Source organism: Oncorhynchus gorbuscha, unplaced genomic scaffold (assembly GCF_021184085.1).
Source record: "Oncorhynchus gorbuscha isolate QuinsamMale2020 ecotype Even-year unplaced genomic scaffold, OgorEven_v1.0 Un_scaffold_891, whole genome shotgun sequence".
Classification (NCBI taxonomy): domain Eukaryota; kingdom Metazoa; phylum Chordata; class Actinopteri; order Salmoniformes; family Salmonidae; genus Oncorhynchus; species Oncorhynchus gorbuscha.
Window position 1 is genome coordinate 100,085 of NW_025745865.1, and position 72,089 is coordinate 172,173.

Consider the following 72,089-nt stretch of genomic DNA (forward strand, 5'->3'; position numbering starts at 1 on the left):
ACCCACCTTGCTACTACGGGCAGCCCACTGAGTGCCGCTCCTTTCTCACGCAGTGTGAGATTGTGTTCTCTCTCCAACCCAACACATACTCTAGAGAGAGAGCTCGGGTTGCTTACGTCATTTCACTCCTTACTGGCCGGGCTCGAGAATGGGGCACAGCTATCTGGGAGGCAAGGGCTGATTGCTCTAACAAGTACCAGAACTTTAAGGAGGAGATGATTCGGGTTTTTGACCGTTCAGTTTTTGGTAGGGAGGCTTCTAGGGCCCTGGCTTCCCTATGCCAAGGTGAACGGTCCATAACGGATTATTCTATTGAGTTTCGCACTCTTGCTGCCTCTAGTGAGTGGAACGAGCCGGCGCTGCTCGCTCGTTTTCTGGAGGGACTCCACGCAGTGGTTAAGGATGAGATTCTCTCCCGGGAGGTTCCTTCAGATGTGGACTCTTTGATTGCTCTCGCCATCCGCATAGAACGACGGGTAGATCTTCGTCACCGGGCTCGTGGAAGAGAGCTCGCATCAACGGTGTTTCCCTGCTCCGCATCGCAACCATCTCCCTCCTCTGGCTCAGAGACTGAGCCCATGCAGCTGGGAGGGATTCGCATCTCGACTAAGGAGAGGGAACGGAGGATCACCAACCGCCTGTGCCTCTATTGCGGAGCTGCTGGACATTTTGTTAATTCATGTCCAGTAAAAGCCAGAGCTCATCTGTAAGCGGAGGGCTACAGGTGAGCGCAACTACTCAAGTCTCTCCATCAAAATCCTGTACTACTTTGTCGGTCCATCTACGCTGGACCGGTTCGGGTGCTACATGTAGTGCCTTGATAGACTCTGGGGCTGAGGGTTGTTTCATGGACGAAGCATGGGTTCGGAAACATGACATTCCTTTCAGAGAGTTAGAGAAGCCTACGCCCATGTTCGCCTTAGATGGTAGTCATCTTCCCAGTATCAGATTTGAGACACTACCTTTAACCCTCACAGTATCTGGTAACCACAGTGAGACTATTTCTTTTTTGATTTTTCGTTCACCGTTTACACCTGTTGTTTTGGGTCATCCCTGGCTAGTATGTCATAATCCTTCTATTAATTGGTCTAGTAATTCTATCCTATCCTGGAACGTTTCTTGTCATGTGAAGTGTTTAATGTCTGCCATCCCTCCCGTTTCTTCTGTCCCTACTTCTCAGGAGGAACCTGGCGATTTGACAGGAGTGCCGGAGGAATATCATGATCTGCGCACGGTCTTCAGTCGGTCCCGAGCCAACTCCCTTCCTCCTCACCGGTCGTATGATTGTAGTATTGATCTCCTTCCGGGGACCACTCCTCCTCGGGGTAGACTATACTCTCTGTCGGCTCCCGAACGTAAGGCTCTCGAGGATTATTTGTCTGTGTCTCTTGACGCCGGTACCATAGTGCCTTCTTCCTCTCCGGCCGGGGCGGGGTTCTTTTTGTTAAGAAGAAGGACGGTACTCTGCGCCCCTGCGTGGATTATCGAGGGCTGAATGACATAACGGTTAAGAATCGTTATCCGCTTCCCCTTATGTCATCAGCCTTCGAGATTCTGCAGGGAGCCAGGTGCTTTACTAAGTTGGACCTTCGTAACGCTTACCATCTCGTGCGCATCAGAGAGGGGGACGAGTGGAAAACGGCGTTTAACACTCCGTTAGGGCATTTTGAGTACCGGGTTCTGCCGTTTGGTCTCGCCAATGCGCCAGCTGTTTTTCAGGCATTAGTTAATGATGTTCTGAGAGACATGCTGAACATCTTTGTTTTTGTCTATCTTGACGATATCCTGATTTTTTCTCCGTCACTCGAGATTCATGTTCAGCACGTTCGACGTGTTCTACAGCGCCTTTTAGAGAATTGTCTCTACGTAAAGGCTGAGAAGTGCTCTTTTCATGTCTCCTCCGTTACTTTTCTCGGTTCCGTTATTTCCGCTGAAGGCATTCAGATGGATTCCGCTAAGGTCCAAGCTGTCAGTGATTGGCCCGTTCCAAGGTCACGTGTCGAGTTGCAGCGCTTTTTAGGTTTCGCTAATTTCTATCGGCGTTTCATTCGTAATTTCGGTCAAGTTGCTGCCCCTCTCACAGCTCTTACTTCTGTCAAGACGTGTTTTAAGTGGTCCGGTTCCGCCCAGGGAGCTTTTGATCTTCTAAAAGAACGTTTTACGTCCGCTCCTATCCTCGTTACTCCTGACGTCACTAGACAATTCATTGTCGAGGTTGACGCTTCAGAGGTAGGCGTGGGAGCCATTCTATCCCAGCGCTTCCAGTCTGACGATAAGGTTCATCCTTGCGCTTATTTTTCTCATCGCCTGTCGCCATCTGAGCGCAACTATGATGTGGGTAACCGTGAACTGCTCGCCATCCGCTTAGCCCTAGGCGAATGGCGACAGTGGTTGGAGGGGGCGACCGTTCCTTTTGTCGTTTGGACAGACCATAAGAACCTTGAGTACATCCGTTCTGCCAAACGACTTAATGCCCGTCAAGCTCGTTGGGCGTTGTTTTTCGCTCGTTTCGAGTTTGTGATTTCTTACCGTCCGGGTAGCAAGAACACCAAGCCTGATGCCTTATCCCGTCTGTTTAGTTCTTCTGTGGCTTCTACTGATCCCGAGGGGATTCTTCCTTATGGGCGTGTTGTCGGGCTAACAGTCTGGGGAATTGAAAGACAGGTTAAGCAAGCACTCACGCACACTGCGTCGCCGCGCGCTTGTCCTAGTAACCTCCTTTTCGTTCCTGTTTCCACTCGTCTGGCTGTTCTTCAGTGGGCTCACTCTGCCAAGTTAGCTGGTCATCCCGGTGTTCGAGGCACTCTTGCGTCTATTCGCCAGCGCTTTTGGTGGCCGACTCAGGAGCGTGACACGCGCCGTTTCGTGGCTGCTTGTTCGGACTGCGCGCAGACTAAGTCGGGTAACTCTCCTCCTGCCGGTCGTCTCAGACCGCTCCCCATTCCTTCTCGACCATGGTCTCACATCGCCCTAGACTTCATTACCGGTCTGCCTTTGTCTGCGGGGAAGACATTTACATTACATTTAAGTCATTTAGCAGACGCTCTTATCCAGAGCGACTTACAAATTGGTGCATTCACCTTATGACATCCAGTGGAACAACCACTTTACAATAGTGCATCTAAAGACTGTGATTCTTACGGTTGTCGATAGGTTCTCTAAGGCGGCACATTTCATTCCCCTCGCTAAACTTCCTTCCGCTAAGGAGACGGCACAAATCATTATCGAGAATGTATTCAGAATTCATGGTCTCCCGTTAGACGCCGTTTCAGACAGAGGCCCGCAATTCACGTCACAGTTTTGGAGGGAGTTCTGTCGTTTGATTGGTGCGTCCGTCAGTCTCTCTTCCGGGTTTCATCCCCAGTCTAACGGTCAAGCAGAGAGGGCCAGTCAGACGATTGGTCGCATACTACGCAGCCTTTCTTTCAGAAACCCTGCGTCTTGGGCAGAACAGCTCCCCTGGGCAGAATACGCTCACAATTCGCTTCCTTCGTCTGCTACCGGGTTATCTCCGTTTCAGAGTAGTCTGGGTTACCAGCCTCCTCTGTTCTCATCCCAGCTTGCCGAGTCCAGCGTTCCCTCCGCTCAAGCGTTTGTCCAACGTTGTGAGCGCACCTGGAGGAGGGTGAGGTCTGCACTTTGCCGTTACAGGGCACAGACTGTGAGAGCCGCCAATAAACGCAGGATTAAGAGTCCAAGGTATTGTTGCGGCCAGAGAGTGTGGCTTTCCACTCGCAACCTTCCTCTTACGACAGCTTCTCGTAAGTTGACTCCGCGGTTCATTGGTCCGTTCCGTGTCTCCCAGGTCGTCAATCCTGTCGCTGTGCGACTGCTTCTTCCGCGACATCTTCGTCGCGTCCATCCTGTCTTCCATGTCTCCTGTGTCAAGCCCTTTCTTCGCACTCCCGTTCGTCTTCCCTCCCCCCTCCCGTCCTTGTCGAGAGCGCACCTATTTACAAGGTACATAAGATCATGGACATGCGTTCTCGGGGACGGGGTCACCAATATTTAGTGGATTGGGAGGGTTACGGTCCTGAGGAGAGGAGTTGGGTTCCGTCTCGGGACGTGCTGGACCGTTCACTCATTGATGATTTCCTCCGTTGCCGCCAGGATTCCTCCTCGAGTGCGCCAGGAGGCGCTCGGTGAGTGGGGGTACTGTCATGTTTTGTCATTTATTATCTTGTCTTGTCCCTGTGCTTCCCATTCTATTCGTTTCCCTCTGCTGGTCTTATTAGGTTCTTTCCCTCTTTCTATCCCTCTCTCTCCCCCTCCCTCTCTCACTCTCTCGCTCTCTCTTCTCTCTATCGTTCCGTTCCTGCTCCCAGCTGTTCCTATTCCCCTAATCATCATTTAGCCTTCCCACACCTGTTCCCGATCCTTTTCCCTGATTAGAGTCCCTATTTCTCTCCTTGTTATTCGTTTCTGCCCTGTCGGTTCCTTGTCTAGAATTCACCGTGCTGTGTTTGTGTATCGCCCTGTCGTGTCGTGTTTTCCTCAGATGCTGCGTGGTGAGCAGGTGTCTGAGTCTGTTTGGTTCAAGTGCCTTCCCGAGGCAACCTGCTGTTCACCTGCTGTTCAAGATCGAGTCTCCAGTTTGTCCTCGTCATTTCGAGTGAAAGTTGTGTTTTTTGATTGTATTTACTTTACTGGATTAAAGACTCTGTTTTCGCCAAGTCGCTTTTGGGTCCTCTTTCACCAGCATGACACTTTGGTAAATATTGCCACTCCACCACCACTGGAAGATCTGTCTTGCAGAAAAAGGTTATATCCAGAAAGGTTATCAGTGTTTAGAACAGTCTTTCTTAAACATGTCTCAGTAATGCATATATCATCCGCGGTAATAAACGCATGGCATGGCAGAGGACAGGGAGAGCTTTGCAGTGTTGATTTTTTATGACATTTGAATGTGTATCAGATGTCAACAAGATCATTTTGTACAGCAATTTTATCAGCTAACATGAATACAAAGCCAGCGAGAGAGGGTTAGAATAGGATGGGAGGCCCAGAGTTGTGAGTGTTAGAAAAAACATTTTCTGTCCCATGGTCAGGTAAACGAGCTGGAGAATGAGTGCTCTTGGTGTAGGGGCGAGGTTGTCCATAGGGCGCTGAGGAGCAGGTGCTCTTATTGGAGGTACGTGGTTGACTGCAGGTGCTGGAGGAGCGGGTTTCCCCTGAAGTTGGAGGCATGGTGATTCCATCATGGAGGAGTGATGGGATAAGGTTGGGATCGGAACTTTGTGTTTGGGAAAGGAGTCCTGTTCGGCATCTGGCTTGTGCAGTGCACATCCCAAAAAGTCCGGACTCACATATAGTAGTTCAGGAACAGAGGGTATAGGGGGCTTGGGGGAGATCTTGTGTGTTGGATCGGATTTAGCTGTGGTAAATCCTGGGGTCCATCTGCTTAGGAGTTAAACTATGTGGTCAGGCAGCTTTTGGCGAGAAGCAGTGATCAGCAGAAACCTGTTGTATTCGGCGCATGTGACAACAAAAAATTGAAGTGATTTGATTTATGAATGATGGAGGCCACTCTGTTCCTGGGGACCTCCAATGCTGCAGAAATCTTTTGGTACCTTTCCCAGATCTGCACCTCAATACCTTCCTGCCTCGGAGCTCTACGGACAGTTCCTTCGACCTCATGGCTTGGTTTTTGCACTGACATGCACAGTCAACTGTGGGACCCTACATAGACAGGTGTGTGCCTTTCCAAATCATGTCCAATCAATTGAATTTACCAAAAGGTGGACTCCATTCAAGTTGTAGAAACATCTCAAGGTTGATCAATGGAAACAGGATGCACTTGAGCTCAATTTTGAGTATCACAGAAAAGGGTCAGAATAGTTACGTAATTAAGGAATGTGTTTTTTTCACTTTTATACATTTGTAAAGATGTCCAAACCTGTTTTCACTTTGACATTATGGGGTATTGTGTGTAGATTGCTGTGATTTTTTACATTTTAAAATCCATTTTAGAATAAGGCTGTAATCTGACAAAATGTGGAAAAATGTAACTGGTCTGAATACTTTCCGATGGCACTGTATATGGAAAAGCACGTTTTAAAAATTGGAACAGACGACTCTCGGTCTATCAACAGTTTTGGGGGACAGTGCTACTCCACATATACTTCCACACACAGATGGATTGTGGTAATCATTGGAGCAAACCCAAATAAAATTTGGGGGATGCATGCCAGCAAAGCCACTACACAACACAACAATAAACAATACATTCATTGCACTATAACGGTGACGAACAGTGCCCACAAACCTTTAGGGCCTACATAAAGCTGTCCCAGGAACAAAATCCCCACACCTTGCCACTCCTACACCTGGCTATCAACGGAGCCTTGTCTGGCAGTGAATCAGTTCATTCATTTGCTGCCTTTAAAAAACATAGCTGATATGGCTGACTTGCTTAAATTAATGTGGTTCCTACTGACAATTGAGGTGTGCAAACTATGGCATAAGGGTACTACAAGCAAATAAGAGGCAATCAGATCATTTCGATTAAGACAATGAGTGAGCTAGGATGGATCTAGTCAATAACTTTTTGTTCAGCACTTTTGAAATGTACAGCGACAGAATTCAGAACATGGGCCGTTCTTACAGTGTTCTCCCTGTACACCAAGTCAGAACAGTAATATAAATAAAGGGTGCATATAAGCAGACAATGAAAGCTTTTACAATATTACATTACATATGACATTACATCAAAGTTGGATCAGCCTGTAGTGTGGTTTTCCACTTTAATTTTGAGTGTGACTCCAAATCCAGACCTCCATGGGTTGATACATTTGATTTCCATTAATATTTTTTTGTGTGATTTTGTTGTCAGCACATTCAACTATGTAAAGAAAAAGTATTTAATAAGGATATTTCATTCATTCAGATCTAGGATGTGTTATTTTAGTGATCCCTTTATTTTTTTGAGCAGTGTATTATGTGACACATACTAATGCCAAAATAACATAAAAAAAGTTCGAATTTATTTAATTGGGGCTCAAAACATGCCCAGGGGGCTCAACACATGCCCAGGGGGCTCAAAACATGCCCTGAATGTTGATTCTCAACTGGGTATAATACAACTTTTTTGGAGAACTTGGCTGACAGTTTTTGGGATGTACTCTCTCCCCTTGTTCCAACCAGTTTAAACCCCCCTAGTGTCTATGTCTGCGTCCCTGCAGAAATCGAATTAGCATAAACAAAAATCCCCATCAAAATCCATCAGTTTAAGATAGAGATCATATTTTGCATGGGCTGCGTCTCAATCCATCGCATCCACCGATGTTCAGCATCTAGGGTGAAAGGTGACAGAGCCTGAGCTGTGTTTGTCAGACCATGAGACACCCCAAAAATCTGTCTTCTCACAAAAACGTCTGTAGCTTCCGAACAGTTTGGCCTGCAAACTATTGTGACCCCTCTATGGAAAGATGAGACTATCACAAACATGTGTTTTGCTCTAGGAAGCCTGCAAGCTTCACAAGACTAGATTAAAGGTAGCGGGGAACCAGTTACAAAAAATGAATGGAAGTATATATGAAGATTGTTTAGTGCCTAAAATAAGGGGTTAACTACATGTAAAAATCATATATATAAATAGTTTCCTGACATTTCTTATATCTCTCAGATATAGGACAGATACTTCAGAGCAAACTTCCTTTAGATAATCTGTTCATCTATGTATGAAGTTTTCTATGGGCTAAGAGCAGTAAGGCCAAACTCAACGTTTCATCAAATATTTTTGGGTGTATAAAAGGGGTCCTACAATTCTAATAGCTAAATTATCCTGGGTATGATCATCTTAAAACTTGTTAGGGACGTGGTCCCGTGGTGGGAACATCAATCAGCGGAAATGTTCAAGAGCGCCACCTATAGAGGTTGATAAAACTCAAACTTTCATTAAAATGGACATACAATGTACTGAATTAAAGCTACACTCGTTGTGAATCTATCCACCAAGTTAGATTTGTAAAATGCTTTTCGGCGAAAGCATGAGAAGCTATTATCTGATACCATGCACCCTCAAAATACTGCAACGTCACCTAACACGACAGATTTTGCGTTAGCCGGCGCAAACCAAAACGCAGAAATAAAATATAAAACATTCATTACCTTTGACAAGCTTCTTTCTTGGCACTCCTAAATGTCCCAATAAACATCATTTAGGGTCTTTTTTCGATTAAATCGGTCCATATATAGCTTAGATAATGATCTAAGAATACTGTGTGAACAACGGAAAAAAATAGCTTTTTCTAACGTAACGTCATTTTTTTAAATTAAAAAAGTTGACGATAAACTTTCACAAAACACTTCGAAATACTTTTGTAATGCAACTTTAGGTATTAGTACACGTTAATAAGCGATAAAATTCATCAGGAGGCGATGTAAATTCTATAGATGTCCGTCTCGAAAAAATGTCTTGGAGAGAGCTCGACCAAAACATCCGGTCGGAGACCGGAGGGAATCGGTTCCCTTGTGTAGGTTTGACCAAGAATCAAATCCGAATCAAATAACAAGACTCTAGACATCGTGTGGAAGCTTTAGGCACTGCAACCTCGGCCTAATTTAATTCGGTTCACTTTGAACAATTCTTTGAAGTCGCGCATGGATATTTATTTCCATTTTCAGTGATCAGATTTTCATGCACTTTTCGATGAAACACACGTTCTGTTATAGTCACAGCCGTGATTTAACCAGTTTTAGAAACGTCTGGGTGTTTTCTATCCACACATACTAATCATATGCATATACTATATTACTGGCATGAATAGCAGGGCGCTGAAATGTTGCGCGATTTTTAACAAAAAGCTGCGAAAAGCTGCTTAAATTCTCGACTTCCCTAACAGGTTTTAAACAATTCCACATGTTAGCTTAGTATATGCTAGTCATAAGAATGAAAATGATGTGAATGGATTTAGATTTTGTCACCCAAATGAACAGATGGTCAAAGGAAGGAAAGTTGTGGCAATGGGTTACTCACAGCCCCTCGGCGGTGGCCCCCAATGAATCTACTTTTGGGGAGGCAGATGCGATGGCTTGAATCCATTGTGCCACGGAGATGTATATAGATACTGTTCGTGGTGCCGGCGTGCAGCATTTCTCCAGTGAACACCTCTGCTTTGTAAATAACACTTTTGTCTCTACTACAAAGCAAGTTCAGAAGACAGAAATATGATAAATATATGATACATTCAATATTTCATTTATACTGATGACCAATCCATTTTGTTTAGCTATTGTGTCAGAATGAGGCCACAGGATGATCCAAAGGGATTGTTACCTTACCTACAACAACAGCACGGGAACATTGTTAATGTGGAAGGCAACCCGTCTGCCTAGGGAGGCAATTACAGCAGGGTTATTCAAATCTTACACTACAAGGGCCAGACTGCCCCTGGTTTTATGTTATATCTGATGATGGATTGCACCCACCTGGTGTCACAGTACTAGAAAAATACAAATCAGTGGAACTGGCTTCGAGGTCCAGATTTGAATTTAACGGCCATTGGCTGCATTTACACAGGCAGCCAAATTCTTATCGTTCAACCAATTATTAGCAAAAAAAGCTGATCTGATTAGTCAAAAGACCATTTAGTGATAAAATATATAGAGTAGAAAAATAATCATTCTGAAGCTACATGGATGACACTCAGAGCCACAAATAGTAACTACAAGTATGAAAATGAGTCAACACTTATTGTACGCTATATATTCAACATTCAACAGAAAAGTCCAAAGAAAAAGGAACATGGGATCAATCTAGTACATGACAAATAAAGAACTTTATAAATATATCTAGCTCATATAAAATGTCAGCTTTCTTACCCCGATATGATGCAGTGAATGAGCAGTGAGTTCCACTGTACTCACCACCTCAGACATCACGGCTCTTTTATATGGTTTATAGACGTCTTGTTTGTTCAATCATTCATTAACTTATGATTCGTTATAGTTTAGTCTTTCAGCAGACATTGTGTTCGTTACAGTTTACACACATTCAAAGTTAGCTCATATCCTGGTTAAGGTCTTATCAGACGTTTAAGGCCTTTCAAATCAAATCTAAATGTATTTGTCACATGCTTTGTAAACAACAGGTGTAGACAAACAGTGAAATTCTTACTTTGCAGCCCTTCCCAACAATGCAGAGAGAAAAATAATAACATGAGGAATAAATACACAATGAGTAGTGATAACTTGGCTATATACACGGTGTCCCAGTACCGACTCACTGTGCAGGGGTACAAGGTAATCGAGGTAGATATGTACAGTACATATACCTGGGGATAAATAAGAATAGATAATAAACAGTAGCAGCAGCGTATGTGACATGTCAAAAGTTAGTGCAAAAAGGGCCAATGCAGAAAGCTATTTGGTTAACTATTTAAGGGGTTTTCTTTATTTTTACTATATTCTACATTGTAGAATAATAGTGACATCAAAACTATGAAATAACAAATAGCCACCCTTTGCCTTGATGACAGCTTTGCACACTCTTGGCAGTCTCTCAACCAGCTTCATGAGGTAGTCACCTGGAATGCATTTCAATTAACAGGTGTGCCTTGTTTAAAGTTAATTTGTGGAATTCCATTCCTTCTTAATGAGTTTCAGCCAATCGGTTGTGTTGTGACAAGGCAGGGAGGGAATACAGAAGATAGCCCTATTTGGTAAAAGACCAAGTCCATATTATGACAAGAACAGCTCAAATAAGCAAAGAGAAATGACAATCCATTACTTTAAGACATAAAAGTCAATCAGTCCGGAACATTTCAAGAACTTGTAAAGCTTCTTCAAGTGCAGTCGCAAAAACCATCAAGCGATATAATAAAACTGACTCTCATGAGGACCACCACAGGAAAGGAAGGCCCAGGGTTACCTCTGCTGCAGAGGATAAGTTCATTAGAGTTAACTGCACCTCAGATTGCAGCCCAAATAAATGCTTCACAGAGTTCAAGTAACAGACACATCTCAACATCAACACTTCATAGGAGACTGCGTGAACCAGGCCATCATGGTCAAATTGCTGCAAATAATCCCCTACTAAAGGACACCAATAAGAAGAAGAGGCTTGATTGGGCCAAGAAAAACAAGCAATGGACATTAGCCCGGTGGAAGTCTGTTCTTTGGTCTGATGAGTCCAAATTTGACATTTTTGGTTACAACCTCTGTGTCTTTGTGAGAGGCAGAATAGATCAAAGTAAATGATGGTAAATGATTTCCGCATGTGTGGGACCCACCGTGAGGCATGGTGAAAGAGGTGTGTGGGGATGCTTTGCTGGTGACACTGTCAGTGATTTATTTAGAATTCAATGAACACTTAACCAGCATGGCTACCACAGCATTCTGCAGTGATACGCCATCCAGTGTGGTTTGCCCTTAGTGGGAATATAATTTGTTTTTGAACAATACAATCACCCAACACACCTCCAAGCTGCGTAAGGGCTATTTTACCAAGAAGGAGAGTGATGGAGTGCTGCATCAGATGACCTGGCCTCCACAATCCCCCGACCTTAACCAAATTGAGATGGCTTGGGTTGAGTTGGGCCGCAGAGTGAAGGAAAAGCAGCCAACAAGGTCTCAGCATATGTGGGAACTCCTTCAAGACTGTTGGAAAAGCATTCCAGGTGAAGCTGGTTGAGAGAATTCCAAGAGTGTGCAAAGTTGTCATCAAGGCAAAGGGTGGCTATTTGAAGAATCTCAAATATAAAATAACACTTTTTTGGTTACTACATGATTCCATGGGTGTTATTGGTTACTGGGTGCAGAAAGAAATACTCAATTTCTAAAAAATAAAAAAAACAGCTCCAACTTACAGTTACTACTGGTCAGTGGCACTTATCAGTTTCATCAGTATCCTATTTGCAATCTCCTACTTTTTTGTTTTCTACATGATTCCATGTGTTTTTTCATAGTTTTTTTCATAGTTTTGATGTATTCTACAATGTAGAAAATAGTAAAAATTAAGAAAACGGCAATGAGTGTGGGCACACACAAATCGGAGCTGTTTCTTTTAGAAGTAGAGTATTTCTTTCTGCAACTTGATGATGATGATGATAATACACATTTGAACAAGAACTTGAAACGTATAAGATGCAATGAACGTGATGAATATGATGGCCACTCATTACAAATATACTGCTATGACTACCTGCTTTCTAGCAGTGCTGGGGAAGCTACTCTGAAATATAGTTAAACAAGCTACCGATTACTTGACACTTGAATAAATCAAATCAAATCAAATCAAATCAAATCAAATCAAATTTATTTAATTATAGCCCTTCGTACATCAGCTGATATCTCAAAGTGCTGTACAGAAACCCAGCCTAAAACCCCAAACAGCAAACAATGCAGGTGTAAAAGCACGGTGGCTAGGAAAAACTCCCTAGAAAGGCCAAAACCTAGGAAGAAACCTAGAGAGGAACCGGGCTATGTGGGGTGGCCAGTCCTCTTCTGGCTGTGCCGGGTAGAGATTATAACAGAACATGACCAAGATGTTCAAATGTTCATAAATGACCAGCATGGTCAAATAATAATAAGGCAGAACAGTTGAAACTGGAGCAGCAGCACAGTCAGGTGGACTGGGAACAGCAAGGAGCCATCATGTCAGGTAGTCCTGGGGCACGGTCCTAGGGCTCAGGTCCTCCGAGAGAGAGAAAGAAAGAGAGAATTAGAGAGAGCATATGTGGGGTGGCCAGTCCTCTTCTGGCTGTGCCGGGTGGAGATTATAACAGAACGTGGCCAAGATGTTCAAATGTTCATAAATGACCAGCATGGTTGAATAATAGTAAGGCAGAACAGTTGAAACTGGAGCAGGAGCATGGCCAGGTGGACTGGGGACAGCAAGGAGTCCTCATGTCAGGTAGTCCTGGGACATGGTCCTAGGGCTCAGGTCCTCCGAGAGAGAGAAAGAAAGAGAGAAGGAGAGAATTAGAGAACGCACACTTAGATTCACACAGGACACCGAATGGGACAGGAGAAGTACACCAGATAAACAAACTGACCCTAGCCCCCTGACACATAAACTACTGCAGCATAAATACTGGAGGCTGAGACAGGAGGGGTCAGGAGACACTGTGGCCCCATCCGAGGACACCCCCGGACAGGGCCAAACAGGAAGGATATAACCCCACCCACTTTGCCAAAGCACAGCCCCCACACCACTAGAGGGAAATCTTCAACCACCAACTTACCATCCTGAGACAAGGCCGAGTATAGCCCACAAAGATCTCCGACACGGTACAACCCAAGGGGGGGGGGGACCCAGACAGGCCGACCACAACAGTGAATCAACCCACCCAGGTGACGCACCCCCCCAGGGACGGCACGAGAGAGCCCCAGCAAGCCAGTGACTCAGCCCCCGTAACAGGGTTAGAGGCAGAGAATCCCAGTGGAAAGAGGGAACCGGCCAGGCAGAGACAGCAAGGGCGGTTCGTTGCTCCAGAGCCTTTCCGTTCACCTTCCCACTCCTGGGCCAGACTACACTCAATCATATGACCCACTGAAGAGATGAGTCTTCAGTAAAGACTTAAAGGTTGAGACCGAGTTTGCGTCTCTGACATGGGTAGGCAGACCGTTCCATAAAAATGGAGCTCTATAGGAGAAAGCCCTGCCTCCAGCTGTTTGCTTAGAAATTCTAGGGACAATTAGGAGGCCTGCGTCTTGTGACCGTAGCGTACGTGTAGGTATGTACGGCAGGACCAAATCAGAGAGGTAGGTAGGAGCAAGCCCATGTAATGCTTTGTAGGTTAGCAGTAAAACCTTGAAATCAGCCCTTGCTTTGACAGGAAGCCAGTGTAGAGAGGCTAGCACTGGAGTAATATGATCAAATTTTTTGGTTCTAGTCAGGATTCTAGCAGCCGTATTTAGCACTAACTGAAGTTTATTTAGTGCTTTATCCGGGTAGCCGGAAAATAGAGCATTGCAGTAGTCTAACCTAGAAGTGACAAAAGCATGGATTAATTTTTCTGCATCATTTTTGGACAGAAAGTTTCTGATTTTTGCAATGTTACGTAGATGGAAAAAAGCTGTCCTCGAAATGGTCTTGATATGTTCTTCAAAAGAGAGATCAGGGTCCAGAGTAACGCCGAGGTCCTTCACAGTTTTATTTGAGACGACTGTACAACCATTAAGATTAATTGTCAGATTCAACAGAAGATATCTTTGTTTCTTGGGACCTAGAACAAGCATCTCTGTTTTGTCCGAGTTTAATAGTAGAACGTTTGCAGCCATCCACTTCCTTATGTCTGAAACACATGCTTCTAGCGAGGGCAATTTTGGGGCTTCACCATGTTTCATTGAAATGTACAGCTGTGTGTCATCCGCATAGCAGTGAAAGTTTACATTATGTTTTCGAATAACATCCCCAAGAGGTAAAATATATAGTGAAAACAGCGCCACGTTGAAAGTCTCTGAGCTCTTCAGTAAGGTCATTCTACTGCCAATGTTTGTCTATGGAACATGGCTGTTTGCTCGATTTTATACACCTGTCAGCAAAGGGTGTGACTGAAATAGCCGAATCCACTAATTTGAAGGGGTTTAACTTGTAGTGAACTACATTTTCAGAGTAACGTCAAAACTACCTGGTGATTAATAAGAGACCCTGTTATTTTTTGAACATTCAAGAGACGCAGAACTTGAGTCTTTAGAGCAAGACATTTTATCTACCAGGCCAGGTGTATTCAACTATTTTCTGTTCTTCGTGATAATTAATAGCACCCACCTTGTGTCCCAGGTCTAAACAAGTAACCAAAGGGGAACAATTAAAACATGCAGTGGAAGTGTGTATAACTGGCTTCGAGGTCCAGAATGAGTGTACTAGACAAATAACTCCATGCTCTCATTTTCAAAGTGGTCCTGTCAACTTTGTTGTCGGAACAGAATATTTCATTCACATGACACATGAATTCCCATTTATTTCCTTTGTTGAGAAAAATGTATTGAGTCGTTCCAGTAGTTGGCTACACATCTACATTCCAAAAACACTCCAAAACACTCCAAACACTCCAAAGATTTGAATTTAGTTAAACTAGGTATGTATGATGTAAACATTCCTGTGTTCAGGGTTGGGTAGTAACAGATGACATGATGACAGGGATTATATAATTAGTTACTACATTTACGTATTTCAATCTGCCCGGATTATTTAAAAAATGTAACCCGGGATTAGTTACATTCTTAAAAACAGCTGATTACTTGATCTAATAGCATTTAGGATTACCTGGTGTAATAGGAACATTTGATAACCCTTTCAAACACCCTTAAGACTTCTCACATGCTCTCAACTCGGCAAGATTCTATTGTCCTGTTGATCGCTCATCAAGGGTGGATTGCTTCTTTAGTATTCCAATTGATTGAATGAATAGATAAGGCTGCCAAACCATTTACTACACCGGGCCCGCTGGCCAATCAGACTGTTGTCTGGACTCCATAGAGTTTTTACTTGCTGCTTTGTTGCATATTGACAGTGCACTTTCACCCTCTCTGACAAGCAGGATAGAGCATGCTTAGTGATTGTTGAACATATGAAACTGTGAATGCATGCAAAACACTGTTATCGTTGACAAAAAATAGGGTCCCAAGCTTTCTGTATTGTCTTATGTGATATTAGTGCCCAAAACAACGTGTACAAATGAATTACTATGTTGAACAATTCTGAAACCCTATTTTGAATTGTAGTCCTATTGTCATGCATTTTGGGTGTGACAATCACTGGCTACGGTTGCACATCAAAGTAACCTGCATCATGCATTCCTGCGAGGGCATCCGATTTAGTTTATACAACTCATCTTTTCAATCATACCATTTTAGTAGTCAAGCAGCCTACACTTAGAATGGAGCACTTTGACTAGTTTAGATAGGATCATTGGATTACACATTTTTTCTGTTGCCTGACAATATTGCCGTGATCAAATCATAGGCTTGTGCCACCAACTGAAAATGTTGCAATGGAGCCCTCTGTGTGCTCTCACATAGAATATAAACACACGTGAATTGTAGGATCTATATGTTTTCACACAAGTCCCCAAATTGGAAATAATCATGTTACTAAATTAAATAATTAGTCTTCCTTATTCCACTGAACCAGAGAGGTATGTCAAGGAAGTTGTTCACTTTTCATAGTAAGGGGAAACCCCTGAACTATCCAGACAATACGTTAAATCATATGAGTCATAAAGGAAATAAGAAGTATGTCAAGGAAGTTGTTCACTTTCCATGGTAAGGGGAAACCCCTGAACTATCCAGACAAGAGTCATAAAGGAACTAAGACATTTCCTTAATCCCTAAACCCTGAACTATCCAAAGTACATTTTACAAAACATTAAGGACACCAGCTCTCTCCATGACAGACTGACCAGGTGAAAGCTGTGCACAGACCTTTGATGGGGCAGGTGCTCCAAATGAAGAAACACCAACAAAAACATCATTCCATTCATATTGTTCTACTGCAGCCCCCCAATTTAAAAAATAATACAAATGTTTCTGCAAAAACTCACGCCATCACACATTGTAGGTTAAGCAAGCTTGAACCACACACACAGCATGAGGGGTTGAAAGCCAGGGTCAGCTATGGCACAGCGCAGGGCTTTGCTAAACGGCACAATAGCAGGAGATTGTATCCCGGTTTTGGGAAACCTGAATAAGATGCCTGGATACTGACAGGATGCAGTAGCATGTAAACATCTTATCCCGTTCACTGTGGTTTTTCGTGGTCTTGCGCAGGCTGTTTCACATAGTATCACATTTGATGTTCAGATGGGAACAGTAAAAAAGTTGTAACTGAGGTCTGACAGTAGCCTATTTGAATATTAACTCCTGCAGAATGAACTGTTTCTCGCAGCAAAATTATAGACCAAATGTTACATTTTGTCTCAGGAACAGGAGCGGAGAAATTATTATTTGATTAATATCGCTAGCTGCAACATAATGTCACGCCCTGGTCTTAGTATTTTGTGTTTTCTTTATTATTTTGGTCAGGCCAAGGTGTGACATGGGTTATTTATGTGGTGTGTTTTGTCTAGTTTTTTGTTGTTGTTGTAGGTTATGGGATTGTGGTGTAGTATAGTTGTCTAAAAAAGTATATGGTTGCCTGGAGTGGTTCTCAATCAGAGGCAGTGTTATGCCGGTGAGTGAGGACCCAAAAGCGACTTAACAGAAACTGAGTTTATTCAAGTCCAAACAGAAAATAACAAATCCTGAATCCTTAACAGGAAATGTCCAAACGGGGATAACAGAAATCCTCTAGTTGTAGAGGGGAATAACAGGATTAGCGGCCACAGACTGCAGGTCTCTTCGGGTAGGCGCAGGCCGTAGCTGACAGAGACACCTGCTCACACGCAGCATCTGATGAAGGCAAAACACGACAGGACGGAACAAGTACACAGCGAACAGCAAACAAGGATCCGACAAGGACAGAAGCAGAAACAGAGAGAGAAATAGAGACTTAATCAGAGGGCAAAATAGGGGACAGGTGTGAAAGAGTAAACGAGGTCGTTAGGAGAATGAGGAACAGCTGGGAGCAGGAACGGAACGATAGAGAGAGAGAGAGAGGGATAGAGAGAGGGAAAGAAACCTAATAAGACCAGCAGGGGGAAACGAATAGAAGAGAAAGCACAGGGACAAGACATGACAATATATGACAATACATGACAGGCAGGTGTTTATCGTTGTCTCTGATTGGGAACCATATTTAGACAGCCATATTCTTTGAGTGTTTCATGGGTGATTGTTCCTGTCTCTGTGATTGTTTTGCACTAGATAGGGCTGTTTCGGGGTTTCACGTTACGTTTATTGTTTTTGTATTCTTCGTCATTATCTTTATTAAAGATGTATGAAGATAACCAGGCTGCGTTTTGGTCCGATCCCTGCTACACCTCCTCTTCAGACTAATAGGAGGAAATAAGCCGTAACACATAATAACATTTTACCTACCATTTTTATGTTTCTGCGTCCAGTATGAAGGAAGTTAGAGGTAGTTTCATGAGTTAATGCTAACTAGCATTAGTGCAATGACTGTAAGTCTACAGAAACCGTTAGCTGTTGCTGTTCATCCAACTCTGAGGAAGTAGATAAATGTTTTCTTTAATTAATATAGAGGAAATTGCAGATTTTCTTTCTGTATAGAAGATTGTTTTGCGGGCCGTCTATGTGGTCATGTACGGGATCGAAAAACGGCTTCAGTGACAACCAAAACCAGACAGAAAGCATGCAAAATATTTGTATTTCATAGGGAGGGAGGTCGACAGCGCTTCAACCTAAATGAGATGAGGTGCAGGCAAATATCACACGAAGATAAAAAATTGCAAACAAGAGTCACACCTATTGTTCTCTCATATTATTCTGACTTGTTTAATGTTCATCAACATTTCAGTGTCACATCATTTAGTAGGAGAGATCATTTTCACCAGGAGTCCCTGTAGTCCATAGTTATGACACCAGAAATGAATCTGTAAGAAAAACACTATTTATTAGCAGATATTAACACATACAAATGTAATAATAACATCAAGTTCTTTGTCTGTGAGAGACACCATGTAGCGGTGTGTGTTGGTTTAACACAGTTAACACTTGTGATACAGCGATAACATTCTGACTGAACCCATAGTGATATTTCCATTTATCTGATAGAACTGGGACAGTTTAGCGAAGCTGTAAAACATTGTCTAAGTTGAAGGTGTGCCATGTTTAATAGTGTATGCCTTTATAGTTTGCTTTCAATGTAAGGCTTTGCGTTACCCAGAAAATGCATCAAAATAGGTAAAACTGAATATATTTATCTCCCGAGTCGTTTTAGATTTCTACACTGTTCTCTACATTCTCAGAGTTCAAATAGGTGTAGGGCTTCATTACAGACAGAAATACTCATCAGTTTCATCAGTTGTTCAGGTGGCTGGTCTCAGACAATCCAGCATGTGAAGAAGCAAGATGTGGAGGTCCTTGGCTGGTGGGGTTATACATGGTCTGCGGTTGTGAGGCCAGATGGACGTTACCGATTGCAACACTATTTGCGCGCACCCCTCTAACTAGCTAGCCATTTCACATCGGTTACACCATGATGGCTGACAACGTTCTTATCCCTTACTTGCTAGCCAGCCAATGGTACTTGCTAGCCAGCTTATGGTAAAAAAAATAACATTAAATTCTCCGGCAACAGCTCTGGTGGTCATTCCTGCAGTCAGTTTGCACACTCCCTCAAAACTTGAGACATCTGTGGCATTGTGTTGTGTGACAAAACTGCACATTTTAGAGTGGTCATTTATTGTCCCCAGCACAAGGTGCACCTGTGTAATAATCATGGAGTAAATTGCTTCTTAATATACCAAACCTGTCAGGTGGATTGATTTATTATCTTATGAAACATAGGATCACCACTTTACATGTTCCATTAACATTTTTGTTCAGTGTATTTGCCGCCATCTTTTCGAGGTCTGATCTTCTGTCATTGATCGAGACAGGTGGGTGTCATTCAAAGAGACTCTTGATTTCTGAGTCAGGCTCATGCCATGCAGCACTTTAGGGTGGACCGTCTGTGGGGTGGACACCCATCTGTCTTAACCATGGAAGTGTAGAAGACACTAGTGCCTTCCAAGTTGAGAATTAGGTATCGCCTAGTAAAGGCTTGTTGAAAAATGGTCCCCTATTCAATATCCAAAGCCATGACCCTGTTCATGGGAGGATAATCAATCACAAGACAAGTTATTTCAATAGCTGAATCATAGTGTAACATGAAGAATAATGACTGACTACTGAATGTCTGGTGGAGATGTACACATTTCACCATCTTCACCTTTTATATCCTTGTGTGCTACACAGTTTAAAGCACCGGTGTGTAAAGGTCAACCAGTTTAACAAAACAGCTTGGGCAACAGGGACAATGAACACTGAAAGAGACAAGGATGAACATTAACAAGCTGTTGATCAGCCAGCAAATAGAGTTACAAAGCAGAGTTAGAGATTGTAATTGTATCTTGGCTGTATGGACAGGAGTTTCCTTTTGGCTCTCACACAATTGAGTGGGTTCAAGCTACACTGCTAATAAATCAGGAACGTCACATGCAGTTCTTTCAGCAGCAAGGCACTATGGGAAGTGAGGTCTGTAGGTGTTGTCCATTTGGTAGTTTTTCTCAACTCTCCCTTTTTAGAGGGAGGCAGGTAGCTGAAATAAGTTCACCTGTCTCTATGGAAACCATACAACACACCTACTGGTGTGGTTAGCTGGAAAATGGAAGGCCACATACTGAGTCCAGGTGAAGCAAATACAGTAGATTCCCGTTTTGCATAAAAGGTTAGGTTTTTGCCAATAACAGGAAGGGACTTGACGTACATTCAGTTATACAAGGGTATACTTAGATAAAAGGAATCAGCTAGTGGCATTCACAACAACACAGAAGTAGAAACATTTCACTTCTCATCTTGGCTGCATGTGGCTATTAAAAAGAAAAAGTGGACTGAACCGCAATAGAGTAAAGTGCCTGGGTCATAATGATTAGGGCACACCATAAGATACATGGTTTAAAACAGGTTTCAACAGAAAACAAGGTAGTCTCTCCCTGCATCTGTGCATTTCCTCCATTTGGTGCCTAATAAATACGACCGACTCATTTTACAGGGCCACACTGTTCTCCACATTGTTGGGATTCAGGTAGGTATATGACAGGGGCAAAGAGACATTCCTGCCTTGGATTTCAAAGTTGTATTTCTTCAGCACATTTTGAGTTTTGTGAATCAGTTCCAGAGGGGTCTTCTCGCTGAAGTGATCCTGATAGCCATTTCCAAGAGCGACCTAAGGACGCAAGAGTTGATGAAATTTGAAATTCATGAACCACTGATATTAATTATGACTACTGAGGAAATTATTTGAGAGTGTCATGAAATGCTTTAACGCCATATATACATTTTTAAAAGCAGTTTCTCATATACTCACAAAGTCAGTGGACTGCCTGCTCAGAAGGTACACCGCTGCCATGCCATTAACGGTGGTATTGATGTCAGGGAAGGTCTTCAGCATGGTGCTCTCAGTACACTGCCCCTTAGTGGTGGGAGGTGGTTGTTGCAGACTGATGGGGAAGTTGGGCATCCAGCCCCCAAAATCAAACTGGAATGACAATGGCAAAATAGATCAAACTACTTTGCTTTTCCAATATAATTCAACAGAAACAAACTAAAATCACACAATTGGTTTCATCACCTGTCCATTGTTGACTGCAGCATGTTGGACAGACACTGTGAAGATTACCATGGTGAGAAACTTGACCAGCTCTGTCATCAAACTGAAAGACTGAGGGATTCCTGCACAGAGGAGACAGTATGCCACAATGATCAGACACCAAATTAACAAATGATCCAGAATATAGTTTGGGAATGAGAAGCATAAGTGAATGGACACATTTATTATCAGAAATCATTTAAGTGTAGTCTGTCAAATTGCACCCTTTTCCCTATATAGTGTACTACTTTTGACCAGAGAGCTGTTGCCATTTGTGATGCAGATTGTGTATTTAAATGAGAAAAGTGTAACCTGTGCTGGTTTCTGCCAGGAACCCATGGAAGAAGATCTCCTTGATCCAGTTCTGCAGTTCAGAGTCCTTCTGGACGTCTGAGTCACAGGTGTAGTAGTGACCAATCATTTTCTGAACAAACCTATTCAAAATATCAGGCATTAGCCAAAACACAATGACAACATAGCAAAAGAGCAAAGATGCATTTTAGAAAACCCTGTGAGGTGAGATGGAAGGAGTGTATGACAATAGCAGGGGACATGGGCTGGAAACCCTGTGAGGTGAGATGGAAGGCCTGTATGACAATAACAGGGGACATGGGCTGGAAACCCTGTGAGGTGAGATGGAAGGCCTGTATGACAATAACAGGGGACATGGGCTGGAAACCCTGTGAGGTGAGATGGAAGGAGTGTATGACAATAACAGGGGACATGGGCTGGAAACCCTGTGAGGTGAGATGGAAGGCATGTATGACAATAACAGGGGACATGGGCTGGAAACCCTGTGAGGTGAGATGGAAGGCCTGTATGACAATAACAGGGGACATGGGCTGGAAACCCTGTGAGGTGAGATGGAAGGCCTGTATGACAATAACAGGGGACATGGGGAAGTGAGATGTATGACAATAACAGGGGACATGGGCTGGAAACCCTGTGAGGTGAGATGGAAGGCATGTATGACAATAACAGGGGACATGGGCTGGAAACCCTGTGAGGTGAGATGGAAGGCCTGACAATAACAGGGGACATGACAATAACAGAGGGACATGGGCTGGAAACCCTGTGATGTGAGATGGAAGGTCTGTATGACAATAACAGGGGACATGGGCTGGAAACCCTGTGAGGTGAGATGGAAGGCCTGTATGACAATAACTGGGGACATGTGCTGGAAACCCTGTGAGGTGAGATGAAGGCGTGTATGGTGAGACTTTGGAATAGACTGTTGGATATGCCAACCGCCAGAATAGCTAGTGGGATCAGTGGGATCTATCCATAGGGGGAGCCTGGGCAACTGAAATGGACAACCTTTTTCAACAGTCTGACTGAACATCTATACGAAAACCAAATTAAGGGCGACAGATTAAAAAACAACTGCTGCTGCAATATGGAAAAAATGGGTGGAGAAGATTAATTATAAACCCAAATTGAGAACCTTGTTTGATTAAAGGTGCATTTGTGTGCGAGTGATATCCAAGATGGCGTAGCAGTAAGTCGCCCTGTCGTCCCTGTATATATCGCTTCTTTTTCGTTTTTTTTAACATATTTTTCTTCGCATACCTCTTTAAAAACATTTTGCTAAACCTAAGCTTCCAAATACTCTCCTGCAACCTGCCTCACCCAACGTAGCTATTTTTCCTAGAGTATTTATATTTACTTCGGAACCGGAACCCCTCAACTGAAGCTAGCCAGCTAACCACCAGCTATGCTGGCGGTCTTCAGCTAACCGGTCATCAGCTAAACTTTAGCCCGGAAAGCTCTCGCCAGTTCGAACAACGCGACTCTAACCAGAGCACAACGGACCTATTTATTTTTCATCCCCGGATTCCTACCGCAAACGGAATTTTTTTCAGCTGGATCTTCACAACTAGCTATCTAGTTAAACTGCAACCCCGGATGATTACCCCTGGCTAGCTTTCCACCCACTTAGCCTGAAGCTAGCCCGGCCAGAGCACCTGTAGCATACTCCTGGGCTACAATACCCGGGCCCACGCCCGGTCTGTCGACGTCACCGCATGAAGATGAATAAACAGACTCTCCCCATCGCGACGTCCCCTAAAGGCTAACTCTAGCCCTCGCTATCTCCCTGCTTGCTAATTCGGCCTGTTAGCTTGTCTAGCTCCGGTCCGCTAACTGCTACCTTGTCTAGCCCGGGCCTACGAACTGTTAGCTTGTTAGCACAGGCCTGCTAACCGTCTGAATCACCGCGTCCCAAACACTCTGGACCCATTTACTTTCTCTTTTTGATTTTTAATTTGTTTATACCTTCCGGAAACCTGCTTCACCCAATGTGATACGGAATCGCTATTATATTTTTATTTTTTAGAACACACTCAAGAACCTCCAGACGCTAACCAGCTAACTAGCTACAAGCTATTTAGTCATTAGTCTTTTTAACCTGGATAACACTCGCCAGTCCAGCTTCCCTGCCCATCCACCGCTGCCCCCTGGACACTGATCTCTTGGCTACATAGCTGACGCACGTTGGACTGTCCATTAATCACGGTACTCCATTCTGCTTGTTTGTTTTGTCGGCCCCGTTGCCTAGTCAACGCCATTTTACCTGCTGTTTGTTGTGCTAGCTGATTAGCCTCGCCTACTGTTTTAGCTAGCTTTCCCAATTAAACACCTGTGATTACTGTAAGCCTCGCTGTATGTCTCTCTCAAATGTCAATATGCCTTGTATACTGTTGTTCAGGTTAGTTATCATTATTTTAGTTCACAATGGAGCCCCTAGTTCCACTCTTCATACCCCTGTTACCTCCTTTGTCCCACCTCCCACACATGCGGTGACCTCACCCATTACAACCAGCACGTCCAGAGATACCTCTCATCATCACCCAGTGCCTGGGCTTACCTCCACTGTACCCGCACCCCACCATACCCCTGTCTGCGCATTATGCCCTGAATATATTCTACCATGCCCAGAAACCTGCTCCTCTTATTCTCTGCCCCCAACGCTCTAGGCGACCAGTTTTGATAGCCTTTAGCCAAACCCTCATACTACTCCTCCTCTGTTCCGCGGGTGATGTGGAGGTAATCCCAGGGCCTGCATGTCCCCAGGCACCCTCATTTGTTGACTTCTGTGATCGAAAAAGCCTTGGTTTCATGCATGTCAATATCAGAAGCCTACTCCCTAAGTTTGTTTTACTCACTGCTTTAGCACACTCTGCTAACCCCGATGTCCTTGCAGTGTCTGAATCCTGGCTCAGGAAGGCCACCAAAAATTCAGAGATTTCCATACCAGACTATAACATCTTCCGTCAAGATAGAACTGCCAAAGGGGAGGAGTTGCAGTCTACTGCAGAGATAGCCTGCAAAGTGATGTCATACTTTCCAGGTCCATACCCAAACAGTTCGAACTACTAATTTTGAAAATTACTCTCCAGAAATAAGTCTCTCACTGTTGCCGTCTGCCACCGACCACCCTCAGCTCCCAGCTGTGCCCTGGACACCATTTGTGAATTGATCGCCCCCCATCTAGCTTCAGAGTTTGTTCTGTTAGGTGACCTAAACTGGGATATGCTTAACACCCCGGCAGTCCTACAATCTAAGCTAGATGCCCTCAATCTCACTCAAATCATCAAGGAACCCACCAGGTACAACCCTAACTCTGTAAACGTCATCCTGACCAACTGGTCCTCCAAATACACCTCCGCTGTCTTCAAACAGGATCTCAGCGATCACTGCCTCATTGCCTGTATCCGCCACAGAGCCGCAGTCAAACGACCACCCCTCATCACTGTCAAACGCTCCCTAAAACACTTCTGTGAGCAGGCCTTTCTAATCGACCTGGCCCGGGTATCCTGGAAGGCCATTGACCTCATCCCGTCAGTTGAGGATGCCTGGTCATTCTTTAAGAGTAACTTCCTCACCATTTTAGATAAGCATGCTCCGTTCCAAAAAATGCAGAACCAAGAACAGATACAGCCCTTGGTTCACTCCAGACCTGACTGCCCTCGACCAGCACAAAAACATCCTGTGGCGGACTGCAATAGCATCGAATAGTCCCCGTGATATGCAACTGTTCAGGGAAGTCAGGAACCAATACACGCAGTCAGTCAGGAAAGCTAAGGCCAGCTTCTTCAGGCAGAAGTTTGCATCCTGTAGCTCCAACTCCAAAAAGTTCTGGGACACTGAAGTCCATGGAGAACAAGAGCACCTCCTCCCAGCTGCCCACTGCACTGAGGCTAGGTAACACGGTCTCCACCGATAAATTCATGATTATCGAAAACTTCAATAAGCATTTCTCAACGGCTGGCCATGCCTTCCGCCTGGCTACTCCAACCTCGGCCAACAGCTCCGCCCCCCCCGCAGCTCCTCGCCCAAGCCTCTCCAGGTTCTCCTTTACCCAAATCCAGATAGCAGATGTTCTGAAAGAGCTGCAAAACCTGGACCCGTACAAATCAGATGGGCTTGACAATCTGGACCCTCTATTTCTGAAACTATCCGCCGCCATTGTCGCAACCCCTATTACCAGCCTGTTCAACCTCTTTCATATCGTCTGAGATCCAAGGATTGGAAAGCTGCCGCAGTCATCCCCCTCTTCAAAGGGGGAGACACCCAGGACCCAAACTGTTATAGACCTATATCCATCCTGCCCTGCCTATCTAAGGTCTTCGAAAGCCAAGTCAACAAACAGGTCACTGACCATCTCGAATCCCACCGTACCTTCTCCGCTGTGCAATCTGGTTTCCGAGCCGGTCACGGGTGCACCTCAGCGACACTCAAGGTACTAAACGATATCATAACTGCCATCAATAAAAGACAGTACTGTGCAGCCGTCTTTATCGACCTTGACAAGGCTTTCGACTCTGTCAATCACCATATTCTTATCGGCAGACTCAGTAGCCTCGGTTTTTCAGATGACTGCCTTGCCTGGTTCACCAATTACTTTGCAGACAGAGTTCAGTGTGTCAAATCGGAGGGCATGCTGTCCGGTTCTCTGGCAGTCTCTATGGGGGTGCCACAGGGTTCAATTCTCGGGCCGACTCTTTTCTCTGTATATATCAATGATGTTGCTCTTGCTGCGGGCGATTCCCTGATCCACCTCTTACGCAGACGACACCATTCTATATACTTTCGGCCCGTCATTGGACACTGTGCTATCTAACCTCCAAATGAGCTTCAATGCCATACAGCACTCCTTCCGTGGCCTCCAACTGCTCTTAAACGCTAAAACCAAATGCATGCTTTTCAACCGATTGCTGCCTGCACCCGCATGCCCGACTAGCATCACCACCCTGGATGGTTCCGACCTTGAATATGTGGACATCTATAAGTACCTAGGTGTCTGGCTAGACTGCAAACTCTCCTTCCAGACTCATATCAAACATCTCCAATCGAAAATCAAATCAAGAGTCTGCTTTCTATTCCGCAACAAAGCCTCCTTCACTCACGCCGCCAAGCTTACCCTAGTAAAACTGACTATCCTACCGATCCTCGACTTCAGCGATGTCATCTAAAAAAATGGCTTCCAACACTACTCAGCAAACTGGATGCAGTCTATCACAGTGCCATCCGTTTTGTCACTAAAGCACCTTATACTACCCACCACTGCGACTTGTATGCTCTAGTCGGCTGGCCCTCGCTACATATTCGTCGCCAGACCCACTGGCTCCAGGTCATCTACAAGTCCATGCTAGGTAAAGCTCCGCCTTATCTCAGTTCACTGGTCACGATGGCTACACCCATCCGTAGCACGCGCTCCAGCAGGTGTATCTCACTGATCATCCCTAAAGCCAACACCTCATTTGGCCGCCTTTCGTTCCAGTACTCTGCTGCCTGTGACTGGAACGAACTGCAAAAATCGCTGAAGTTGGAGAATTTTATCTCCCTCACCAACTTCAAACATCAGCTATCTGAGCAGCTAACCGATCGCTGCAGCTGTACATAGTCTATTGGTAAATAGCCCACCCATTTTCACCTACCTCATTCCCATACTGTTTATACCGTTTTTATTTATTTTTCTGCTCTTTTGCACACCAATATCTACCTGTACATGACCATCTGATCATTTATCACTCCAGTGTTAATCTGCAAAATTGTAATTATTCGCCTACCTCATGCCTTTTGCACACATTGTATATAGACTGCCCCTTTTTCTACTGTGTTATTGACTTGTTAATTGTTTACTCCATGTGTAACTCTGTTGTCTGTTCACACTTCTATGCTTTTTCTTGGCCAGGTCGCAGTTGCAAATGAGAACTTGTTCTCAACTAGCCTACCTGGTTAAATAAAGGTGAAATAAAAAATGACCTACCTAAAAGCAAGAGATCACTGTGTACTGGTAAGATCAGGGATATTGACTCTGCATATTTAAGTTGGTATTGTGGTGAAATGGAAGAGGAAACACTAACTATTGTGACCTCGAAGAACTAGAGAATAAAACTTATCCTCTATTACCCTTCCTACCATGATATACGCTTGTTCTTATTCCAGAAAGCACACCATATATACCCTGGTATTATGTGGCTGAGTGATGAGGAGAAATTGTCCATTGTGTATTTCCATTTGCGGAATATTACAAAAAAAGTTTGGACTAGAAGGGCTATCTATAATTAAATAATAAAAATATTAGGCTTCTAGGTGGTTTACGGCGTGTGCATATAGATTGTGTATACTGTAGGCTTGTCTCCCATATGAATCTTCTTTGTGCCACACTAGGTTCAAGTGGCTTCTGTTCTTTCTTCCTGTATTTATTTATCTGTATATGGTATGCATGTATATTATTTTACAGCTCTAGGGATGTCATTTACTATGTATTGATTTGTACCTTTATTCTATTTTTTTACTCTTTATGCAATGAGCAACGCAGAGAAACCCAGAAGAAGAATTACAATTCAATAACCATAGTGAATTATTGTATTGTTCATGCATCAATTAATCCCATTAGGGAAGGGTTGCCAATTGACGTTTTAAAAATGGGGGGGCAGTAGAGTTTAGGCTTAACGACTTCAGTACATGCCTCATAGCTCCAGTCTCAAACTTAACCCCGTTCCTGATGATGATGAAGAAGAGGTGGTCTGCCTGCTGGATGGAGGAAGAAGCTCTCGTGGAAGAGGAGGCTGTTACAATACAAAAACAAGTAGAGGTTGAGGCTGTTACCGTGAAAGACGAAGAGAAGGAGGTCTCAGTTAAAGAGGAAGACTCGTTCAGAGTCAAAGAGGACGGCGACGTTTCAGTGAAAGAAAAAGAGGAGGGGGAAGTGACTGTCACATCGAAAAATGAAGAAGAGGAGGAAACTGGATGTCTGGGCCCGGTTTCCCAAACGCATCTTAAGGCGTCCGATTGTTCTAACGATGAACCGGCCCTGATTAACACTAGAGAGAGACCTGACTATCGTGGATCCTCTGGGGGGCCTCAACAACCTCATGATGGTGACAGGGCAGAGAAGAATCTCTCCACATCAAAACACATCAAGAAATACCAGCAGAGACCCACAGGGAAGAAATCTCATTGCTGCTCTGACTGTGGGAAAGGTTGCAAATCTTCATCAAAACTTAAAATACACCAGAGAACACACACAGGAGAGAAGCCTTATAGCTGTGATCAATGTGGGAGGAGTGTTAGTACATCTAGTGGTCTGACAGTACACCAGAGAACACACACAGGAGAGAAACCTTATAGCTGTGGTCAATGTAGGAGGAGTTTTAGTACATCTAGCGGTCTGACATTACACAAGAGAAAACACACAGGGGAGAAACCTTATAGCTGTGGTCAATGTAGGAGGAGTTTTAGTACATCTAGCGGTCTGATATTACACAAGAGAAAACACACAGGGGAGAAACCTTATAGCTGTGATCAGTGTGGGAGGAGTTTTTTTCAAGCTAGCCATCTGACTCAGCACCAGAGAAAACACACAGGAGAGAAACCTTATAGCTGTGATCAATGTGGGAGGAGTTTTGTTCAAGCGAGCCATCTGACTCAGCACCAGAGAACACATACAGGGGAGAAGCCTTTTATCTGTGATCAATGTGGGAGGAGTTTTACTACATCTAGCGTTCTGACAGTACACCAGAGAACACACACAGGGGAGAAGCCTTATATCTGTGATCAATGTGGGAGGAGTTTTACTACATCTAGCGTTCTGACAGTACACCAGAGAACACACACAGGAGAGAAGCCTTATAGCTGTGATCAATGTGGGATGAGTTTTACTCGATCAAGCAATCGGATTCGACACCAGAGAACACACACAGGAGAGAAGCCTTATAGCTGTGATCAATGTGAGAAGAGTTTTCCTACATCTAACCAGCTGACTTCACACCAGAGAACACACACAGGAGAGAAGCCTTATAGCTGTGATCAATGTGAGAAGAGATACTCTGATAAAAGATGTCTGATCAAACATCAGAAAATACATACATGAAGAAGTTGTTTCATGATATCACTGTAGTAGGAGTATTTTAATGATGTCACAATGTAGAATGTTTTAACATTGTAGTAGGAGTATTTTAATGATGTCACAATGTAGAATGTGTCCTTCTGTAGCTCAGTTGGTAGAGCATGGCGCTTGTAACGCCAGGGTAGTGGGTTCGATCCCCGGGACCACCCATACGTAGAATGTATGCACGCATGACTGTAAGTCGCTTTGGATAAAAGCGTCTGCTAAATGGCATATATATTTAGTAGAATATAGTTTAAACTGAGCAATGCAAAATGCAGTTGCATGAGTATAATACACAAATCAAATCATTCTGCTTATGGAGGTTTACAGAATTTCTTTATGCAGATCTGGACTTTTTTTGCACCATGAAAATGTATAGGCCTGTAGAAACATTACCTGTGGACAATGTCCCACAGCCTGAGTCCATCTTCCCTGTAGAAGAAGTTGGGGATTGACTCCAGACCACGTGCTGTGATGTCCTCCGGCATACAGAGGGAGCTGTAGGTCAATGAGGCCATCGCTTTCTTCAGGAACTCCACCATCCCTGGACCTCCGACACTGGCATTCTTCAAGATGGGTTAAAGGGATAGTGTGTCTGGGGACTCGCGATGAGCATTTATAAAATCGCAGATAAAGTAAACTCAGAGGCAAACATTACATCATGGCCCACTTTCCTGGAATTCCGAATTCCTGTGAGAACAGGTGTTGAGGTTGAATAACAGTTAGTAGCAGATGGAGCTTGTTTGAGGAGTTATGTTCAAGGCAGCTAGTGTTGCCAACAGTAGTTGAGGCTGATTGGCAATGGTTAGCTTCTGGTGCTTGTTGAATTGGCAGGGAGCTGCGTTCAAAGCAGCTAGTTAAGTGTTAAAGTCTGGTCCTTTCTCACAAATTTTTGTTATTCATTAACACCAATCTCTTATAAACAGCCGGGCATCATTTCATATTTTAACAAATAACACACAAGTGTAATTAGGCTTTGCATGACATATTTTGCCAGTCTGGTCTGGTGGAATCTAACAGCATCTTTATCGCATGCTGAATGATTGATTCCTGCCAAGCCAAAACGCGACTCTGTCTATAGCTAGGTTTCTGCTACTCAAGCGAATGTTCAAATATTCACCTAAAAAAATATGTGCATTTGAACTAATAGGAGTGTTTGTCAAACTGGCTTGATTTCCATCAAAGCTGGGCTTGATGACCTAGTACACATAAAACAGTACATGTTTTCATGTACTGAGTAAAAAAGCAGAAGTTCAATGCGTTTCCATCACATTTTCAACTCTATGGTTTTGTCACAAAAACTGTTGAGATAAATAGCAAACCTCGTCTTGGCGCATGCTCTCTAGTCTAGATAACAGTCTGCTGATAAAGTGGGGAGGGTAGGATACATGATGAGATATGGATAAGAGCAAGATCATTTTTACTTGAAAATAAGTATTGGCAGCCGTGCACCGATCATCATGTCATCAGCATACAAATAATACCCTCGATATTTATTGAAAATTCGCATCAAAGTCATCACCGTGCACTTAACCAAAATGCGCAATTCATCATAATGGATTTAATCTGTAGTCTAATAAACTCTTCATGCTTTTCCACGCTGTGGTGGGAACACAACATATCATTGCATGTTTACTTCAACATGATAGTCATTATATCAATATTTGAGTATAAAAGCCTTTCCACAGCAATTGTGGCATAATCTATTTCACTGACAAAATGATCCAACCTTGTCTAGCGTATTTTGTTTTGTCAATATTAGGATGCTTTCCTGAATAAATGTGCTATTTCCTTTAGGCCTGTCAGGAGTTTTATATGCGTCATCTAATTCAGTGTTTTCTAACGGTGATCAGTGTTTTAAACATCAAACAGGGTTATCGATTACAGAACATGTGAATGACTGATTCCAGGGCTGCTTCGTGGTTGAAGCCAAAAAATGACAGGCTATTAATTACATGTTTATGGCTAAGAGGTTCACATAAATGTGTCCCAACAATGTAAACCTGACAGAGTTCAGCCCGATGATAGAATCACTCTACTGAGGTATGTGTTGCTAGGCGTACATCTCATAAAGATAACCAGCTCATTATGATTTGGCCTGACTGATTCGTCAAATGTGAGAGGTACCCCAATGTTAAGATTATACGATTATACAGTCTTCAGAAGGCCTTATTTGAGATTTACCGAGTGTTGTTTCATCCAAACAGTTTTTAAACCTCTACAGGCTCGGTGTCCCCACCGCGGGGCGGTTGAGTTGCTGTTCTGTACCTTGTCACACCACCCTGGATTACTGAGCTCTGCCCGCCATTAACCTGTAGTTTTGCCTGCCTCTGTTCTAGTAATAAACATTTGTTACTTCGACACTGTCTGCACCTGGGTCTTCCCTAAAACGTGATAAGCGCTTGATGGTTTTTGACTGGTACTGTATATTTTCGGAGCCTTCTTAAATATCCTAGATAAAGCACAGACAGTTAAACATCTTATTCATTATGATTTATCAATGCGTTTCTATGGGCTTCAGTAAAGGCCAAATTCAATATTTTCTGAAATCATTTGTACATATTTTGTGGGATACCTAAAGTGGTCGTAGCCTACTTTGCATTTAACATTTAATTAAGAAGGTTCATGGGAAAGTATTTCTGTTAACCCACAATACGGTTATCACAACTGGCTATACACGGACAGAGTGATAGACAAACGCACGCATCACAAACAGACTGGAGCAATATTGCTGGAAATGAATTGGCAGATATTGTTTTAGGTTTCGCTTTTTAAGCCAATAGTGGCAAACCAGGGGTGAGATAATGTTGCATTGATTAGATGGTGTCTAATACTTGTGAGATTTGTTAATTAATTGTTTGGCGTGCTAACCATGTGGTCTGCGAGCTATTGGTATCTCGCGATCAACCTGTAGGAGACCCCTGTGCTAACTGATACAATCCGTTTCCACTAGCATTGGGACATTCCATAAGTATTGGCGCATTATAGAACATAACACAATAAGAATGGAATAGGCAGTACCTCTGTGAACAGCCCATTCTCTGATATGAGGGCCTGTCTCGCTAGAGTGTTGATCTGCAGAGTGTAGCGGAAGTGAGGGATCAGGAGCTATGGAGAAAGATGTAACAATCGTACATGAAATTCACACCTAAAAATGCTATGTATTGTAGTATCCTACAACCTACTGCAATTTTCAATTATAAAAAAATACATGCATTTTATATATAATTTTTACAAATTCTTTAAGTTTCTCTGGAATTATCATGTTAAACATATTCAGTTGATTGGAAAATAACTCACAGATATTGTTCAATAACAGTTGAAAACATGCACAGCAGTAGGTATGTACCTTGTAGATGGGATGCACCATTGGTAGGTTACGCAGTGTCGACATGGCGAACACCTCAGCCAGCAGGTGAGTCCTCAGCAGGTGAAAGTTCAGCTCGTGTTCAGCGAAGTCAGCGCTCCTCACAAAGATCTTGGCCAGAAGCCAGTCATACTCAGAGTCAGTAGGAAGGAAGATGGGGTTGTCTTCTCCAGGCTCCTGCTTCAGCTGTGAAAGGAAATGCAAAACACAATCATAGCTTGTTTCATTAATTGAGTATGTGTATATTATTACTATAATTAATTTAAAGATAGAGTACCAGTCAAAAGTTGACACACCTACTCATTCAAGGCTTTTTCTTTATTTGACTATTTTCTGTACAAATCTGTACAAATCCTCACTCTCAGCAGCTGCAATTTGCCCAGACAGTGTTTTGAGAACAAACTAAAGATATCTGTTTCAAGGTCTCAGCTTAGAGAGAAAGAAGCCTCGTGAGGTATTGGTCTGTCACATGAAGTAAACTAAATGGTAATGATGAATTAATTATGCTAAATCATGCAAATATAACTTGTCTGTATATTGCCGTATATATGTAAGAAAACTGCTGGGTCTGCACAGGCAGAGCTCCTGATTGACATGTGTACAATGGTGCATTGAGATGGTTCGAACCTCTCCAGCGCGCTGACAAACAATGATTTATTTAATATTCATTTTGAGTGTCCCTGTTAAAGAATTTCCACAACAATGTAGTAACCAAAAAAAGTGTTAAACAAATCAAACCATATTTCAGATTCTTCAAAGTAGCCACTGTCTCTTCCGACAAAAGAAATCTGTCCTTTGTCTAAAGAGTACATTTTCGATTTTTGTTTCCAACCTCAGTGTCTTTGTGAGACGCAGAGTAGGTGAACGAACGTTCTGCTCATGTGTGGTTCTCACTGTGAAGCATGGAGGAGGTGTAATTGTGTGGGGGTGCTTTGCTGGTGACACTGTCAGTAATTTATTTAGAATTCAAGGCACACTTAACCAGCATGGCTACCACAACATTCTGCAGTGAGATGCCATCCCATCTGGTTTGCGCTTATTGGGACTATGACCCAAAACATGGTTCAGAACACACCTCCAGGCTGTGTAAGGGCTATATGACCAAGACGGAGAGTGATGAAGTGCTGCATCAGATGATCTGGCCTCCACAATCACCCGACCTCAACCAATTGAGATGGTTTGGGGTGAGTTGGACCTCAGAGTGTAGGAAAAGCAGCAAACAAGCGCTCAGCATATGTGGGAACTCCTTCAAGGCTGGTTGAGAGGATGCCAAGAGTGTGCAAAAGGCAAAGGGTGACTACTTTGAAGACTCTAAAATATATAGTATTTTGATTTGTTGAACCCTTTTTTGGTTACTACATGATTCCATGTGTAATTTCTTAGTTTTGATGTCTTCTCTATCATTCTACAATGTAGAAAATAGTACAAATATAGAAAATACCCTTGAATGAGTAGGTGTCCAAACTTTTGACAGGTACTGGACATAAGTTTAATTGTTTAAAGAAAACATTGTTTTGAGTGTTGTCTGTATGGTACATAAGGTCATATGATATAACATGAATCAAATTCTTAACCCTTTAGTTTTAGGCTAACAGTATATGCTGCTACGTAATTTCTGGGCAATATTTCTCTCCATTTAGGGGACCCCTTTTGGTTCAAGAGCATCCCCAGTGGCAAATGTTCTGTTAAGTTTCTTCAATGTAGATTTCGGAACTCTACATTTTGCTTCATGTGAGATGTACCTGGATTGCGATGGGCATGAGCTTATTGTCTGTCATGTAGAGCAAGCAGAGAGGAGCAGCCAAGAAGTGCTGTTTCCCGTTGATCACGTTTGCAGTCACTCCATGTAGACGCTTGTAGTCAACCAGGAAGATGTTGCCTTTCTGTTTAGGTTAGGACATGAATGAGTTAGGAAGACGTCAACACCATACCAAAGAATACACACGACTTACTCAGGAGGAAACCAATAGAGCAATAACAGAACGATGAGTGACAACAGAGAGACTATTTTGACAGACCTGAACTTCCGCAACAAGGCTTTTTCCGAAAAGGGAAGCCTTCACCATGTCTTCTGTGACGGGGAAGTTCTCTGGAAGCTTGGAGCAGCGATGGATCATCATGGGGTTGAGGCCGTTCAGAAGCTGGTACCCAAAAAACTCATCCTCCTTCCAGTTCTTTTCAACATATTCTAATAGATAACAAAAGTATCAAATAATGAGATGCTAATGGTTCCAGTAAACCATTTGAATCCATGACTTATTCAAGACAGACACCACTGACCAGACCTTACCATAAACATCAGTCTTGTGGCTATTGAAGACATGACTGAGTTCATCTAGGCTCTTCCATTGTTCCTTGTTTGTGGACAGTCCTGCTAGATTCAACTCCACCAATCTGCCGGGACAGAGAAGGAAATTAACTTCAACATGCAAAGATTTCGTTGGATGGTGAAGTTGGTTAGAGATTGGTTTTAACACCACCAGAGTGTCCACCAGAGTGTCTGTTGGGTCCCTTACTCTTCATCCTCCCCCTTGGGTGGTTGATTCATGCACAGGCCACATATATTGAATATGTGTCCATCGCGATTTGATATATGTCTGCTCTTTGGGTTAAATGTGTTCCTATAGTCCTGTGTGGCCAGTTGGTAGACTATGGCTACAATGATAGTGGGTTTGATTCCTGCTGGGGCCACCAATATGAAAAATATATGCACCCACTTTAAGCTGCTTTGGCTAAAAGTGTCTGCTATATGGGATATAATGTATTATATTTATATAAGAAATAAACATACCATAGATATCAAATCAAACTTTATTTGTCACATGCGCCGAATACAAGTGTAGACCTTACTGTGATATTCTTACAAACCCTTAACTCTTCTTGAAATGCACTGTTGGTTAAGTAAATATTTACCAAATAAACTAAAGTAAAAAATAACACAATAACATAACAATAACGAGGCTATATACAGGGGTTACCGGTACCGAGTCAATGTGCGGGGGTACAGGTTAGTTAAGGCAATTTGTACATGTAGGTAGGAGTGAAGTGACTATGCATTGATAAACAGTGAGTAGCAGCAGTGTATAAAACAAATTGGTGGAGGGGGGGGTGTCAATGTAAATAGTCCGGTGGCCATTTGATTCATTGTTCAGCAGTCTTATGGGTTGGGGGTAGAAGCTGTTAACGAGCCTTTTGGTCCTAGACTTGGCGCTCCGATACCGCTTGCCGTGTGTTCGCAGAGAAAACAGTCTGACTTGAGTGACTGGAGTCTCTGCCAACTTTATGGGCTTTCCTCTGACATCGCCTATTATATAGGTCCCTAATGGCAGGAAGCTTGACCGCAGTGATGTACTGGGCCGAACGCACTCTGGTACGCCTTACAGTCAGATGCCGAACAGTTAACATACCAGGCGGTGATTCAAATGGTCAGGATGCTCTCAATTGTGCAGCTGTAGAACCTTTTGAGGATCTGGGGACCCATGCCAAACCTTTTCAGTCTCCTGAGGGGAAAAGGGTTTTGTCGTGATATCTTCACAACTGTCTTGGTGTGTTTGGACCATGATAGTTTGTTGGGGATGTGGACACCAAGGAACATGAAACTCGACCCGCTCCCCCACTACAGCCCAGTCGATGTTAATGTTGGCCTGTTCAGCTCGCCTTTTCCTGTTGTCCACGATCAGCTCCTTTGTCTTGCTCACATTGAGGGAGAGGTTGTTGTCCTGGCACCACACTGCCAGTTCTCTGACCTCCACCCTATAGGCTGTCTCATCATTGTCGGTGATCAGGCCTACAGCTGTCGTCAGCAATCTTAATGATGGGTCTAGGGTATCCGGGAGAATGCTGTTGATGTGAGCCATGACCAGCCATTCAAAGCATTTTATGGCTACCGACATGAGTGCTACGAGGCGGTAATCATTTAGGCAGGTTACCTTCGCTTCCTTGCTCACAGGGACTATGGTGGTCTGCATGAAACATGTAGGTATTACAGACTCGGTCACGGCATCTGTAATAACATACACTGAACAAAAATATAAACACAACATGTAACAATTTCAAAGATTTTACTGAGTTACAGTTCACATACGGAAATCAGTCAATTGAAATGCATAAATTAGGCCCTAATCAATGGATTTTACATGACTGGGAATACAGATATGCATCTGTGGTCACAGATACCTTACCTTTTTTGTAAGGTCATGTATCAGAAAACCAGTCAGTGTCGGGTGTGACCACCATTTGCCTCAGGCAGCATGACACATCTCCATCGTTGATCACACTATTGATCATTGCCTGTGGAATGTTGTCCCACTCCTCTTCAATGGTTGTGCAAAGTAATTGGATATTTGATGGGAACTGGAACACGTTGTCGTACATGTCGATCCACAGCATCCAAAATATGTTCAATGTGACATGTCTGGTGAGTATGCAGGCCATGGAAGAACTGGGACATTTTCAGCTTCCTGGAATTGTGTACAAATCCTAGCGAAATGGGGCTATTCATTATCATGCTGAAAAGTTAGGTGATGGTGGCGGATAAATGGCACGACAATGGGCCTCAGGCTCTCGTCACTGCATTCAAATTGGCATCGATAAAATGCAATTGTGTTCGTTGTTCGTAGCTTATGCCTGCTCATACCATAACCCCACCACCACCATGGTGGGCACACTGTTTACAACGCTCTCATCAGCCAACCACTCGCCCACACAATGCCATACACACAGTCTGCCATCTGCACGGTACAGTTGAAACCGGGATTAATTTGCAAAGCAAAGAGCACACTTCTCCAGCGTGCCAGAGGCTGGAGCATTTGCCCACTGAAGACAGTTATGACAAACTGCTGTCAGGTTGAGATACTGGTGAGGATGTAGAGCACACAGATGAGCTTTCCTGAGACGGTTTCTGACAGTTTGTGCAGAAATCCTTCGGTTGTGCAAACTCATAGTTTCATAATTTGTCCGTGTGGCTGTTCTCTGATGATACCGCAGGTGAAGAAGCCGGATGTGGAGTTCCTCAGCTGACGTGTTTACACGTGGTCTGTGGTTGTGAAGCCGGTTGGACATACTGTCATATTCTCTAAAACAACTTGAGGCGGTTTATGGTAGAGAAATTAACATTACATTCTCTGGAAACAGCTCTGGTGGACATTCTTGCATCCAGCATGCCAATTGCATGCTCCCTCAACTTCAGTCATCTGTGGCATTGTGTTTTGTGACAAACTGCACATTTTAGAGTAGTCTTTTATTGTCCTCAGCACAAGGTGCACCTGTGTAATGATCATGCTATTTAATCAGCTACTTGATATACCACAACTATCAGGTGGATGGATCATCTTTGCAAAAGAGAAATACTCACTAACAAGGATGTAAACAAATTTCTCCACAAAATCTGAGAGAAATAAGCTTTTTTGAGAATATGGAACATTTCTGGAATCTTTTATTTCAGCTCATGAAACACTGGACACTTTACATGTTTATATTTTTGTTCAGTGTATATAACCTATATAACATTTCTGCTAAATGTCTGAATGGCTTGTTAGATATACCATTTTAGATATGATTTGCGTAGCTAAAAATATCTTTAATTTAGGCAACCCTAACCCGAGGTGTCATTCTTGGCATCGTTGCCATATTCCATGCTTCACACTCCTGGCTGCCAAATTCCCCTCTTCTCAGGATCTTGCAATTACTTAAACAGGTCTAGGAGAATCACATCTCATTTAAAAGGAAATGTTTTCACAGGTATGTTGGGGACATGCCAACAGATTTTGACAGATCGAATACATTTCCTGGTGTTGCCTCATGGTTCTCAACCTAGGGTCCATGTAACCCTGGGGGTTCTTGGCCTGTACTTGGGAAGATTCATAAGAAAATCAGCCTAAAGCTGAAATTCACACAAAGGGGGTACTTCAGGTGTACTCCACACAGAGCTAAATGTGATTGGAGTACAGTAAGCAAAAGAAGGTTGAGAACCAGTGCTTTAACTTACGCTTTGGCTGCTGTGAACTTGAACTCCAACTCCTTGGTGAAAGAGAAGCGGACCTCATCAGGGAGATCAGAAGCGCTGTCAACTTTCATGATTTGGGGTAGACCCTCTGCATATATACTCCAGCTGAAGGGAACAGACATGGTAAATCAAGACGGGATACACAGCCTGTCATTCACTATTACACAACACACTATCATACCAGACCTGGGTTGATTATTTTTTAAGTGCAAACCCCACCCACCTGCTACACCAGGCACGCTAAACTAAATGCTCTAAGTATTTCAAAGATTTACAATGGTATTTGAACCCAGGCATAAACCATACAAAAAGGGGGGCTTAAATAAAAATGACACGCTTATCCAGAGCAATTAGGGTTAAGTGCCTTTCTCAAGGGCATATCAAAAGATTGTTCAACTAGTCAGCTCAGGGATCCAAACCAGCAACCTTTTGGTTACTGGCTTAGCGCTCTTAACAGCTTGGCCACCGGCTGCTTTTATTACAATCGCACACCATTTTATCTGTGTGTATGAGTTATGTTTTTATTTGGATTTGTTTAAAGTTGTTATTGTATCTTTACAAATTATGAATGTTTCCATAAAGCTTACCAGTACACCTCATGGCGACTCTGCAGCTCCTTCTTTCTCTCCTCTATGGCCTCTGGGCAGGTCTCATTGAATATCAGCTTTCCTTATATACAAAAGACCAGAAATGTTGATCATTTTCATGTGTTTATGGATTGGTCAACATCTTAAGAAATCCACTGTATACACTACTGTTCAAAAGTTTGGAGTCACTTAGAAATGTCCTTGTTTTCCATGAAAATATACATGAAATTAGTTGCAAAATGAATAGCAAATATAGTCAAGACATTGACAAGACTATAAATAATGATTTTTTTATTGAAATAATAATTGTCGTTCAAACGTTGCTTTCATCAAATAATCCTCAATTTGCAGCAAGTACAGTCTTGCAGACCTTTGGCATTCTAGTTGTCAGTTTGTTGAAGTAATCTGAAGAGATTTCACCGCATGCTTCCTGAAGCACTTCCCACAAGTTGGATTGGCTTGATGGGCACTTCTTACATACCATATGGTCAAGCTGCTCCCACAACAGCTCAGTAGTGTTGAGATCCGGTGACTGTGCTGGCCACTCCTCTATAGACAGAATACCAGCTGACTGCTTCTTCCCTAAATAGCTATTGCATAGTTTGGAGCTGTGCTTTGGGTCATTGTTGGAGGAAATTGGCTCCAATTAAGCACAGTCCACAGGGTATGGCATGGCGTTGCAAAATGGAGCGATAGCCTTCCTTCTTAAAGATCCCACTTTACCAGCACCAAAGTACCCCCAGACAATCACATTGCCTTCATGATGCTTGACAGATGACGTCAAGAACTCCTCCAGCATTTTCTCTGCATCTCACAAATGTTCTTCTTTGTGATCTGAACACCTCAAACTTAGATTTGTCTGTCCATAACACTTTTTCCAATCTTCATCTGTCGAGTTTTGTTCTTTTGCCCATCTTAATCTTTTCTTTTTATTGGCCAGTCTGAGATATGGCTTTTTCTTTGCAACTCTGCCTAGACGTTGACGTCACTGTTGACGTTGAGACTGGTGTTTTGCTGGTACTATTTAATGAAGCTGCCAGTTGAGGACTTGTGAGGCATCTGTTTCTCAAACTACACACTAATGCATTTGTCCTCTTGCTCAGTTATGCACCAGAGCCTCCCATTCGTTCTATTCTGGTTAGAGCCAGTTTGCGCTGTTCTGTGAGGGGTGTAGTTCAGCGTTGTATGAGATCTTCAGTTTCTTGAAAATATCTACTGTATTTCTGATCAATTTGATATTATTTTAATGGACAATTGTTTTTCTTTTCTTTCAAAAACAAGGATATTTCTAAGTGACCCAAAGCGTTTGAACAGTAGTGTATATCAACCATTATTCCATAAATATAGCCCCTTTCACACACATTTCAAAATAAACTATGACTAACCAGACTATTTGCAATGAACCCCTCTTTATTCTTATTAATACATTCACATACGCTGCTGCTATTCTCTGGTCATTATCTATGCACTTCACACCTAACCTTCATGGACATAGTACTTAAATGACCTTGACAACCTGTACCCCTGCACATTGACTCGGTTACCGGTACCCCTTGTACAGTGGTTCGTGAAAGTATTCACCCCCTTGGCATTTTTCCTATTTTGTTGCCTTACAACCTGGAATTTAAATAGATTTTTGGGGGGTTGTATCATTGGATTTCCACAACATACCTACCACTTTGAAGATGCAAAATGTTGCAGCAATTACAGCTGCAAGTCTCCCGGGGTATGTCTCTATAAGCTTGGTACATCTAGCCACTGGGACTTTTGCCCATTCTTCAAGGCAAAACTGCTCCAGTGCCTTCAAGTTGGATGGGTTCCACCGTGCTTCTACACCTGCATTGCTTGCTGTTTGGGGTTTTAGGCTGGGTTTCTGTACAGCACTTTGAGATATCAGCTGATGTACAAAGGGCTATATAAATACATTTGATTTAATTTCATTTGTGTACAGCAATGTTTAAGTCATACCACAGATTCTCAATTGGATTGAAATCTGGGCTTTGACTAGGCCATTCCAAGACATTTACATGTTTCCTCTTAAACCACTCGGGTGTTGCTTTAGCAGTATGCTTAGAGTCATTGTCCTGTTGGAAGGTGAAACCCTGTCCCAGTCTCAAATCTCTGTCAGACTGAAACCGGTTTCCCTCAAGAATTTCCCCGTATTTAATGCCATCCATCATTCCTTCAATTCTGACCAGCTTCCCAGTCCCTGGCGATGAAAAACATCCCCACAGCATAATGCTGCCCCCACCATGCTTCACTGTGTTCTCAGGATGGTGTTCTCAGGGTGATGAGAGGTGTTGGGTTTGCGCCAGACATAGCGATTTCCTTGATGACCAAAAAGCTCAATTTTAATAACTTCTTTGGAATAGGGGGCAATATTTTCACGTCCGGATGAAAAGCGTGTCCAAAGTAAACGGCCTGCTACTCATCCCCAGAAGATAAGATATGCATATTATTAGTGGATTTGGATAGGAAACACTCTGAAGTTTCTAAAACTGTTTGCACCATGTCTGTGAGTATAACAGAACATATTTGGCAAGCAAAACCCAGAGGACAAAGGGCTCAGATTTTTTTTTTTTTGAGGTCACTCTTTTCAATGAGTTCTCATTGGGAATCCAGACTTTCCTGCAGTTCCTATTGCTTCCTCTGGATATCAACAGTCTTTAGAAATTGGTTGAGGTTTTTCCTTTGAGAAATTAAGAAGTAACACTGTTCAGAACGAGGCTCGAGTCTAGTGTACACTTTATTAGAGGAGAGTGACCTGAAAACACGTTCCACTTTGCTATCCTCAGATAATAGCATTGTTTGCTTTCGCAGAAAAGCCTTTTTGAAATCTGACATGTTGGCTGGATTCACAACAAGTGTAGCTTTAATTTGGTATCTTGCATGTGTGATTTCATGAAAGTTAGATTTTTATAGTAATTTATTTGAATTTTGAGCTCTGCATTTTCACTGGCTTTTGGCCAGGTGGGACGCTAGTGTCCCACATATCCCAGAGAGGTTAATCGGACCATATTACATTTTTCCATATGTTTGGAGAGTCTCCCACATGCTTTTTGGCGAACACCAAACGTGTTCGCTTATTTCTTTCTTTAAGCAATGGCTTTTTATCTGGCCACTCCTCCGTAAAGCCCAGCTCTGTGGGCTTTGCAGCTCCTTCAGGGTTATCTTTGGTCTCTTTGATTAATGCCCTCCTTGCTTGGTCTGTGAGTTTTGGTGGGTGGCCCTCTCTTGGCAGGTTTGTTGTTTTGCCATATTCTTTCCATTTTTTAAATAATGGATTTAAATGGTGCCCTGTGGGATGTTCAACGTTTCTGATATTTTTTTATATCCGAGCCCTCATCTGTACTTCTCCACAACTTTGTCCCTGACCTGTTGTTTGGAGAGCTCCTTGGTCTTCATGGTGCCGCTTACTTGGTGGTGCCCCTTGCTTAGTGGGGTTGCAGACTCTGGGGCCTTTCAGAACAGGCGTATATATACTGAGATCATGTGACAGACCATATGACACTTAAATAAAGTCCACCTGTGTGCAATCTAACTAATTATGTGACTTCTGAAGGTAATTGGTTGCACCAGATCTTATTTAGGAGCTTCATCACAAAGGGGGTGAATATATATGCACACACCACTTTTCCATCTTTTAGAATCTTTGAAACATGTTCTTTTTCTTCATTTAATTTATGTCCATTATATGAAATCCGAATAAAAACCTATTTAAATTACAGGTTGTAATGCAACAATATAGGAAAAACGCCAAGGGGGATGAATAATTTTGCAAGGCACTGTATATTGCATTGTTATTGTTATTATATTGTGATAGGTTAATATTTGCTAAATAAACTTTTTTTAAACTCTGCTTTGTTGGTTAAGGGCTTGTAAGTAAGCATTTCACGGTAAGGTCTAAACCTGTTGTAATCGGCACGTGACAAATAAAATTAGAGTTAAACTACAAATGACATTCAGCTAGCTGACCTGTAGCTATGAGTCTTGGGCACAGCAGTTATATCCAAAACTAAACCTACACAATGATGTATACTGTATACCAACATACTGACCAGTGGCCTCTCTGAACACCAGACGCTCATAGCCTGAGATCCAGCGGTAACAGGGGAAGCTGGCCGTGTCTCCCTCTGGTGTGGTCACCACTACTTTAGAGCAGAACCAGTCATCGTTGATGTAGGCGAACAGGGCATACGGCTCTGTGTCCAGCACTACAAACTCCAGATGGCCCAGGGAGGAGGGACAGGACACATTGTGCTCAATCATCTACAGAGAGATAGATGACATGTTAAAATGATCCCAGCAAACAAACAACGTTCTCTAAACGTTGACTAAGTTGAGACTGCTGGTTTAGATATGTTCGAATCCCAGAATGGAGATTGTATTTGGCATTCGCAACACCCAGATGGATTGTGGTATAATACAACTTTTTTGTGAACTTACCGATCCTTGGCTGCCGGTTTTAGGGATGTACACGCGTTTACTTTCTCCCTTTCTGCCGACCAGTTTGACGTAAACACTGTTCAATGTGCCGGCAAGCAGCATTTTTCCAGTAAACACTTTCACTGTGTACTTCACCATGATGATTCTGCAAGACAAATAATTCTACACACACAGCAAGACAACATGTTAGACATACAGCATTACAACTTAACTAGAACCAACTCAATGGAACCACATAAGACGATCAACTGCAACCAAATGTTTGCCACAGTAAATATTCGTAGTCTTTTTCAAGATGAAGATGTACCATACAACCTTTTCCACATTTTGTTGTGTTACAGCGTGAATTTAAAAGGGATTCAATTGCGATTGTGTCACTGGCATTATGTTTTAGACATTATTAGAAAGCCTAAGTACAAATGTGCTTAACAAGTCACATAAGTGACATGGACTTACTGTGGGTGTGTAATAATAGTATTCAAACATGATTGAGTGACGACCTCATCTATGTACCCCACACATACAGATAATTGTAAGGTCACTCAGTCGAGCAGTGAATTACAAACAGATATAACCAAAGACCAGGGAGGTATTCAATGCCTCACAAAGAGGTGCACCTATTGTTAGATGGGTAAAAAAAAGTTGACATTGAATATCCCTTTGAGCATGGTGATGTTATTAATTACACTGTCAATACACCCAGTCACCACCCTGAAAAAAAAACAGGACAAGGTGGGCTGTCAGATTTACAAAAACATGAGATTTACTCAAACATGTTTTGTTTCTCCTCTCAATGTGATTTCATTGCTTGCAATCAATGCAACACAAAGATTGGTGCTTTCATGCAGTTTAACAGTTTTCCCATGACTGCCTCCAGGTGACATACATACTTATTGAAATGGATGTAGAGTTCTTTTTAGCACTTGAACAGTGTTACTTTATATTATGGGTGTCCATTTATCAATACATTAAACGTATGTGCATATGAGTGGATGCATGCAGGGTAGCCTAGTGGTTAGAGCGTTGGACTAGTAACCGAAAGGTTGCAAGTTCAAATCCCCGAGCTGACAAGGTACAAATCTGTCGTTCTGCCCCTGAACAGGCAGTTAACCCACTCTTCCTAGGCCGTCATTGAAAATAAGAATTTGTTCTTAACTGACTTGCCTAGTAAAGTAAAAAATAAAAATACATATAATTTCATGAACAAAATGGGTATTTACAGGTCGATGATGTTTGCCAACTACATTTGTGCTGCTTTGTCTACCCATTCAAAAGCTTACAGGTTGTTTGTTCGTTTGCGCCCAATTTCAGTCTTTAGGTCTTGTGATTTTTCTGCTCTTTTTTTCACTGTTGTGTGAATGTGGAAATGTAAGGGGTGTTCAGAATTGGTGTCAAGTAGGTTCCAACTTTTGCATCATTACAAGTTAAAGCACCCACATTATGGCCGTACTGTCCGTTACCTATGTACATACATTGACTGTCCATGCGCATTTAAGACCTGGAATGCCTTAATTGTGCACCAAAGTCATGTCCACTCCACAGAGGTTACTACAAATCTGACTGAGAAGTGTTCCTTCACAGTATGTGGAGGATGGAAAACCAGTTTGAAATACAAAACTGGCAAACTACCGCGCTCGCCTGAGAAGACTGGGATGTCCAGGGGTGACAAACTCATTGAAGCACAAAGCTGCAAGTCAGTCAAGTGCAGCCTATGGTGTTAAAAAGCCAAAGAGAGCAGAAGTTAACTTTTGCCCCACATATCCCTCAAGAGAAACAGAAGAGAGCCTCGAGGACATGTGGAAAGCTCTGCTGTCCCATGTGAAGAAAAGGAAAAACAGAGAGACAGTGAAGTTCAAAAATGGAGAAGACATTTGCATACCGGAGACATGAAGTTGTCTGTGATGCACCCATGGCAGAGGACTTCATGGCAAGATGGCCTGCGCTCTTTGAAGTCATTGTGGTAAGTTACCCAACAATAAGACAAGCATGGCTGTGTTATCTGGGATTTGTTGGTAAAGGTAGAATATTTTTTTCCTTCAGCTTGCCACATAAGTGAGCCTTAATCAGAGTTATCACCATTTGTGCCGACTGCTTAGTTATTTCTCTCCCTATAGAGAAACCTCTTGTTTGCTGCATGTGTGATCATCTCCAGTCTATTTTCCTTTCTGCTTTTAAAAGAACATCTCATTTGTTTAACTACCATTTTCAGGTCAATGCTGAGTTTAAGAGAATCACCACAACCCCACTCCATTCCAAATGTCTTTCTCAACGTGATATACAGTCTGATGATCTGCTGATGTCGTTCCAGGAGGAAGACAGCTGGGCAGAAGACTCATATCAAGCATGGCACCTATGGCTGATGTAAGAATTCCTTATGCTTGAAAAGACATATTCATATGTGGTTCTACACCAAAAGATGATTTAAAAACTAGACATAAATAAAATAAATCCTGTTTTGTTAGAATAGCAACATAGATGTGGGACGAGAGTGCGTCAGAAAGGAAGTGTGAGTGTATATGGGTGAAGAACCAGAAAGCCTTGTACAGGAATATGTGGCATGTTCTTTTTTTATTATTTCACCATTATTTAACCACGTAGGCCAGTGGAGAACAAGTTCTCATTTACAACAGCGACCTGGCCAAGATAAAGCAAAGCAGTGCGACAAAAACAACAGAGTTACACAAACAAACGTACAGTCAATAACACAATGCTATTGTGTGTTAATAGATAGAAAAAGGAAACGCTTCATTCTCTTCCTGTTCCGTATCACCATCAAATTCTATCACTAGCTATTTTGTTACTGTGTCATCTCTGTCTTCCATCTTATTTCAATAGCAGTGGTTAGGTGCACTTTTTAAAATCAGAATTGTATGATTCAGATTAGACTCAGTCTTTTTGTTGTTGCATGGATGCTGAATACAGAGATCAAATTGGATGTGTCTCAAATGTAATCTGAATAGAATGGAAATCTGGTTTAGAACCACTTCATTTTAGCCTTGTAATAGTGTTCAAATATTACCAGCAGTTCTTGATTTAGTTGACACTGAAAAGGACTCTTCTTGATTTATTTCTGTCTGTATCATACTGTTGTGCTTCATGAGCTATACTTTTTTTGCAATCTAGAGTCCCGAACTGTAACTACTTAATTGATGAATGATTCATTTTGTATGATTGACAAATGTTGCCTTTGTGTCTTGTTCCTTCTGTAGCTCAGTTGGTAGAGCATGGCGCTTGTAACGCCAGGGTAGTGGGTTCGATCCCCGCGACCACCCATATGTAGAATGTATGCACACATGACTGTAAGTTGCTTTGGATAAAAGCGTCTGCTAAATGGCATATATTATTGTTCGGAGCATGGATGAAGAGTCCACCAAGGCAGACATTGAGGAAACTAGTGTGGGGGGACCATGCCGAGAGTGAGGAACCAGAGGACGCTGGGATTGTCCTTGAGGGCGTCAAGGTGCTGCAGGATCTGGGCAACGTAGCATTTGCTGTCCGGCCTGATGTATGTCATGACCCTCAGTTACCCTACTGAGCTCCACCACACCTTTGGAGTCTTTCAGAAGGTTTTTATGGAACTGACCAGGAACAAACTTTCGAACACAGCGGTTGCATTAGAAAACAGGCTGTTTCAGTGAGATGTTTCAGACTGTATGTTTGACTTATGTTGAACTTGTTCACAAACACCCACAGAATGTGCATGTACAAAGATGGAGCTATTGTGATTTTGTATAGATGCCCTTAGTTTTCTGCTTATGGAAAAAGTTCAGCTTCACTTTGTAATGACTTTTATTCAAAAGAATTAACATGAACAAAAATGTACACATACCTACCTCATTCTATGTCTGTAACTCCTTATGAAAAATAACTACCTCATTTTGTAACAAAATGCATTAGAGAGAGTGCCCAATCATTGTTAGGCAACTATTTTTTTATACAGCCATATAGCCTACTGCACTGTGATTTAGACCTGTGCAATTCATAGAACACTGAATGTCAGTGAATTTACATTTGTCGTTCCAATGAGCTGAACCATTACAAAAAAATACAGTATAATTTTTTAAAACATGCATTTTGCCTTTGTCGCTGATGCAAATGGTCTCTTGCTCCTTGGTTACACATATTTAGCATGTATTTTATTTTTCCCTATTAATTTGTATGAATACAAACACTAAGGTAGAAAATGGCAGCATTTAATCTTGTGCTTACATTAATAATGTAGAAACTTGTCCATAATACAGAGTAATGTCATCAATAAAAGAATGTTGGTTATTAAGTAGTGATCAGGTTTAGGGAACATGATCAAATCCATTTGAAGCTACACATTTAATTCAAATAAAATGAGCTTTACCAAATCATGTTAAATTGATTTTATTCCATTACAATGCATTTATGCAAATGATTATATTTGCCTCACAAAAATAATATTGTGTTTAACATGTTTCATTCATGTGGAACCGATGCACACATTTGAATTAAATAAATTCAAAGCACCATTTTTTTTTCAGTGTACCAAGATGCAGGTATCCTTCCTAACTCAGTTGCCGGAGAGGAAGGAAGCCACTCAGGGATTTCACCATGGGGACAATGGTGACTTTAAAACAGTTACCGTTCTTCAAAGGCCGTCGTTACTCCACAATACTAACCTAATTGATAGAGTGAAAAGAAGGAAGCCTGTACAGAATAAAAATATTCCAAAACATGCATCCTGTTTGCAACACGGCACTAAAGTAATATTGAAAACAATGTGGCAAAGCCATTCACTTTTTCACCTGAATACAAGTATTATGTTTGGGGCAAATCCAAGACAACACATTACTCTTCATATTTTCACTTTATCAATGGTCTTGACTAGCCTATTTGATTACATTGGGCAGGACAAAAATAAAACAAGGCAATGTTTGGTTTTTAATTAAATAAAACAAAATGTCTTTGATGTTCCTTAAAATTAAGTATACAGGCACCAAAAGCACATCTCGTTCCATACACATATGGGCAATGTGCGTCACGGCTGTATAACCTGCGTTTCCGCTGCCATAATTCATGCTATGACCAACTGCGTTACCACTAAAACCAGCTTTGGTCGGTCTTAAATATCCCTACCAGAGCTGCCTGAAATTAGCACATTGAATCATATTTTTATGGACACAACATAAAATATTTCCACCCCTCCCATCTGAGCGCTGATGTTAGACAGGTAAATTGCTTTCTGGCAAGGTTCATATCCCTTGCTTGCTAGATAGCCAACGTTGACTAACAGTCACGTCAAACAGTGCAGCCAGAATAACAACAAAGTAGCTTCATATGGGGGGCGCTAGAGAGCGTGCTATGGAGTAGACGTGCTTTGCTAGAGCTCCGCTCCATTTTGAAACAAATTAGTATTTATCTTAACGTCTCGCGACCTAAAACTTCAAACAACTTTGACAAAGGGAAAAGGCACCAAAAAAGGGAGCGCTAAACAAGATAATTTGAATGAGATAGACAACGAACCAATTTCAACGTCACCAACCCACGAAAAGTTAGCTGAAGAGGCTAGCTTCCAAGAGATCCCCACAGAGCCTACGCAAAGTGACATACTGGCTGCCATAAACTCGCTAACCAAGAAGGTGGACACAAGGTTGGCTGATATCTCAAAGAGTATTGGGACTTTGGCCGAAACTGTGAAGGCAACTCAGAGAAGGGTGCATGAGGTTGAGCAAACGACACTATCCCCAGACCAGGGATCTCATCCTCAAACTGGCTATTCAAAAGTTCCCCCTTAACTTCAACGGAGCCAGGGTGGCTTTCTACCCAGATCTTACCTTGGAGGTGAGGAACCAACGGAAATAGTATTTAATTTTAATTTTACCTTTATTTAACCAGGCAAGTCTGTTAAGAACAGATTCTTATTTTCAATGACGGCCTGGGAACAGTGGGTTAACTGCCTGTTCAGGGGCAGAACGACAGATTTGTACCTTGTCAGCTCGGGGGTTTGAACTCGCAACCTTCCGGTTACTAGTCCAACGCTCCAACCACTAGGCTACGCTGCCGCCCCAGTATGATGAGGTACGCAACAAAAGCAGGGCGGCCAGCATCCGATATGGATTCCTCTTCCCAGCCCGGTTTAAGGTGACAGTCGAAGGATCAACACGTACATTTGACAACCCAAAAGAGGCCGATCTGTTCTTGACAAGAAAAGGTCCCTGGCTGAGGATACAGAACGGCTGTGTCAACCGGCTAAATGACCAAATACAGGCCGGGAATGTGTTTGGATTTCCAGCCTATGTCTTTTCGATTAGAAGATCAGAAATTGGGACTTATATGATAGGTGAGATGTTGTGGCTAATATATCATTGTTTAGCACAATATGTTTTAGTGCCACTCCCCCCCTAACGTGAGAGTTAAGTGTTAAGTGTTATTTAATATTAGCATATATGCAGAGCATCTATAGATGACAAGTTAGTTCAAGCTGTATGTCTAGACACCCTAAGGTTTGTGTGTTAGCCAAGGAGTGCTTCGTTTGGGGAAGTCACTCAGTAAAGGGACGGGAGGGGGGGATGGGATCTGTGTTTTATGTTCACGTTTATTATTAGTACAGGTGGCATGAAATGCTCTCGTACGGCGGGACGTTTTTCTTCTGAGTTTTGTATGACAGCAACAATTTGCTCTAAAATAAGAAATGCCACAGTGACAGAGCACAGAGTAGAGCAGGTGGAATAAAGATAGTCAGCTGGAACTGTAATGGCTTAGGGCATGTGGTGAAACAAGCTAAGGTTTTTTCTAATCTTAAATCACTGGGTGCTGACATAGTGTTTCTTCAAGAAACTCATATTAAACGATCCGCTCAGGCCAAGCTACGAGTCGGCTGGATCGGTCAGATATACCAGTCTAACTTTGATGCAAAAGTGAGAGGGGTAGCAATCCTGATAAGGAAAAACATTCCTTTTGTTTACTCATCCTCGATTTCAGATCCTAATGGTCGGTATATTATTGTGGCTGGTACACTGAATTCGAAACCAGTAACCTTGGTCAATTTATATGGACCCAACTTCGATGATCCATTATTCTTTCAAAGGGTATTTAAGGACATACCAAATATCTCAGATACAAGTGTTATTGTTGGAGGGGACTTTAACTGTACGTTAGATCCTCTTTTAGATAAACATCTATCAAGGTCACTTCAACAATCAAATGCCAGTGTCTGTCTAAATACATTGATGACAAACCTTAACATTGTCGATATTTGGAGACTGACGCACCCAACAGACAGGGATTATTCTTTCTTTTCATCAGTTCAATTATATTCCAGAATTGACTATTTTTTGTTGGACTCCAAACTAATTTCAGCAGCTGAGTCGGTTACCTATCACCCTATTCTAATTACGGACCACTCTCCTCTGTCCATGGTACTGAACTCCACAATATGTCGACAGGTCGGCGACCGTGGCGCTTAGACACATACCTGCTGAAAGATTAGGCCTTTTGTCAGTATTTGAAGGAGCAGATTGCCCTTTTCCTCGGAACTAACGACACGGGGGATGTTGACGACTCCACCCTTTGGGAATCTCTAAAGGATGTGATTACAGGGTACAGTATTTATTATACATCAGAGGGGAAGAAACGCGCCAATACTAGGCTGAGAGAAATTGAAAGAGAGTTAGGGGAACAGGAGAACGTTTTTAGGACATTATAATTCCTCATATACAGTCCTTGAGAAGATCAAAGTTAAAATATGAATATACAATACCATCCTTTCGAAATGGGTGGGCTCTTTGCTAGAAAGCAACAAAGTTATTTTGAACTGGGTGACTAACCACAAATTATTAGCAAGACAGCTAAGGCATGTAGAGGCATATAGAGGTATTCACAAAATAAAAGACAATGGTAAAATAGTAACAGATCCGCAGGATATTAATAACCTTAAGGATAGGGGGCAGCATTTTCACTTTTGGATAGTGTGCACAATTTCAACTTCCTGCTACTCATGCCAGGAATATATTATATGCATATGATTAGTAGGTGTGGAGAGAAAACACTGAAGTTTCTCAAACTGGTTCAATCATGTCTGTGACTATAACAGAACTTATGTAGCAGGCAAACCCCAGAGGAAAAACTGTTCAGAATGTATTATTTTTGCCTCTGACCGTTCCCGCAGTTGTCTTTGCCAAGGGATATTTGATAGCGACCATTTATAGTTCCTACTACTTCCACAGGATGTCACCAGTCTTTTGAAATGGGTTGAAGTTAATCATTGGTGCAACGAAGAAGAAGCACATCCTGGAACAACATTACACTGTTGAGTTACGCAAGAGGGAAAAAGGTGCATGTTTTGTTTACTTGCTCTATTGAATACAGATTGCCCCGTCTACAATTTGATCGATTATTAACATTTAAAAATACCTAAAGTTGTATTACAAAAGTAGTTTGAAATATTTTGGCAAAGTTTATAGGCAACTTTTGAAATGTTTTGTAGTGACATTGTGTTTTGGCAAGCTGTTTTTTTCCCGGATCAAACCTGCTTTATAAATGGACATTTTGGGTATACATGGACAGAATTAATTGAAAAAAGGACCAATTGTGATGTTTATGGGACATATTGGAGTGCCAACAAAGAAGCTTGTCAAAGGTAATGCATGTTTTATATTTTATTTCAGCGCTTTGTGTAGCGCCTGCCACGCTAGTTCTTTTGTTTACTACTGGTTGATGGGTGCATGCTATCAGATAATAGCTTCTCATGCTTTTGCCGAAAAGCATTTTTAAAATCTGACATGTTGGCTGGATTCACAACGAGTGTAGCTTTAATTGAGTATCCTGCATGTGTGATTTAATGAATGTTTGAGTTTTTTAGCGTTTTATTTGAATTTGGCGCTCTGCATTTCCCGGGGCAATTGGCCACTTGAGACGCTAGCATCTCACTATCCCCAAGAGGTTTTAATAAATGCTTTGCGCAGTTCTACTCAGAGCTATACCAATCAAAAGGCAATGCTACTGATCCACAAACTATGGAACGCTTTCTCGCTGAATGTGAACTTCCTAAACTCGAGGGGGGCAGCTGCTGCACTCGATGCAGGGATAACTTTAGAGGAAATTAACACAGCAATAGCACAATTTCCAAACAGCAAGGCCCCTGGGCCCGATGGATATGTAATAGAATTCTATAAGTAGTACTGCGCCAGTCTATCTCCACTTATGTTGCGAATGTTTAAACAATCCAAAGAAAATGCCAAACTCCCACAAACACTTTGAGGCTACAATAGCACTGATCTTGAAAAAAGATAGATTCCATGGAGATGTCGTCTTATCGCCCCGTGTCGTTACTCCCCATAGAAAACAAGGTGTTGACAAAGATATTGGCAAACCGATTGAAAACATATTTCCGACATCATGCACCCTGACCAGACAGGTTTTATCCCGGGCCGACATATACTACAATTTCAGACGCCTTTTCAACGTAATGTATCATGATAAGGTTGAGGCAGTGGTAATAGCTCCATGCAGAGAAGGCGTTTGATCGGATTGAGTGGAAGTATATGATGTCGGTTCTGGAGCACTTCGGGTTCGGAAAGGAATTTATTAATTGGATAAGTAATATTTATGCACACCCAATGGCGTCCGTGGTAACCAATCAAGAAATGTCGCAGTCATTCCGCTTGTTCAAGGGGTGCCGACAGGGGTGCCCTATTTCGCCTGCTCTCTTCGCTATAGCCATGGAACCCCTTGCTACTCGCATTCGGGCATGTGCCGATATAGCTCCTGTTAAATATAAAGGACACACAGCACAAAATTTCACTATATGCAGACGATGTTCTTTTGTTTTTGTCCAAGCCTAAAACTTCTATTCCACTCTTACTTAACTTGATAAAACACATTTGGCTCCTTCTCTGGCTACAAGATAAACTGGCAAAAAAAAGTGAGTTGATGCCAATATCACGGCCTGTGGATATGCAATTTCTGCAATCTACTCCGTTTAGAACAGTGATGGACAAGTTCACAAGCCTTGGCATTGTAGTGACAAGAGACCTTGATCAGCTATTGAAAGCAAATTGGGACATGAAAATATATCAGCTTAAACAAAATATAGATTTTTGGAAAATCTCTATCTTGGTTGGTCGTATAAACGCTATTAAAATTGTTGTCCTACCCAGGTTTCTTTACCTCTTCCAATGTCTACCCAATTTCATACCACAAAGCTATTTTAAGAAACTGGATTCAATAGTAACTCCATTTTTTTAACAAGGCAGCCAGAATTTCAAAGAAGCATTTATGCAAGTACAAGATAAGAGGGGGGCTTTGGCCTTCCTCACTTCAAACTGTGTTATTGGGCTGCTAATCTGAACATTGTGTCTTTATGGAGGGAAAGTTCACCTGCGATGAGACAGAAGGATATGCCTGCATGGCTTTTGATTGAGCAGGCCTCCTGTCAACGTTCCTCACTCCATGCACTTGTTAATAGCCCATCATATGTGAAAAAATCCACTTATGACTCTAACCCAGTCATTTGTCATAGGCTTAGGATCTGGAAACAGATGAGGTATTTTGGTCTGTAGCTCAGTTTTCTTGTAACGCCAGGGTAGTGGGTTCGATCCCCGGGACCACCCATACGTAGAATGTATGCACACATGACTGTAAGTCGCTTTGGATAAAAGCGTCTGCTAAATGGCATATATTATTATTATTATATATTATTATTATTATATTATATTATTATATTATTATTATATTATTCTTAACATACCCACTGTATACATTGACAGCCCGATTTGCCTGAATCATGCTTTCCACCCCGCATTGGATGATGTGGTATTTTCACAGTGGAGGGAGAAGGGGCTCACAATAATTGCTAATCTATACATAGATGGTCAGTCAGCTTCATTTCAACATTTACAGGGAAAGTTCAACATGCCAATAACACATTTTGTCAGATTCCTCCAAATCAGGAATTTCACAAGGACACATATCCCACAGTATGGCATGAAGCCAAATAGTCCTACATTAGATAGCTTGATCCTTGTCAAACCCCATTCAAAAGGGTCGGTCTCTAGACTGTATGATGTGCTACAGGCCCACATAGAGGTATCCACAGACACCATTAAAAGGGCTTGGGAACAATAACTTGGTTCAGAAAACTCAGATGAGGACTGGGTAGAAGCTCTCAGGAATATAAACCACAGTTCAGTGAATGCCAGACACAACCTTGTACAGTTCAAGGTGATACACAGGTTACATTACTCAAAAGTGAAACTGCATAAAATATTCCCGGACACCTCACCACTGTGTGAGAGGTGCAAGCAGGATGAGGGGACGTTGACCCACTTATTCTGGACATGTCTTAAGTTACATGTTTACTGGGCTCTCATTTTTTATTACTTATCTAGAGCCTTTGATAGAGTTCTAGCCCCAGACCCATTGACCACTCTGTTTGGTACAGTTGATGGGAATAACCACGAAGGGAAAGCTGTCTCTCTTTGTACTCTACTAGCCGAAAGGCTCATATTGCAATTTTGGAAATTGGAGACTGTACCTACCTTTGAAATGTGGTTACGGGATTTAGGGAATGTAATACATATGGAAAAGATTCGATACAAAACCTCCAATAGAAGTTCAATGTTTTACAAAATATGGCAGCCGATACTGGATAAATGGTCTCGTCCCGCTTCATAACTGGGTTGACGATCTGCTGCTACTCTGTGCTGTACTCCACTCAATATTTATTTTTGGCGTAATTAACTACACTGCTTGTAATGACTATATGCTGTCTTCTTATACATGTACCACCTATTAGGATTTTGTTTTATTTTGTGTATGTGTGAGTTAAGTTTTGTTTTGTCCTCTAAATTGGCCATCTCATTCAACAGTACAATGAATGTCATTGTTAGTATTGCTGTCTTTAATTATATTTTTTTATTGTAAAATAATAAACATATTATTAAAAATAAAAAAAGTAGCTTCATAGCTTCATGTTTGTTCAAGCTGTTTTCTAGTGATTTATTTGTTATACATCCATAACAATCAGCTAATGATGTGCCATTTCGCATGGCATAGAACATTTGCTCTTTCGCCTGGCCACTGTTCATAAGAGATTGCCAACTACATAGCTAACACAATCACTTCAAACTGAAGCTGAAATGACAACAAACTAGCTGCATTTTGTGTTTTTCTATTGATTACTTTGTATATATGCATATAAATCATGCTGATTCATGATTTCGACTGGCTGAGAAAAGCTGCCAGCCTGTCTGTCTTGTCCCGACATTCATTACTACAAATCTCCGCTGTTGAAAACCAAAATGTTCGTCTAAAAGAAATAGGACATAATGTCGAGGGCTTTTTACAGTGTAGATCTAGCTGAGTTGATGAGACAGTAGATTGCGCAGTCAGATGGAACAGTAAATTTCAACATTTCAACATCAGATTTAGCCGGTGACTTGTGGAATAGACACCAGCTGGAACGCGGATTTAACAAATGAGCATCCAGGTTTAGATCCACACGTTGTATAAAATAAAATGGTATATTTAATTGAGAGACTGATGACCAATCATTTTGTTTAGCTATTGTGTCAGATTAAGGCCACACAATTATCCAAAATAATTGTTATCTTAGTATTTTTTTTCTAAAACCGTATGGATGATAATCAGTACAGTATACTTTATACAAAGATCCACAAATAGATACATGTTTGAAATTAGAGTCAACACTTATTGCAATATAAAGTTTAAAAGTCGTATGTACTTGCAGGTTCCTTTTGACAATGTGAAACGTTATATTCAACAGCAAAGTCAAATGAGAAAAGGTCATGGAAACCATCTATTACATGTCAAATAATAAAGAACGTTATGAAAATAAGCTTTCTTACCCCGATAAGATGCAGTAATTCAGCAATGAGAAATCGTTCCGCTGTACTCAGCACCTCAGACATCATGGCTCTTTTATATAGTTTGTTATCTCGTATGGACAATGACAAGTGTTTATTGACACACCTTTCTGATTCAGTGGAAAAAGGAAAACGTATTTGCTCGACATTCTCTGGAATGTATTCCGGAGTAGAAATACAGGATGTGCTGTAAGGTTTTTCTGGTGAAAGAGAGGCGGACCAAAATGCAGCGTAGTGGTTATTCATGTTTTTAATAAAGACGACTATACATGAACAGACTAAACAAAACAAGAAAAGTGAAAACCCAAACAAATTTTTTTTTTATTATCTTCAATACCATTCATTCTTTACAACTCATAATTTACATACATACACAAATAATGGTATTTTAAATAAACTAATTAAACTAAAACATAAACCCCAAACAAAACCTCAGGGGAGCATCTTCCTCCCCGTCACCCTACAAAATACCTCTCCCTATCTCCCTGTCCCTAATCTATCCTCTTACAAATCTAAATGACACCCAGCCCTAAACCCCCCTTCCACCTCTCCCGAGCAGCATGCTGCCCCCACTTCCTCTCCTCCCTCTTCATCCTCCCCCTCAAATCTCCTTCCACCCTCCTCACTATCCCTTCCACCCCCCAATCTCTGTCTTCACCATGTTCTGCCTTGCTTCCCACAGCCCCCGTTTAAAGAGACTCATGAGAAGCCAGAGCAGAAATATCAATCAGAAATCAGAAAACCAAGACAGCTAGTCCGGGAAAGATTTCAGGAAATATTCACAAGCATGTGTTTGCGGGAAAAATAAGCTGACGTTTTATTACAAGAATGCTCTCCCTACACCCCTCTCTAACCTGGCCCACGTCAATACAAAATCCCCCTTTACCAAACCTAACAACACCCGTGCCCTAGCCCATACTACTCCGGCAAAGGCACAGTCCCAAAAGACATGGCGCACAGTCTCCTCCCTGCCACAAGAGGATCTTAGACAGGTGGGGGATTGCACCAAATTATACCGGTACAAGATGGAACGTACCGGCAAACACTCATGAAGGCTCAACCAATTCAGGTCCTTGAGCCTGTTATCCAGACCCCGCGCCTGTAGTGGGCATCTCGGAAGTGGTCTGGGAGGGAGTGCAGGCGCGGGGTCTGGATAACAGGCTGGACTCCCTGCCTTTCTGACCTCCTCGTACAGGTGCCTGTGATCTAAACCTACCCGGGCAACTTCAACCTCAGGGTGCGCACGCAGCCACTTGGCCGCATGACCAAAGTGCCACGGCAGCTGTTCCGCCCGAGGACCCGTGTTAGACCACACCATTATGCTTCTCGCCTGATACGAGAAAAACACCCGCAGGAGGTAACCGGACGGGTGGATCACTGGCTGAGCAAGCTCCGTTAATAAGAAAGAAACAAAAATTGTGTCCAGCTTGAGGGGGAAATGTGGTACCCCCCTACCTCCCTCCCCGATGGGACAGATCATGCGTGCCCTGGCGACCCACTCGCACCTGCCACTCCACATAAACTGAAACACAAGCCTCACTAGAGGCCTCCTCAGACAAGCCGGCAATGGGTAGATGTATGCCAAATACAAAAGAGACGGCAACACATCCACCTTTAGGACCAGGACTTTGCCCATAAAAGACAAATACCTAGCTTTCCACATTGCTAGCTTCCTCTGTACTACTGCGATACGCATGTTCCAGTTTAGCGTCGCTGAGCCGGAGGTCTCAAAATGGACCCCGAGAATCCTCAGGGCCCCCTCACAGAGAGATAACCCTCCAGGCACATCCGTTCTACCGCGCCATCTTCCGAAAAACTTGACGGAAGACTTTGCATGGTTCAGAACTGCTCCTGACGCTCGGGTGAAATCCCCAAAGATGGCAAGGGACCTTGTCAGGCACGAGTCCTTGCACAACAGCAAGGAAGTGTCGTCGGCGTACTGCGTCATCTTAACACGCAGCCCACCACTTCCAGGGATCAGCAAACCTTCCACCCCTGTGTCTGCCCTAATGGCAGCCCCCAGAGGCTCCATGTACAGAACGAAGAGGAGAGCCGAGAGTGGGCACCCCTGCCTGACCCCAGACGAGAGGTCAAAAACGTCACCCAAGTGACTATTTACACCCCACTCCGACATATAATGTACGAATCCATCCTATAAACTTCTCCCCAAATCCTAATCGACCTCACTCTGAATAAAAAGGATCTATTCACGTGATCGAAGGCTTTCGCCTGATCTAGCGCTGCTACCATTAAAGGCAGACCTCTATCTTCAACCCAAGCGATGGAGTCCCTGATTAACTGTAGGTTCCATCTAATAGAGCGGCCCTCTACCCCGCACGTCTGATCCTCATGAACGACGTAGGGAAGGGCTGTGCGCAACCGGTCTGCTAAAACCTTTGCAAGTAGCTTGTAATCTACACACAGCATGGTCAACGGCTGCCAGTTGCCAAGGTCTGTTACTTCCCACTTCTTATATAAAAGTGACAGCACACCAACAGCCATTGATCCCCCTGGGACCCCTGTCTCAAGGATGGCCTTCAAGACTTCGAGGACCACTGGTCCAAGTATACCCAAAAACTTGAGATAAAACTCAGCCGGCAGCCCATCTATCCCAGGCACCTTCCCTTTTCCCATCCTCCTAAGAGCGCTCTCAACCTCTTCTAGTGAGATCTGGGCCTCCATCACTTCTCTAATGTCCTCCGGCAACCGCCTGGACAAGTGTTCTAAAAACACATTTCCCTGCTCTACATCTATTTCCCTTTCCTTAAATAAACCTTGGAAATGATCAGTTGTCACCCTGACCATATCCTCTGGTTCTCTAACTATACTACCATTTTCTTCCCTAACACCATGCATAAAGAACATAGCAGAACAAGTCTCATTATGTTCTAGAAAGCCACTATGTGCACGCTCAAGGAAAGCTCGAGCCTTCCGCTCCTGCAAATCCCCGAGCTGCGCCTTAAGGGTTGCGGATCTCTCCCAGTCAAACGACCCGCCGAGGTTGCCTGCATCGTATTAGAGTTCAATTAACCTCTGGATACAATCCACCTCCCTCCTCTCCTCCCTTTTTTTCCTCTTACAATAGCCTATTATAAAAGCCCTAATCCTCACCTTAACTAATTCCCACCACTCTAACACCCCCTCGCACATGGACCGGAGGCCCTCAAGCCTCCAAAAGAAACCATAAAACCCGTCAACAAAAGCCTGTTCCTCCAGCACATCCCGATCTAGCTTCCAGTACCCCCTACCAAAGAGGCAGACTGGCGACCCCACCTGCAGGAGCACCACGTCGTGATCCGAAAAGAAAACAGGCAACAGCCTCCCAGACAACTTACCCAAAGAATTGGGTACAAAAATATAGTCGAGCCTCCGCTCAACCCCCCTGGAGTTGCGCCATGTAGGACCGTCCATTTTCGGAGTAGTGTGCAGACCACCATCTACCAGACCATGGCAAGCCATTAGCCTGGCAATGGCGCCCGCACTGCTATCCCCCCCTCTTCCTAAATCTGTATTAAAATCCCCCCTATCACTAATTTCCTATTTGTGACACACAGGGGCATCAGACAGTCCACCATCTCCCTCCTGTCTGCCACCACCTGTGGCCCATACACCACCACTAATCTAAATTTACAATCCCTTATCGTGACATCCACCCCTATAACCCTCCCCTGCATTACCACAAAATAATCCTCCACTTTTTACCTCCCTGTGCCCACACAAAATCCCTACCCCCGATGAGTGCACCCCCCCAACACCCCAAACCGACTCCCCCTTGTCCCACTCCCTCTTAAACCTAATAACATCCCCTCCATCCCTCAGGTGAACCTCCTGTAAAAAACAAAAATCAAACCCCACACCCTCCAAATAACTAAAAACCGCCCTCCTCTTAACAAAATCCCCTAAACCCCTTACATTTAAACTAACAAAAGTAAAATTAGACTCCATGAAAAAAATAAAAACATGTAATACACTCAAATTCTAAACCCAGACAGAAAAAAAACATAAACAGGAGACTCACCCGATGCTCCCCTGCTCCATATCTACCGGTGAGAACACCATCCGTAATCCCGACATCCCCCTCTTCCTCCATCACACCATCCCAGGATGCAGGAATAGTGTTTGGCTCCGGGGTGCCCTGCACCCTGGGTCTACCCCCACAATCCTCCCCCTCCCCAGTGTTGCAGCTGGTTTGGAAAAAAATTGGGGAGGCTGAGTGCCCAAACAAAAAACTCCCCACCTCCTCTTGTACCCAGTCCTGAGTCTTGTTAGGTGTGACCCCACCCAACAGAAGTTGAGGGCCTGGGGAAACCAGCAGCAACCCAGAGGTTTCTCCCACCCCCATCACTCTCTTGGCCATCCCCTCCCCCTCACTGTCGGCCAATCGCACCCTCCTCTTCATACTCTTCTTTGGTGATGGCGGCAGTGGAGATATACCACCCTCCCCCCCCGCCAGCTCCTCCACCATACCCCTCATCTCTTCCACCAGGGCACTTTCCCCCCAGTCCATTTTCTCTTCCACCGTCTCCTTCTCCACCACTCCTCCCTCACTTTCTTCTCTCTCATGCTCCTCCACTCGGTTGCCTTCTTCCGCCGCTTTTTCTGGTTCTCCTACTCCCGTGCCTTCCGTTTCCTTCTCTCTTCCATCCGCTGCTTCTGGCTCCTCCTCCTTCCTTGTGGCCTTCCCCTCTGGACCTGAACTCTGGTCATGAGGCGTGCTTCCTTCCCCTCCTCTTCTTCCCCCATCCCCCGCTCCTGCTCCCCCTCCAGCCGCAGACACATATGACCTCTGACGGGCCGGGCACCCCCGCCACAGGTGTGCTGACGAGCCACACCAATGGCACGTCTTAGGCTTGTCACACACTCTCGCCTCGTGATCCTCAGATGCACAAAATCTGCATTTTCATGTACTGCACGAGGCGAATATGTGACCGTAGGCCATACAGCGCATGCAAAATGGGGGCTGACGTGCATAAAACAACGTCCCCCTGTCAGCCACTAGGGAGAACATAGCAGGAGGATGGAGGTAGCCACCATGTCCCTTTGGATTCTCTCTGAGGAGGGCCTGGAAGCCTCTCCTCCCATTCCAAAACCCAAGGGAGTCTTTGAGGTGCCTTGCTGAGGAGACGTTATCCATGTATCTCCCCAGAAAAGCCCTCACCTCTTCGTCCTTAACATAAGGGTTGTAAATGTTGACAGTTACAACCCTAAAGTTATTGTTCGCCAGGCTTGTTATATCGTAGTGGCACATCGGCCTCATCGACCTCCCACTGCTCTTGCCCTTCTCAGGATATCATCGTGTTTTTCTTCTGTATATAGTGCCACGTCGTATGATCCCTCCAGCGAGTTGCCTTGGAAACAAAACACGTCCTTCACCGTCAGCTTTAGAATCCCCATCAATATTATCCTTCCAAAGGATTCCCGTCCTAAAGGCTCCAACTCCTTTTCCTTCCAAGCAAAACGAATCGTGTTGGCCAGCCCAATCCCAGGGACCGTGTTGATGTATTTAGCACCATCTCCGCAAGGAGAATGGCGCTCGTTCTCTTCTTCCAAAATAAAGAAAAAAGAAAAACCAAAGTGACTGAGCCTATCTGGTGAAACGACACAGAGACAGGAACAATCACCCACAAAACCCAACACAAAACAGGCTACCTAAATATGGTTCCCAATCAGAGACAATGACTAACACCTGCCTCTGATTGAGAACCATATCAGGCCAAACATAGAAATAGACAAACCAGACACACAACATAGAATGCCCACCCAGCTCACGTCCTGACCAACACTAAAACAAGGAAAACACATACGAACGATGGACAGAACGTGACATGTGCTCACAACCCAATCCCCCGAGAAACAAAATGTTGCTACTTTGTATGAATCTTGTCAACCAAGCCCCTTGGTGTGAATTGTATTTGCTCAAGCTTAGAAATCAGAACATGTTATTGGTCACATACACATATTTAGCGGATGTTATTTCAGGTTTAGAAACATTAAATAAAATGCTAGCTCCAACAGTGCAGTAGTATCTAACAATTCACAAAAATACACACATCTAAAAGTAAAAGAATACAATTAAGAAATATATAAATATAAGGATGAGCAATGTTGGAATGACATTGACTAAAATACAATATCATGCTGATATCTCAAAGTGCTGTACAGAACGCTGCCTAAAACCCCAAACAGCAAGCAATGCATGTGTTGAAGCACGTTGGCTAAGAAAAACTCCTTAGAAAGGCAAAAACCCAGGAGGAAACCTAGAGAGGAACCAGGCTATGAGGGGTGGCCAAGACGTTCAAATGTTCATAAATGACCAGCATGGTCAAATAATAGGTCTGTGACAGGTAGCAAGTCCGGTGAACAGATCAGGATTCCATAGCCGCAGGCAGAACAGTTGAAACTGGGGCAGCAGCACGGCCAGGTGGACTGGGGACAGCAAGGAGTCATCATGCTAGGTAGTCCTGAGGAAAGAGAGAAAGAGAGAAAGAGAGAATTAGAGAGAGTATACTTAAATTCACACAGGACACCGGATAAGACAGGAGAAGTACTCCAGATATAACAAACTGACCCTAGCCCCCCCGACACATAAACTACTGCAGCATAAATACAGCATAAATAGAATACAGTATATACATATGAAATGAGTAAAGCAGTATGCAAACATTATTAAAGTGACTTCTGTTCCATTATTAAAGTGACCAATAATTCAATGTCTATGTACATAGGGAAGCAACCTCTATGGTGCAGAGTTGAGTAACTGGGTGGTAGATGGCTGGTGATGGCTGTTTAACAGTCTGATGGCCTTGAGATTGAAGCTTTTTTTCAGTCTCTCGGTCCCAGCTTTGATGCACCTGTACTGACCTTGCCTTCTGGATGATAACGGGGGGGAACACGCCATGGCTCGGGATGTCCTGATGATCTTTTTGGCCTTCCTGTGACATCGGGTGATGTAGGTGTCCTGGAGGGGAGGCAATGTGCTCCCGGTGATGCGTTGAGCCACCCTCTAAAGAGCCCTGTGGTTCTGGGCGGTGCAGCTGCTGTACCAGGCAGTGACATAGCCCGACAGGATGCTTTCAATTGTGCATCTGTAAATGTCTGTGAGGGTCTTAGGGGACAAGCCGAAATCTTCAGCCTCCTGAGGTTGTTGCGCCTTCTTCACCACACTGTCTGTGTGGGTGGACAATTTCAGATTGTCATCGATTCATACTTTGAGGAACTTTTCACCTTTTACACTGTGGTCCCATCGATGTGGATAGGGACTTACTCCCTCTGCTGTCTCCTGAAGTCTTTGATAAGCTCCTTGGTTTTGTTGATGTTGAAGGATTTTCCTGGCACCACTCCGCCCTGGCCCTCACATCCTCCCAGTAGGATGTCTCGTCATTGTTGGTAATCAGGCCTACTACTGTTGTGTCGTCTGCAAATTTCATGATTGAGTTGGAGGCGTGAGTGGCCATGCAGTCATGGGTGAACAAGGAGTACAGGAGGAGGCTGAGCATGCACCCTTGTGGGACCACTTTGATGAGGATCAACATAGTGGAGGTGTTGTTTCCAACCTTCACCACCTGGGGGCAGCTCGACAGGGCGGGGTTCAGACTCAGGGTGCATTGCAATGGCAATTGCATCGTCTACGGATTTATTGAAGTGGGTTTAGGGTTTCAGCTAAGGTGGAGGTGATATGATCCTTAACTAGCCTCTCATTGCATTTCATGGTGACAGAAGTGAGTGCTACGGGTAGATAGTCATTTAGTTCAGATTCCTTTGCATTCTTGCGTACAGGAACAATGGTGGACATCTTGATGCAAGTGGGGACAGCACACTGGGATAGGGAGAGGTTGAAAATGTCCGCTGACAGCCTTGCGAGGGTTAAATATCTTACTCACTTCTGCCATGGAGAACGAGAGCCCACAGTCCCTGGGAGCAGGCTGAGTTGGTGGCACGGCACAGTGTTATCCTCAAAGCAGGTGAAGGTGTTTAACTTGTCTGGGAGCAAGACGACTCTGTCCTCGACGTGGCTTGTTTTCCCTTTGTAATCCGTGATTGTCTGTAGACTCTGCCTCTTCTGAGCCGTTGAACTGCGACTCCACTTTGTCTCTGTACTGACTGTTTGCCTGTTTGATTGCCTTACAGAGGGAATAACTACACCGTATTCTACCATATTCCCAGTCACCTTGCCGTGGTTAAATGTAGTGGTTCAGGCGTTCAGTTTTGCGCAAATGCTGCCATCTATCCACGGTTTTTGGTTTGGATAGGTTTTAATAGTCACAGTGGGAACAACACGACCTAAACACTTCCTGATGATCTCAGTCACCGTGTCAGTGTATACGTCAATGTTATTCTGAGGCAACCAGGAACATATCTCAGTCCTTGTGATCAAAACAATCTTGAAGCATGAATTCTGATTGGTCAGCATTGAATAGACCTTAGCACGGGTACTTCCTGTGAGTTTCTGCTTGTAGGAAGGAAGGAGCAGGATGGATTTGTGATCTGATTTGCCAAAGGGAAGTCGAGGAAGGGCCCTGTAGCCATCCTGGAAGGGGGAGTAACAATGGTCGAGAGTTTTTGATGTGCGAGTACTAGAGGCAATGTGTTGATGTAACTTCGGTAGCGTGTTCCTCAAATTTGCTTTGTTAAAATCCCCAGCTACAATAAACGAGGCATAATCACAAATCATGACGTTACTACCCTGCATGAATCTGCAGGTAGCTAACCAACCAGGTTGAATGGCTATAACTAGTCAAACAAATGTTTCTGAGATAGAAAAAATAAGATCATACACATACACACATCTTTCCCCTAAATACCACATGGCAAGGGTGAGGAAGTTCCTGCAAGGTACTTACGACCTTCATAAAACTGAGCAAATCCCCCAGGAGGGGGGTCTTGAAACCTTTGATTAGCCGGTATCCAGGAGGGTATCCAGGAGGGCAAGTCATGGCACGGATTATGCAACCTGTTTTCCACTCGACTACATCAATCCAATACTAAGCATTGGATTCAATACCAATGTTTTTTTTAGAGTTGGTGTTTACCAAATGCCTCTCTTTTGTCTGGCTCCCTTTGGCCTCGAGGGAAAAATGTACTGGAAACTGATCTTGCCTTGGATAGGCAAGATCTCAAAGAGATGATCTACGTGCTGTAGGTGAGAGTGTAGAGACGGATCATTTTGAAATGCTTGTGCTTTCTGCTAACACAAGCATTAGTCATAGGAGGGGTTTTCATACTACGTAATGGGAACCATGTCATCCAAAAATGAAAATCAAGTTTTCCAAAAAGCACCTGGATGATCATCAAGACTATTGGAAGGATGATCATCAAGACTCTTGGAAGAGAGTTTTATGGACCTATGTAAAGTATAACTTTTTTGACATGGGTCCCATTATGCCTGGGGAACACCAAACACTGCATTCCACAGTAAGAACCTCATACCAACGGTCAAGCAAGGTGGTGGTAGTCTGATGGTTTGGGGATGCTTTGCTGCTTTAGGACCTGGAAGACTTGCCTTAATAGAAGGAACAATGAATTCTGCTCTATATCAGATAATTTTACAGGAGAATGTCAGCCTATCCGTCTGTGAGCTAAAGCTGAAGAGCAGCTGGGTAATGCAGCAAGACAATGATCCGAAACACACAATCAGGTCTACATGAAATACCTAAAAAGCAACACATAATTAGAAGTTTTGGAATGGCCTAGTCAAAGTCCAGACCTAATCCCAATTCAGATGTTGTGGCAAGACTTGAAACGAGCAGTTCATGCTTGAAATCCCACAAATGTTGCTGAGCAGTTCTGCATGGAAGTGTGGGTCAAAAATCCTCTAAAGCAACGAGAAAGACTGACTGACAACTACAGGAAGTGTTTGGTTGGAGTCATTGTAGCTAAAAGGTGGCACAACCAGTTATTGAGTACAAGGGGGCAATTACTTTTTCACACGGGGGCATTGGGTGTTGCATACCTTTGTTTATAAAATAAATCAAATAAGTATGCAATTGTTGTGTTATTTGTTCACTCAGGTTCCCTTGATCTAATGTTAGGTTTTGGTTGAAGATATGATAACGTTCAGTATCAAAAAAATGCTAAAGGGAGCAAATACTGTTTCTCGGCACTGTACATATATACAGTACATAAAACATACATACATACATACATACATACATACATACATACATACATACATACATACATACATACATACATACATACATACATACATACATACATACATACATACATACATACATACATACATACATACATACATACATACATACATACAGTGGGGCAAAAAAGTATTTAGTCAGCCACCAATTGTGCAAGTTCTCCCACTTAAAAAGATGAGAGAGGCCTGTAATTTTCATCATAGGTACACTTCAACTATGACAGACAAAATGAGAAGAAAAAAAATCCAGAAAATCACATTGTAGTATTTTTAATGAATTTATTTGCAAATTATGGTGGAAAATAAGTATTTGGTCAATAACAAAAGTTTATCTCAATACTTTGTTATATACACTGTACATACATAACTTTGTTTATGAAAATATGTAATTGTTGTGATATTTGTTCACTCAGGTTCCCTTTATCTAATATTAGGTTTTGGTTGAAGATCTGGTAACATTCAGCATCAAAAATGTGCAAAAGTTGAGAAAATTAGGGCAAATACTTTTTCACTGCACTTTAGAATGTTCCCAGGACTAACGGGAAACTGGGCATTCAAACATCAGAGGAACATTACAAAAATGTTCTCTCCCTATACTTGTTAGCTGGGTAAGCCCCTATTTACACCCTGAATAAACATGCAACATGTGATAGGAACATGTGGTGCATGGCTCATGGCCACATTGGACTCTATTCCGCAACAAAGCCTCCTTCACTCACGCCGCCAAGCTTACCCTAGTAAAACTGACTATCCTACCGATCCTCGACTTCGGCGATGTCATCTACAAAATTGCTTCCAACACTCTACTCAGCAAACTGGATGCAGTTTATCACAGTGCCATCCGTTTTGTCACTAAAGCACCTTATACCACCCACCACTGCGACTTGTATGCTCTAGTCGGCTGGCCCTCGCTACATATTCGCCGCCAGACCCACTGGCTCCAGGTCATCTACAAGTCCATGCTAGGTAAAGCTCCGCCTTATCTCAGTTCACTGGTCACGATGGCAACACCCATCCGTAGCACGCGCTCCAGCAGGTGTATCTCACTGATCACCCCTAAAGCCAACACCTCATTTGGCCGCCTTGAGTTCCAGTACTCTGCTGCCTGTGATTGGAACGAATTGCAAAAATCGCTGAAGTTGGAGACTTTTATCTCCCTCACTAACTTCAAACATCAGCTATCTGAGCAGCTAACCGATCGCTGCAGCTGTACATAGTCTATTGGTAAATAGCCCACCCATTTTCACCTACCTCATCCCCATACTGTTTTTATTTATTTACTTTTCTGCTCTTTTGCACACCAATATCTCTACATGTACATGACCATCTGATCATTTATCACTGCAGTGTTAATCTGCAAAATTGTAATTATTCGCCTACCTCCTCATGCCTTTTGCACACATTGTATATAGACTCCCCTTTTTTTCTACTGTGTTATTGACTTGTTAATTGTTTACTCCATGTGTAACTCTGTGTTGTCTGTTCACACTGCTATGCTTTATCTTGGCCAGGTCACAGTTGCAAATGAGAACTTTCTCAACTAGCCTACCTGGTTAAATAAAGGTGAAATAAAAATAAATAAAACATATTCATTAGCAAAATGTTTCACAACGGAAAATGAGTAACACGCATTTCTTATTGGACAAATTCCGCTTGGTTCGTATATGACCCTGGTGTTGTCTAGAAACATAAAGGACGCATGCTTAAATGTGATCTAATTGTGATTCTACTTTCTTGGTCTGATAACAGTTGTTGATATAGTCACGTGTGTATTGTAAACTGGATCAACAAGTTTTTGTTACACTGCAACAACAGGACATGATAGGTGATACGTTGTGTTGAAATCATCTGGGAGGCATGTTGGCACAAGTTAGATGTGTTCCAGGAAACAGGTGTAATCAGATTTAAAAAAAGATTGGGAGTGGAAAAGGAAAGAAGGGGAGATCTGGTTCTCAATATGACTAAAAGTGAGGAACTGGCAACTGACTATTTCTCATTTCAACTCTGTCAAACTTCCACTAAACCAGTAGGCTATTTGACCAAGAAGGAGAGTAATGGAGTGCTGCATCAGATGACCTGGCCTCCACAATCAACTGACCTCAACCCAATTGAGAAGGTTTGGGATGAGTTGGACCGCAGAGTGAAGGAAAAGTTGCCAACAAGTGCTCAGCATATGTGGGAAATAATTCTCATATCTCTTGATGCTGTCCTGAGGTTTTCTCTCTCTAAATGATCATTCATTTAAATGTATGCTTTTGCGTTGTATAATGACATTAATTTATTTTACAATGTTATTAAATGCCTTTGAGTTAACTTTCAGACCAATTTTTTATAGTCAACTATAACTCATAGCCTAATACTTTATTGTGCATTGCCAATTACCTTATGGAATGTACTAGACTTTGTTCATATACAAATGACATTGGTCTGACTGTGGCTCCTGGTGAGGAATATATTGTTACTAACGGTATTCGTCGTCTGAAGAAGAGGAATCATCGGACCAAAGCTGTTAAGGGAATTTTATGAATAATGACTAAATTATGTATACATTTCAATCAGAACTATAACTAAACAGAATACTACTATGTTACTGTATGGATGTATGAATCTTATTATAATCATAATACTGAATGTAATGTGTGTAGTTTTCGTCAAGAATTAGAAGGACTTTCTGTTCCTTGTTAGAAACGAATGGAGCTATCGTCAGACTGGCTGGAATGCTGTGTTCCTTACAGGACATCCTGTCTCTACCCAGGGAGGGGAGAGACCTTGGGCTTGTAGTAGATTGTTTAACAGGTGTCAGACAATGTGGGAAGGCTTGTGAACTATATTGCCATTGTATCGGAGAGAAGGAGGAGCAGCATTCAAAACGCTATGACGAAATGTACACTGTATTATGTATTCAGTACTCTCGAGAATAAACGCTATTGATTGATTTTGAGACTGGTCTCTGTCCAATTTATGCAAATAAGAATCTTACAAATTCTTAGAAATGGGCAGAGTATTTTAATTGAATTGGTTGATGAACATATAGGAATGAAATTCTTTAACAAAGCGCAGTGTGGTAAGTGTTCATGCTTTCTTTATTAAAACTGAACACGATAACAAAATAACAAAGGGAATACTCGAAACAGTCCTGAAAGGTGCAAAACACCAAACAGAAATTAACTACCCACAAAAACCCTGTGGGAAAAAACTACCTAAGTATGGTTCCCAATCAGAGACAATTATAGCCAGCTGTCCTAGATTGAGAACCATACCCGGCCAAAACAAAGAAATACTGGAAGCTCCAGACTGAAGGGCTCCTCTGGAAGCTCCGGACTGAAGGGCTCCTCTGGAAGCTCCGGACTGAAGGGCGCCTCTGGAAGCTCTGGACTGAAGGGGGCCTCTGGAAGCTCCGGACTGAAGGGCTCCTCTGGAAGCTCCGGACTGAAGGGCGCCTCTGGAAGCTCCGGACTGAAGGGCTCCTCTGGAAGCTCCGGACTGAAGGGCGCCTCTGGAAGCTCCGGACTGAAGGGCTCCTCTGGAAGCTCCGGACTGAAGGGCTCCTCTGGAAGCTCCGGACTGAAGGGCTCCTCTGGAAGCTCCGGACTGAAGGGCGCCTCTGGAAGCTACGGACTGAAGGGCGCCTCTGGAAGCTCCGGACCGAAGTGCGCCTCTGGAAGCTCCGGACTGAAGGGCGCCTCTGGAAAAGGAACATAGAATGCCCACCCAAATCACACCCTGACCAAACCAAAATAGAGACATAAAAAGCTCTAAGGTCAGGGCGTGACAGTCACAACCCTACAAACAAACTATTATTTCCTTGACAAGATGTTGAGGGATATGCTGGCTTCACAAACATGACTGTGCAGGAATACAAATCTTTTCTCATCAATCAAATTCCAAGCACCTGATTTTTGGAGCTGGTGTTCACGTAATGCTTCTCTTTGGAAAATCTTTTAAGTCTTATTGGAACCAGGAACGCTATACATACTGTAGGTGAGAGTGTGGAGACGGGTCATTTTGAAATGCTTGTGGTTTCTGCAGCCATTCCAGGAATAGAGTAGACTTAGCGTCGCTTTTGAAATTTGAAGAAGATATTGTGCACTCAATTTTAAAAGTCTGATATATTAAATGAAGTGCCCTTTAATATAGACCACATGGACATTTCTATGCATCTGATTTTTTTTATGTGAATACAGATATTTCTCCCAATTTTCAACATCATTGTTCCTGATTTTAAGGTCACCCCTGTAACTGTAACGTGAACTGAACTCTTGTTTTATTATGGTAAAACAATTACAGTAAAATCATTTATTTATATATAAACACACACACACACACAGACTCAGCAAACAATTCAACGTCCTCTCATTGTCAACTGCTTTAATTTTCAGCATATTTAGCATGTGTAAATATTTGTATGAACATTTCAAGTTTCAACAACTGAGACAAGAACTGAACAAGTTCCAAAGACATGTGACTAACAAAAATGGAATACTGTGTCCCTGAACAAAGGGAGGGGGTCAAAATCAAAAGTAACAGTCAGTATCTGGTGTGGCCACCAGCCGCATTAAGTACTGCAATGCATTTCCTCCTCATGGACTGCACCAGATTTGCCCGTTCTTGCTGTGAGATGTTACCCCACTTTCCCACCAAGGCACCTGCAAGTTCCCGGACATTTTTGGGGGGAATAGCCCAAGCCCTCACCCTCCGATCCAACAGGTCCCAGATGTGCTCAATGGGATTGAGATCAGGGCTCGTCGCTGGCCATGGCAGAACACTGACATTCCTGTCTTGCAGGAAAGCACGCACAGAACGAGCAGTATAGCTGGTGGCATTGTCATACTGGAGGGTCATGTAAGGATGAGTCTGCAGGAAGGGTACTACATGAGGGAGGATGTCTTCCATGTAACGCACAGCGTTGAGATTGCCTGCAATGGCAACAAGCTCAGTCCGATGATGCTGTGACACACCGCCCCCAGACCATGACGGACCCTCCACCTCCAAATCGATCCCACTCCAGAGTACAGGCCTCAGTGTAACGCTCATTCCTTCGGCGATAAACACGAATCCGACCATCACTCCTGGTGAGACAAAACCAC

At 43.0% G+C, this 72,089-nt stretch overlaps 3 protein-coding genes across 6 annotated transcripts in view; 1 reads left to right on the forward strand and 2 right to left on the reverse strand.

The window, feature by feature from the left end:
- LOC124020729 (hydroperoxide isomerase ALOXE3-like) overlaps positions 1-9,449 on the reverse strand; it is a 30,278-nt gene extending 20,829 nt beyond the window's left edge. The window contains exons 1-3 of one of the 2 annotated variants that reach the window (XM_046335987.1): positions 9,430-9,449; positions 9,283-9,332; positions 8,978-9,140 (exon numbers count right to left, since the gene is read on the reverse strand). In XM_046335987.1, coding sequence (XP_046191943.1) covers positions 8,978-9,140; positions 9,283-9,305 — 186 coding nt within the window. In that variant the 5' untranslated portion in view covers positions 9,306-9,332; positions 9,430-9,449. Of the gene's footprint in view, positions 1-8,977; positions 9,141-9,282; positions 9,390-9,429 lie in introns of those variants that run through there. The other variant, XM_046335986.1, reaches the window with a different exon arrangement.
- An 8,989-nt stretch (positions 9,450-18,438) lies between these two features.
- On the reverse strand, positions 18,439-57,044 carry LOC124020732 (hydroperoxide isomerase ALOXE3-like). Of its 3 annotated transcripts, XR_006836135.1 has the most exons (16): positions 56,832-57,044; positions 43,999-44,160; positions 43,611-43,821; positions 39,553-39,634; positions 38,948-39,070; positions 35,252-35,355; positions 34,980-35,149; positions 34,704-34,844; positions 32,944-33,147; positions 32,616-32,702; positions 29,991-30,160; positions 21,509-21,630; positions 21,179-21,279; positions 20,915-21,085; positions 20,537-20,773; positions 18,439-20,499 (listed from the first exon to the last, which is right to left on the reverse strand). XR_006836135.1 is itself a non-coding variant. In XM_046335991.1 (15 exons), exons 1-15 carry the CDS (start codon positions 56,895-56,897, stop codon positions 20,594-20,596), a joined length of 2,094 nt encoding a protein of 697 aa, XP_046191947.1. In that variant the 5' UTR covers positions 56,898-57,043; the 3' UTR covers positions 18,439-20,593. The 3 variants fall into 3 exon arrangements, 2 of the variants coding, with proteins under 2 accessions (XP_046191947.1, XP_046191948.1); XM_046335991.1 differs by having other exon boundaries at positions 18,439-20,773; positions 56,832-57,043; XM_046335992.1 differs by lacking the exon at positions 56,832-57,044 and adding an exon at positions 55,503-55,604 and having other exon boundaries at positions 18,439-20,773.
- LOC124020733 (zinc finger protein 501-like) lies at positions 28,157-29,594 on the forward strand. The gene is made up of 2 exons (XM_046335993.1): positions 28,157-28,923; positions 29,008-29,594. The coding sequence occupies exons 1-2, from the start codon at positions 28,209-28,211 to the stop codon at positions 29,574-29,576; spliced, it is 1,284 nt and encodes a 427-aa protein (XP_046191949.1). The 5' UTR covers positions 28,157-28,208; the 3' UTR covers positions 29,577-29,594.
- Positions 57,045-72,089: the final 15,045 nt, after the last annotated feature.

Bases quoted from the DNA above. Each gene is read 5' to 3' on its own strand.
- LOC124020733 (XM_046335993.1), top strand. From the start codon at position 28,209: ATGATGATGAAGAAGAGGTGGTCTGCCTGCTGGATGGAGGAAGAAGCT. The intron at 28,924-29,007 runs GTCAATGTAGGA...CTTATAGCTGTG, and splicing joins GGAGAAACCTTATAGCTGTG to ATCAGTGTGGGAGGAGTTTT.
- LOC124020732 (XM_046335991.1), bottom strand. From the start codon at position 56,897: ATGATGTCTGAGGTGCTGAGTACAGCGGAACGATTTCTCATTGCTGAA. The intron at 43,822-43,998 runs GTAAGTTCACAA...ATCTCTCTGTAG, and splicing joins AAACCGGCAGCCAAGGATCG to ATGATTGAGCACAATGTGTC. The intron at 39,071-39,552 runs GTAAGCTTTATG...TGTTCCCTTCAG, and splicing joins AGTCGCCATGAGGTGTACTG to CTGGAGTATATATGCAGAGG.